The following is a 72,089-nucleotide window of genomic DNA, read 5'->3' as shown; positions in this document are numbered from 1 at the left end:
GCTACTGGAGCCACTCCCACTGCTGGTTGCTTCATCTCTGGAAACTTCACTAGCCAGATCCAGGCAGCCTTCTGGGAGCTGAGGCTTCTGGTGGTTACTGATCCCAGCCTCTCATAGAGGTGTTTTATGTTCACCTGCCTACCATCGCTCTGTGTAACTCAGACTCTCCTCTGCTATGTGGGCATTGCTCCCTTGCAACAAGGGAGCTCGCTCCATGGGTCTGATATGGCTGCTGGCCTGAAAAGTTCTGTTCATGCCTGGCACCATTTCCTGTGAACACCCATGGGAGGTCATGCCTAAGCTCTACTTCTGCAGAAATCCTGAAGAGATTGAAAATGAAGAGCAGGTGGCTGCTGAAAAGGTTGTGACCATGGAGGAATTTCAGGATGAATGGACTGCTCCAGCTCCTGAGTTTACTGCTACCCAATCTGAGGCATGAGTGTAACCTCTGTGCCTATTCAGCAATTCCCTACTGACGACTGGAGCACTCAGCCTGCCACTGAGACTGGGCCACACCTCCCACTGCTCTGGCCACTGAACGGGTGGGAACAACCACCGAGTGGTCTTAAGGTGCTCTTCCAGAGGCAACCAAAACAGAAATAAGGTTGTTGAAAAATAAACATTTTCTAAAAAAAATACCCCGAGCAAACAAACTTGAATTTCATTTCAGACTCTATCTAGTGAATAATGAAATTTTCAAATTTTAAAATTAGAATTGTAAAGAAAACACTTCCCCTCTTAGAACAAGTAGGACAATTTGTATATAAATATTGTAGAGTCCTGAGAAATAAGCACTGTTAGTTTATTAATGTTTCTATCGATGTTTCAAATTTAAGCAACAGTGAATAATATTAGAGCTGAACCCATAGCCAACCAAGCTTCAGGGTTGTTATCTTTCAGGCTTCCATTTTTTGCAGCAATATATGTAGCCTTCAAATGTTTAAGGTTGTGTTAAGAATATTCTAAAACTGACAGTCTGATATTAAGGAGGCAATGCTTTATTCTTTTATAAAGGAAAATAACATTAAATAGGATACTTTATGGAAACCTCTCCAAATAAGTGGTCGAGTCTTTACTGCTATTGATTCCTTTTGAGGAAACATAATTGTAGAAATACAGGGTTTTTTTTTTAATAAAAAGCTACAATATTTAATCTTTTGGAAGGAAACCTAATGCTCATGACAGATCAACACCCAGAATATCCATAGGCAAGTTAATTGCTTAGTTGATGACAGGATTGATTAGGCAGAAAAACAATTTCTATGAAGCATAAAATTTGGGAAATGAACTGTTTAATTTAATGAGCAGAATTACTGTTTAAATCATTCATGGCTGATCCTATTATTAGTTATACAAGTTCTAAGGTGAACATCAACTCTTATCTTTTATGATAACCACAGGATTTTAGTGTTATATCTTTCCTTGAAAGCCTTGTTGAACTAGTTTCATGAAAGTATTCCATGCAGAAGACATGAAATATTAAAAATAATCCTAATGAGATTAATAGACAATCATTCTTCTGAAAGAGCATTCCAATCAATCTTTAGAATGGAAGAACAAGTACTACTAGACTCATTATGCTTATGGAAAATTATGAGGCAGTGAATTTAAGCAGCTTGTTCAAGGTCACAAAATAATATAATTTCTGACATACAAATAGAATTCAATCCTTCAAAGCCCAGCCCAGAGACCTGTCCACTTAATATGGACCCTCTGTAATACATAACTGTAACCCTCAACTATTCTCACTATTTATAACTGCTGTTCTCTCAGAGGAAATTCTCTTTATGCTATTATGTTACATCAATAATATCCTTAAGTAGAACATAAATATATTTTGTTTAAAATGGAGGATATTCTCCATTTTTCTCAGCCTACTCAGTCTTATCTTAAATAGGAGGTGACCTATATGATATCTCGATTTTGTATGTAGGAAGTGAATTTTTTATATATTTTTATAATAAAAAATATATTTACATATATAAAATAGAGGGTTTTTAAATAAGCCAATAATTTATTTATTTTTGGAAATCCTAGTGATATATTACCAAAGTGTAATGTGATATTAAACTCTAATATTTCTTAATATATTGGGTTTATTTCTTGTTATTGTGGTTTTTCTTTTAAAGATTTTATTTATTAATTCATGAGAGACACACAGAGAGAGGCAGAGACATAGGCAGAGGGAGAAGCAGGCTCCTCATAGGGATCCTGATGTGGGACTCGTTCCCAGGACTCCAGGATCACGCCCTGAGCTGAAGGCAGATGCTCAACCCACTAAGCCACCCAGGCATTCCTGCTATTGTGGTTTTATTCTAACATCTGTTCATCTTCTGTATATTTGAGATAAATTCAAATTTTCTCTTTTCTCAAATACCTCTCAGTTTTGAGACTTAAAAAAAAAAAAAAACCCAGGATGTTCATTGTTAAAAAATAATAGGTACCATCTACCTTTTCTTAGAAGGACAATAGTCAGGCTTCATAGCAAAATGTAATAGGAAACTATGTTTTATGCATGTCATAGACTTAAGGTAAAATTATAGATAATATTTCTGTGCATTTCATTATATTACAAACATCAGTAAAGGCCGTAATTACTGTCTTCAGTTTCATATGGAGAACTGTTGAATCCCTTACTTGCCCTTGTTTTCTGTAGATAGGGAGAATGCACTGTGACTTATCTCAGGGCGGTATTATACTCTGTTTTTTTTTTTTTTTTTTTCCCTGCTTTTCAACTAGGGCTATTTCTGATTGCAAAGCTCATCAAAGATAGATAATTCTTATTTACTGTTTGCCCATTGCTCTGTTTTTGTTCAGTCATATTTAAGAGCCTTTTCTTTAGTACCCCATTTGCACACATTCAACTGTATAGTTTGTTTAGAAAGGTTTTTTATCAAAAAGCAAAGTTTGGAAAAAGTATGCAGTACAATAAATGTTGAAATAGAAGAATGTACACAAAAATGAAAAGCAACTGATCTCCCATCTTGTTCTGGCATGATCAAGGCACGATTACTTTGGAAAACTGTCAAAGCCAATTAAAACTGGCATATGCTTACTTTGTGTGCATTACGTATATGCAGCAAAAGACATATACAAGAATGTTAGTTGAAGAATTCTCTGTAATAATTTTTTTTAATAATTTCAAAATATAAATTATCCAAATGTTCTTTTTGTTTTTTTTAATAATTTCAAAATATAAATTACCCAAATGTTCTTTACCGGTAAAATGGATAATTAAAATGTAGCATATTCATATATTCATTCATTGGAATACTGTACAAAGGCAAAAAACAAATTATTGCAACAAATAAAACATAAATGAATCTCACAGACATAACTTCAAGTGAAAGAAACCGGACATGAAAGTGAACATTTGGCATAATTTCACTTAAATTAAGTTCAAGATTAGTCAAAACTAATCTATGACGATAGAAATCAAAGAGTGGTTGACACTGGTACGGTCCATCTTTAATACTTCCGGGATGCTGCTCACATTCTGTATCTTGACCTAAGTGGGGATTACATAGCTGGGGTCATTTTGAAACACATTTTTTGAACTCTAAACATTTTTTACATGCTGCCATACTTCAGGAAAGTTGCAACCCCCTCTAAAACACAGCAATTCTACTTGGCCATCTAATTTTGTTTGGGGTTTAACTTTGTTCTTGTTTTTTGAAATTTTTTTCAGAATGTGAGAAAAAGTAACAAGATAAAACAATTTTAGATAAAATGAAATTCCCTGGTTTGTTAATTGGTTTAAGATTTCGAATGGGTTGGGACTTGAAATGCTGAATTAGAGTGTCTCCTCACTGCGTATTCAAGGGTGTGTTGTCGTTAACAGCAACATCCTTCAAAGCCATAAAAAGCTCCTGATGATGAGAACCTGAGGGGTTGAGATCTGAGTAGTTTTAAGCTCTGCAGTCAGCCAAATGATATTGGATGGAGTCTAATATAAACACTAATAGAAAAGAAAGGAAATTCACATCACATAATATATCTTTTATCTGATCTAGTTTTTACTGAGAGCTTCCTGAAGGCAAAAACTTTGCTAGTACTCATTGGTAATCACAGCTTGAATACCAGCAATAATGGCTCCCTAAGAATACCAGAAAAATAGAACTATTGCTTACTGCAGAACACAAGAAAATGGACCTCAGCAGGTTAGGGCATATCAGGTGCCTTGTTAAGGCCTAATTCTGGTTCCAGTAGTTCACCTGTTCTATTTTCACTATGCTTGCTTTCCTACCTGGAGGAAGTCCTGGTCTTTGATAACAGTCATGTTTTATTGCCTTTCATTCGCCATTTTTAGGTTATGAATGAGCTATAACTTCAGTTTAAAGTATCCTCTTAACTCATAAACTATGGTCACAACATCATATTTAAAAATTCTGATAAGGGATCCCTCGGTGGCGCAGCGGTTTAGCGCCTGCCTTTGGCCCAGGGCGCGATCCTGGAGACCCAGGATCGAATCCCACATCGGGCTCCCGGTGCATGGAGCCTGCTTCTCCCTCTGCCTGTGTCTCTGCCTTTCTCTCTCACTGTGTGCCTATCATAAATAAATAAAAAAAATTATAAAAAAAAAATAATAATAATAATAATAAAAATTCTGATAAATGATCTAGTAAATTAATTTTGTGGAATTCTTATTGCCTTAGGTTTCTTATTTCCTTTTTTTAGGCTTTTCTGGGGAGGGTTGAAAATACAATGAAACTTTTTTTTTTTTTTTGTAAAAGCATATTAAAATTTGAAGTAAGAGAAAATCTGTATAAGAAGTATCTAAGGTAAAGCCAACTGTATATCTGGAAATTGAAAAATTTTAAGTAACTCCATCCCACAAAATCCATTTACCTAATCTTTTGATACTTTATTTCCAGAGTCGGGCAGAAATGACCTCAGTGAGAACTTACCTCTCTTTATAGTCTCTCATCTTTCCTAGGACTTTGTTGATAAAAATCAAATGATCAGGACTCTTTTTCTTTTCAGTGCCTGAGTAATGATTATCTTCCATTTTCTCCCTTCTTGGCAATGGTGCTATGTCTTTGGTTGGTTCTCTTTATGTTTATATCCAGGAAAACACATATTACAAGCAATTATTCATCTAGTCTATTTCTGACCAAAGCACCATCCTCACTCACGTTGTCTTTATCAAGTCAGCAGGAAAGAAATTCAATTTCTTTGTCCATAATTTTTTTTCTGTATCTCTTAGCTTTCTCTTGTGTATGGGAAGATGGAAAAATCCCTTACATCCTTGCTGAATCTTCCAGTATCCCTCAGCCCTCCACTTTCTTTAGTACTTCACTATAGAAAAGATGCCATGTTATTTATTCGAGAAGTACCAGTAACTGTATATCACACTTTAATTTTTACTTACATTCAACATATATCATGATGTGATGATTAAAAGCTACCAGCAATAGATAAATTTTGACTAAAAGCTAGATATTTCACCATCTGAATGAAAGAGTAGAATTATATTCATAATGCGTAGACCAAGACATCTATTTTTATATTTAACCCTAATATCAATTAAGATGATTTTTAATAGGGCAAATATCAATGAAGGAGAAAGAATAATATTCTTATATATTTAACATGGAAAATGGATGAACAGTATTTTCTCTTCTAGAATGTTATAGCTTATGGAATTGTTACCTTTATTGAGCTGAAAATGCATCGTTCCTATTTTACATTCTATAACAAATTGCTTTATAGAACATACATATTTGCATATCTTCTTGATATTATTTATATAAATTATAATAGACATATGTGAAGGCCATTCGGTGCCTTACAAACTACTTTCATTTCAATACCTTCATAGTTTGGTTCCTAATGTGTCACTAGCAGCCCAAAATTAAAGACGCAATGTGTTTTCCAATGGTAATCATGCAACAGGACTGCTGCTTTATTGAGAAAAAAGTGTCAGCTTCCTTGTTTTCAGGCATTGTAATTTCAGCAAGAGGCCTTCAAGCATCACTCAGACTTAGATTCTTGTCTATGTCTGTCCAGGACTGTAAATTAGGAGGCAATGATGAGAAAAGCAGAAAATAATGGATTCAGCAGGATGCAGCCGTGGTGGCCACCACATCCAGTTTCTAGGAAAAGCAGGGACAATAGAGGAACCTCTGGTTTTAGTGTCCCCTGGTGGCACTGGTTTCCTCAGGTCACTGATTGTGTGGCATGACTTTTGTATTCCTGTACTACTGCTCCTTTTAGGAGCTTGCCTTTCAGTACTTCCATCAATTGAGTAATTTTCTATTAATAAATTCTTTACTTAACTAAAAAGAATGCATTTTAATGCTTCGCAAATGAAAATGCTTATGCAGTTGTCAACCACAGCCCTCATATATCCATAGCTGATTAGGCTAGAAAATCTAAGCCTGAAATGAATGCCTCAGAGCAGTAGAAAAATAGTTATCCTGAAAGCCCCAAAATTAACCAGGACAAGATTAAAACTCTCGGCATTTATGTGTTCAAATTAATCTATAAGAAAGTTATAATATTCATGGATATTTATACTAAACCATTTTCAAATCTGTTTTAACAAGCTAGAAATATACTCCTCCATCAATAAAGCCCATGAGGGTAAAAATAGAAAAAAAAAGTATTGAGACAAAACACAATTCTATTATTCTTGACCTGAAATAAGATCTCATGTCCCTTGACAACTAGCCTAGTGTTTTCCTGCTAAAGTGCACTGCCTCCCAGCTATTTTAGGGGAGAAAAGTGTTCTACTTAAATTACTGGTCTGGTGAATACTTTGGGAAGTGATCTCTGATCTCTTTCTCTGAAATCATGGATATTTCTAAGTCTTCAGGGAGAAGACTTGAAAAACTGAGCACTGTCTTAGAGAACAGACTTTTTTTTTTTTTCTTTTTGTAAAAGCTATTGCAATAAAGAGAATGAGAGAAATGAAGAATTCAGAGGAGGGAGGGCAACTGCAAAAGATAGGTCCACACTGGCCATAAATTATTAAAGATTTTAAGGTAAGGGGCATTACCTGATAGTTTTTGACAGTGTTTGTTTTTTAGTTTTTGTTTTTGTTTTAATTCTCTATGTATTTCTCTACTTCAGGAGCTAAAAATTTTGCAAAAAAATACTTTCATTTTAACCACTCATAATACTTAAATATTTAGTGGAGTGTTTAAAAATAGAATAAACCATATTTAAGACCCTAACAATCCTATAGAGCAAAGAGAAATAAATTTATATCCATAAAATCTATACCTTGAATTTGTCTGGGGAACTCCTTAAACAACATAAGTAAACTTTATTAGCCTCTACCACATTCCTTTACGATAACTTAAATTACAAATTGAATAGCTAGACTCTTTTTTGAACATATTGTCTTTTTAAGAGGTTTACTAAATAGTTGATTTATTTTCCTTAAGAAACCGCAATAATCCAAAACAGGCACCTACAATCATTTGCCTATTAATTTCCGCCATTTCCCAGAGTGCAGAGAAATAAATGAAAGATTTGAAATGTGGTGACTTTTTCAGGATTGCAAAAAGAAGAAAAAATATTTATTTGGATATATAAAATCAAAATGACATGATCCTCTTGGGAAGACATATATCCAAATAAATTAGTCTAACTCTTTCCACTAAAAGTAACATGGGACATTTAGAAAATGGTTATCAAGGGGGTCCAGAAAAGTGTATCTAAACATTTATTTAGTTCCATAGCCCAATTAACATATAACAACAGTAGTTGAAGATGATTTTCTGATAAATTAATGAGATATATATATATAATTTCATTATGTATTATATATCTAGGTATATATGTTTTGCTAGACTTTTTTTTTCACTAACCAGAAACTTCCAACTTCTTGAGCTTGTTGAAAATTGAATCTGTGAATTGAATTGATAGTAAATAATGCAAAAACATTCTCTATTCTTAATATATGCTATTCAGGGAAGCCATGTCAGTAATGTGTAAGGAGCAGATAGTATGTGAACAGAGGGTACTTGCCAATTTTCTGCTTTTCTTTGTTTTATTTTTACATGAACATCTGGATGTTTCCTTTTTCAAGTTGTGTCTTCTGTAGAGCATGAGAATGGAACTTTCTTAGAATCCTGTTGTTAAGGAACAAGACTAAATATGGTAGTTACAATTTGAGGAAGAAAGATTTGGGGTGTGTGGCATAAGTTAGTCCGTGAGCAATAATAAGACATTTTGTTGCAATATTCAATGGTGATTTTTTATAAAAAAATGATTTTAACTTACTTTCTATTTACCTTTATATTTCCCTGACTAGACATTACACACACACACATGCATGCATGCACACGCCCTATACTATAGCACATCAAATTATAATCAGCTCCTCTAACACCTAATGTTTTTTTCTCTTACTTCCAGGCATTCAGGCATGTTTTTTCCTGTGTTTATGTATTTTTTATCACTTATTCCATCTGGTTAATTGCAATTTATACTTCATCCTTCAACTTAGATTATCATTTCCACTAGGAAGCTTTCATAAATGCCAAGTTTTCCCCAACTCTACCCCAGTAGTTTCAGTTAAATGCCTTTTCTATGTGCTTGCTGTACTATCTATATCAAGTGCATTTATTGATACCATTAAACTTACCTGTGTATGTACTTGTATCTCTGTCTAAATTATAATTGCTCGGGAACTGCGGAGGTCATGTTTGCTCAGTCTTTTCAGTATCTAACATGCCTGGCATATAGAACAACTCAGTAAATTATTACTAAGGTCAGTTTTTAAAGTGATCCTTATTTCAATGGTCAAAAATAGATCATGGTGGATGACAGACAATTACTGAAGTGTCACTCCTGAACTAGGAAAAGTGAAAGGAACAAAGCATAGTATTATGTTTTTAGGAAGAGTACACTTAGGGTAAAGATGAATAGAGGACAAGTTATGAATCCAAAGGGTTGAAGAAGATTATGTTGTTCTGTGTCCATGCAGTATTATGAATTGAAAATTAAAGTTCTAATGGATCTCAGTCTTGGGATTCCAAGATAAACTGAGATCTGAAGATATATCTCAGATTTGAGAAGGAGAATGTTAATAAAGCATCATTAGTTGAATACCAAGTTATTAGATAAGATGAACATTTACTCATTCACCTAATTTAATAACCTCACTACAACCAGGAGGAGGCTCAATGAAGGAAGAAACTCACCAGAAACCTCATAGTTCCACAGTTCAAACTGAAGTCATCTAAATCAATAATATTCATTCCATTTTGTTCCTAAGGAAACAATATGACAAATTTGTCACTGTAGACCATATGTATGGAGAGATAATTAATGGACTCTTAATTATCTTCATAAGTTATTTTCCTTAAATATTTCTACTCTTTCCTGTGTGCCCCTTACAATTGATCAATTAATTGTCATCCTCAACTGTTTTCCCTAAACTTCCAGCAACATTGAAACAAGGTCAGGTATTTATGAGAAGGAATGAAGCTTGAGGTACATTGCTTCTCAAGCATTTGCCCTCTAAATGCTTTTTCTCTTTTAGATTTCTTATTTATTTATTTTTAAGAGAGTGAGCAAAAGGAGAGGGAGAGAGAGAGAATCGCAAGCAGGCTACACGACCAGCATGGAGCCCAATGTGGGGCTCAGTCTCACCACCCTGAGATCATGACCTGAGTTGGAATCAAGAGTCGGATGCTTAATGGACTGAGCCACCCAAGTGCATCTTCTCTTTTAAAATTTCTATGAGGTTCTCACTTCAAAATCTAGTTTCTGGGTTTGAACTACTATTAATATTTTCATAAATGATCAAGGCCAGTGTGACCTTATGAAAAAAAGCAGACATCTGAAATAAAGCGAGCTATAGCACAGAGAGAACACTTCCTCTAATAATGCTTTACTTCCTCATGTCCTTCTCAATGCTATTTTTTATCAATCACTTAATAGAATCAGTTTCTCACTCTGTATGTCTTTCTCCGTTGTCTTTCACTTTTTGTCTCTAACAAATATAGAACATGACAGAGTTGACAGTAATGCCTTGTTCTTTTAAAAAATATCTCAGGCCATCACAACCACAATAGTTGAGACATTTTAAATTTTAGCAACATTAAACAAATGGTTGAAGACATATTTATCTGATACTAGAACATGGTCGTCTGACCTAATAAAAATCTTCAAAATTCTCTAAGACACAGAAGGGAAAGTATAATATAGCTTTCTTGATCTTCCTTGATTCTTAGAAACTTAAGGTACAATCTGGGGAAATGAAAACCTTAAAAAAAATAACAATTTTAAGTGACTGAACTTAATTCTTATAGTCAGCTTTGTATGTGTCTATGCTTATGACAGATGGCAAACTGATGCTTCCTTCTCACCAATGGAAAACCAATGGAAATCTTTTTTTTTTTTTTAATTTAAGTTCAATTCATTAACATATGTAATGTATTATTGGTTTCAGAGTTAGAGGCCAGTGATTCAACAGTCTCATATAATAACCAGTGCTCATTGCATCATGTGTCCTCCTTAATATCCATCACCCAGTTACCCCATGCCCTGGCCCCCTCCCCTCTAGTGACCCTCAGTTTGTTTCCTGTGATTAAGAGTCTTTTATGGTTTATCTCCCTCTCTGATTTTGTCTTGTTTTATTGTTTCCTCTCTTCCTCTGTGATCTTGCTTTATTTCTTAAATTCCACATGTGAGTTAGATCATAAAATAATTATCTTTCTCTGATTGACTTATTTCACTTAGCATAATATCCTCTAGTTATAACCATATTGTTGCAAATGACAAGATTTCATTTTTGTGATGGCTGAGTAGTAGTGCATTGTACATATATGTATATATACCACATCTTTATCCTTTCATCTGTTGATGGACATCTGGGCTCTTTTCATGGTTTGGCTATTGTGGACACTGCTGCTATAAACATCAGAGTGCAGGTGCCCCTTTGGATCACTACATTTGTAACTGGGGTAAAAGCCCAATAGTGCAATTGCTGGGTCATAGGCTAGCCCTATTTTCAACTTCTTGAGGAACTGTTTTCCAGAGTGCCTGCACCAGTTTGCATTCCCACCAACAGTATAAGAGGGTTCCTTTTTTTTTTTTTTTTTTTTTTTTTTTTTTTTTTTTTTTTTTTTTTTTTTTAATTTTTTTTAAATTTTATTTATTTATGATAGGCACACAGTGAGAGAGAGAGAGAAGCAGAGACATAGGCAGAGGGAGAAGCAGGCTCCATGCACCGGGAGCCCGACGTGGGACCCGATCCCGGGTCTCCAGGATCGCGCCCCGGGCCAAAGGCAGGCGCCAAACCGCTGCGCCACCCAGGGATCCCTGTAAGAGGGTTCCTTTTCTCCACATCCTCACACATCTATCGCTTCCTCACTTGTTAATCTTAGCCATTCTGACCATTGTGAGGTGGTATATCTCATTGTGGTTTTTGATTTGTATTTCCCTGATACCGAGTGATGTGGAACATTTTTTAGGTGTCTGTTGGCCATTTGTAAGCCTTCTTTGGAGAAATGTCTGTTCATGTCTTCTCATTTCTTGATTGGATTATTTGTTCTTTGGGTGTTACTGGCCCTTTATCTGATATGTCAGTTGTCTTGGTTTTATTGACTGTTTCCTTTGCTGTGCAAAAGGTTTTTGTCTTGATGAAGTCTCGGTAGTTCATTTTTGCCTGTTTCCCTTGCCTTTGGAGACATGGCTAGCAAGAAGTTGCTGTGGCCAAGGTCATAGAAAATGCCACCTATGTTCTCCTCTGGGGTTTTGATAGATTTCTGACTCACATCAAGGTCTTTCATCCATTTTGAGTCTATTATGGTATATGGTGTAAGGAAATGGTCCAGTTTCATTCTTCTGCATGTGGCTGTCCAATTATCTCAACACTATTTTGTGAAGAGATGAAAACCCTCTTTTTTTAATTTATTTATTTATTTATTTATGATAGTCACACAGAGAGAGAGAGAGAGGCAGAGACATAGGCAGAGGGAGAAGCAGGCTCCACGCACCGGGAGCCCGACGTGGGATTCGATCCGGGGTCTCCAGGATCACGCCCTGGGACAAAGGCAGGCGCTAAACCGCTGCGCCACCCAGAGATCCCCGAAAACCCTCTTTTTAAATGTTTTTCATAGAAAGCTGATAAGGCTTTTGATGGAAGTTGTTAAATAACTTCACTGAAGATTGAGGCATTAAGGAAAGTGTCACATACAGTTAATTTATGAATTTGATGTAAAGCAAACCTTTCATAAACAGTTTATTCTTAAAAAACTATATGCAATCTCTGTATTGTAATTAAAGAGTTTAAATTATTTTGCTGATTATAATTTCTGATGAGGCCTTAGTTCTGCCATTTTGCTGTCATTTTTCTATATATCTTTGTCTTTTTATTCATTTCTTCCATTGATGTCTTATTTTGTGTTAGATTTTTAATGTATCATTTTAATGCCCTTATTTTATTATATACTTTTGATATTTTTTTGGCTTAGTCATTTCCCTGGGGAATGCAATTGTCATCTTAATTTAAAATAATCCAGTTAGGATTAATACCACCTTAACTTCAAAAGTATATAAAATCTTTGCTCCTTTGTAGCTGCATAGTCCATCTTCTTTTATGCTAGTATGATCACAAATAACACCTTTATATATTGGGTGCTCATCAACATAGATTCGTAATTATTGTTTCATGCTGTTGTCTTTTAAATCAGATTGGAAAAAATTTACACAAAAAATTAATTTTTATTATCTTTTATATTTACCTATTATCTATTTACTATTTACTAGTGTTCCTTATTTTTTCATGTGTATTCAAGGTATTGTCTAGTATATTTTTAGAAAAAAAATTTAAAGATTTTATTATTTATTTATTTATTTATTTATTTATTTATTTAAAAGAGAGAATGAGAGAGCAAGAGGGCATGTACCAGCAGGGGGAAGGAACATGCAGACTCCATGCTGAAGCAAAGTGGAGCTTTGTGTGGGGCTGAAGCTTACAAGCCTGAGATCATGACATGAGCCAAAATCAAGAGTTGGAGGTTTAACAGATTTAGCTGCCAAGGGTTCCTTGTCTAATATTTATATATTTTTTAAGATTTTATTTATTCATTTTAGAGAGAGAGAGAGCACATGAGTGGGGAGGAACAGAGGAAGAGGGAGAGTCTCAGGCTCCACACTGAGCACAGAGCCTGATACGGGGCTCAATCCCACAACTGAAAGATCATGACCTAAGCCAAAACCAACAGTCAGATGCTTAACTGACTGAACCACCCAGGCACCTTTGTCAAACATATTTTTATTTTATCCTGAAGGATTCCTTTGATTGTTTCTTGTAGGACATGAGTGATAGCAGTGAATTCTCAGATTTTACTTATTTAGAAATGTCTTAATATCTCCTTCATTCTTGAAGAAGAATTCTGCCCGAAATAAGATCCTTGGGTATTGATCTTTTTCTCTCAGCACTCTGAGTATATCATCCCACAGCCCCATCCTCCAGATGATCAGAAGTTTCTGATGACAAATTAGCTGTTAATGTTATTATGGATCATTTGTATATGTGAGATGAGGAGTCACTTATTTCTACTTTCAAGATTTTCTCTTTTCCTTTAGTTTTTTTATAAGTTTTTATTCAAATTCAATTTAGCTAACATATACTATATTATTACTTTCAAGGGCAGAATTTAGTGATTCATCAGTTGCATATAATACCCAGTGCTCATTACATTAGGTGCCCTTCATAATACCCATCACCCAACTACCTTATCCCTCACCTGTGCTCTATCAACCCTCAATTTGTTTTCAATAGTAAGGAGTTTCTTATGGTTTGACTCTCTATTTTCATCTTATTTTATTTTTCCTTCCCTTCCCCTATATTCATCTGTTTTGTTTCTTAAATTCCACACATGAGTGAAGTCATATGGTATTTATCTTTCCCTGACTGACATATTTTACTTAGCATAATACCTTCTAATTCTATCCATTCATTGCAAATGGAAGATTTCATTCTTTTTGATGGCTGAGTAATATTCCACTGTATGTATATACCATATCTTTACCCATTCATCTGTCAATAGGACATCTGGGAACTTTCCATATTTTGGTGATTGTAGACATTACTGCTATAAACATTGGGGTACATATGTCCCTTCAAATCAAAGAGCTGGAACAAACAATCATAAAACTTGTGTGAAACCAGAAAAGACCCTCAATAGCTAAAGTAAACTTTAAAAAGAAAACCAAATCTGGAGGCATCACAAGACAGTGTGGTACTGGCACAAAAACAGACACATAGATCAATGGAGCAGAATAGAGAACCCAGAAATGGACCCTCAACTCTGTGGTCAACTAATCTTTGACAAAACAAGGAAGAATATTCAATGGAAAAAAGACAGTCTCTTTGCTTTTATTGTTTGAGCCTTTGAATAAAATATGTGTAAGTGGGGCTCTTTTTAGAACTGTCTTATTCAAGCACCTGGATGTGTAAATGACTGTATCTTCAAATTTGTGAAGTTTTCAGGCATTACTTCTTAAAGTATTTTTTTCCTTTTCTCTTTCTCTGCATTTGAAGCTCCTGTTATGCATATGATGGGATACTTGATAGTGTCCCACAGATCTTTGAGGTTCTGTTCAGTTTTCATTCCTTTTCCATTCTGTCATTTTGGATAATCACAGTTGACCAGTTTCAAGTTCACTGGTTCTTTCTTCTTTTTCTATTTCAACCATTTCTGTGCTTCTCTAGTTAAGATTTCATTCTAATTATTATACTTTTCAGCTCTGCAATTTCTATTTTTATATTTATATCTCTTTGCTGATACTCTCTATTCGATAAAATATTATTTATACATTTTCTTACTTCTTTGAACATATATATATAATAGCTCATTTAAAGTTTTTGTTTGGGGCATATGGATGGCTCAGTTGGTTGGGTGTCTGCCTTCAGCTCAGGTCATAATCTCAGGGTCATGGGATTAAGCCCCATATCAGGCTTCCTGCTCAGCAGAGAGCCTGCTTTTCCCTCTTCCCCATCTCTGCTCACACACTCTCTCACTCTCTTTCTCTCTCTCTCTCAAAAAATAAAATCTTCCAAAAAAAAAAGGAAACCTAGGCATTGAAAAAAAAAAGCTCTCTTAAAGAGAATATTAGTAAGATATGTGTTTCTAGAAATAGGAGATTTGAAAATAGTGGTAACTTCCACTGACAATGAATGAAAGGGGTGTATAAAACACCTACCTTAGACAAAGGAAAAGATAGATCCAAACGAAGGAAATTTCAGTGCCTGGGTTGTAAGAAGATGATAACCCAGCAATCTAGGTGTGAGATTGAATTAGAATGAAGGAGGGATAGAGATCTATAATCACTTTCTTAATTCTGTGCTTTTGACATGGTGAATTTGAATACAACTTTGTTTTCTTTAATCAGTAAAGTGCACAATAAATCTCTCAACACTGAAGATGTCTCTTACAGGGTGGGTAATGTGTAGGGAAAGTTTGTGTGTGTGTGTGTGTGTGTGTGTGTGTAGTGGAAAACCAGATAATAAGGAAAACTTACTTTATGAACAGGGCCAGCTAATTGGGCATGCAACCTGTATACTCACTCAGGGCCCTGAGATCAGTTTAATGCTCTTTTGTCACTTTTTGAAATTATTAATAATTTTTGACTGAAAGAATCCTGCATTTTCATTTTATCCTGGACCCCATGAATTATCTCGCTGATCTTTTACAGGGGATTTGAAGAGATATCAGTTTATATCTCTGAATACCAAATCAATTTCTTTGGTTTTTATCAAGTTGAGGACTCGGTAAAAAGTTTTAAACTGTGCCTGATAATTTTCTATGCAATGGCAGAAAGGAACGGTGTGCTGAGGGAGAGTAGAGAATCATTATATAGTCATAGATAACTAGATTTTTTTTCACATTAAGTGTCAGATATCCTCCATGCAACTAAACTTACCTATATTTAACTTTAGAGGCCACCTTTCTTTTTTATGTTCCTGCTTCCTCTGCCATCATTTCGTGCAATGAACATTTGCTCTAGGCATTTAATAGTAGTCATTTTCTGATCCATATGCCAGGATGTTCTTTCACCGAACACCGACCACCATGCAGCATCAAATGGCCCGATGAAGAATATACCAGCTGATTATCAGGTTGATTCCATTTGGGTTTTTACTCCTGTGAATAAGAAATCAGAAATTCAAGAACTGTTCTTCAGTCACTATCTACACATGTGACATTCACCATGTCACTTTCAAGTTCTCTAAGCATCAATTTTCTGAGTCCCTGATATTCTGAGGTAATTGAGAGGTTGAAATAAGCTTTCAGAAATACCTTCCACAACTGTTAAGGGTTCAACCATGGAACCCTACTAATTAGTTGACATTATATATTAAAACAAGTCAAATGAGGGCTATTGAGGAGAGTCAGGGAAAGAGTAGTCATCACAGTACAGTGGAAGGAGTAGTGATTCTAGTGTCAGGCTAACTGATTTAAATCCTTTCCCATCACCACTGCCACAGGATATCTCCATTTATTGTCTGCAAAACAGGGAGAGATGCATAAATGAAATACATATTGAAAACATTACCCACTTATCCTTACTAAGATTTTATATATTTGCATAGCCATCATCAGCTACTATACCTCAGTATTATTTGCCACCTCTTTCACTCTTCCTATGCTTAATTTATTATTTTCTTTTTTCTACATTAAACTTTTTTTTCATGTTATTGCTCCATCTTCTCTACCCGAAATAAGTTCTGGAAAAATTTCATACAACAGAAATAAGGTGAATTAATCAGATAAGAGGCCATCAATTTCATGGACAATACAAAATGTGATTTAGATATCCACAACTGGTCTCTTTTTAGAAGGAACGATTTTCAAAATCTAGAGTGCTGAAATTTAACACCTAAAAATTGCAACATGGTAAAATGATATTAAATATATAGATATAGTAGCTGGGCAGCCTGGGTGGCTCAGTGGTTTAGTGCTACCTTCAGCCCAGGGCCTGATCCTGGGGACCCAGGATCGGTCCCACATCTGGATCCCTGCATAGAGCCTGCTTCTCCCTCTGCCTGTGTCTCAGCCTCTCTCTCTCTCTGTGTCTCTCATAAATAAATAAATAAATAAATAAATAAATAAATAAATAAATATTTAAATAAATAAATATATAGAAGCACCATCATTTAATGTATATATTTAAACAGAAATCCCCAAAGAATGCATGCATTAGATGTTTTGAGGGGGGAAAAATGTTTTGTTCAGATATGTTTAACATCCTAAAATATCCAGGTAGTTATCTCTAACATATAATTCTTCTTAATCTAAATTGCTTTGGAATATGTTTTTGAAATTATACAACAAAGATATAGTTATGAGAGTGAAATAAAACCCTAACAAGATTGTTCAATCATACTCAATAACATAGCTCATTTTTTTTTTTCATAGCTCATTTTTTTAAAAGCTGCATGCTCCTGTTTCACTTTCAATTAAAATCACAGTTTGATTCCTTAACTTCATTCCTGTAGCTAATATTTCCTTAGAGACAAATATCTACTATCCCCTAGGCTAATCTGCTCTGCTTCCAACAAATTATCTGATCTCAGATGTCACTTAGTAAATATAAATATCATTTTAAATGTGTTTTCAAATACCACTTAATAGTGTTTAGTTTATCAGAAAAATATTTGGAGTGACATCAGGGATTCAATTACCTTCCTCGTAGGCTTTATTTAGCATAATTAAAATACAAAGCAATAAAATAAAAGTGAAAAAAACACCAGCATTTAGCCCTGATATTCATTAACTAACTTATCTTGATGAAGTTTTTTAACTACTTATGAAATACGGGTTTTACTAATGAGCATTCAACTTATGGCCTCTATTAAAAGATACCGTTGTTTTGAGCAATACTCTCAAAATGCTGGGTGTTAAAATCCTATTGCTTATGGAAACTTACGGAAGGCCAAGGTAACATCATTATTGCTTTTACAAACCATAAGCCATACACGTGTGTTTACAGAATACACCACACACATTTTACATATTACACATTTTACCTGCTGTTCATGAATACCATATAAAAAGCATAGTACCAAAATGTAATATTCCCCTGGTTATGTTTCATTCTTTCCTGTGATTTGCAGGCACTCCCCATTTGACAGAATTGCCAAGGCCTGTCAAACACATTTCAGAAGCTAAAGTGGTCAGTTGCTAAGGAACTTCTTTCTATGCTGAGCAACATGCTCCATTAATTGACAAGAGACCTAATGAATCAAGAAAGATGGAATACATACTAAAGCAGACTTATTTCCTCAAATGATCACTGAGATAGCCAATCAGATTTTAAATTCAACACCAAAGGCCTCATTTTTACCTTTCCTCTTACTTGACAAGGTATAATTTGTTCCCTTTAATGGCCCTCTTCATTTTGAAGGTCCTTTTCCCTTAAATTTCACAATTTAATTCTGTCCTAATTCTATATATCTCCTTCTGAAAACTCTTCCTTAGTTCCATTTGTGGATCAGCTCAGCATCCTCAGAATGAATATACATATTATACATATACTCTGAGGATGTTATATAACGTGTGTCTGTCTGTCTGTCTTCCTGAGTTCTGTCCTAACTCTCTAATCCTCTCAATTATTATTATTTTAATCCTCTCAGTTATTATATATTCTTCAGTCCTAAATCAATCTGTAGCACCAAACTTACTACTTACTGAGGAGATATTGCCTAATTAGCAACCTATCCAAGAGGTACAACAGATAGCCATCATCTTCCCTGCACTCTTTATTCTTTCCCTTTACTCAACAGTTTGGCCACCTGATAAAGTAGTATATATTAAGTCCTGTTAATTCATATAAACATTTTAGATGCATCCCTCTCAGTAATTTGTCATCAAGCCAATCCAATATTATTTTGCAAACATACTGTGTCACCTGTTTTTCCATGTCTATTTTCTAACTTAATTCAACATTTATTACCTTTGTTGCACTATTGACATCTCCTTCTTAAGATATGTCTGGTTCCAGTTTCTTTCCAAACTTTATCTCCACCAGCAATTATTCCCCAAATTAAGTTTAGAGCTATCTTTATCATTTTTGAAAATCTAATAATTTTTGCTATAATTAAAACTCAATACACATTCAAATGGCATTTAATGGCTTCTAATTCTCTAAAATTGTATCTATGGCTATTTATATGTAACTCAATCATTCTCAATTCTAGATGCACAAGACATTTTAATACAACTAGCTTAATAATTAACAAGACAAGTATAAAAAAATTAGTAAAGTTACAAATTATACTAAAAAGATTCTGAAACAAATTACTCTAGTTAATAATGACACTCATTTACCTTAGAGCTGTCAAATACACACTATTTTTAAGTGCACACAGAAATTTATGCCAAAAAAGAATTTTTAATTGAAATCTTAATAGTATAACTTTTGACTACAAAGACATTTAATTGGAATCGATTACAAACATATATCTGGAAAAAAACCCATTTGAAAATTAAAACACATTAAATATCAGCTGAATCAAAAAAGAGAGAAAAAAAGAAATCTCAAAGAAATTGAAAAATACTTTGAATTGATTATATAAACACAATATATCAAATGATATGACAATGGAAATTCAGCATTTAAAAATTTGTGCAGATAAAGCACTGCTTAGTGTGAAAAATTATAGCTTTAAAGCTATATTTATATACCAGATATGTAAATATTATATATATATATATTCTGATATATCAGAAAAGATGAAAAGCTTTAATTCCATCATCTAAGTAAAGAAGAACAATAAGGATAATAGAAATCAATGAAATAAAGAAAATCATAAAGACAAAAGCTAGTTTTTGAATCATTAGTAAAATGAGTCTCATACCCAAGAATAGTAAAAATAAAAAAAAAAGAGAGAAGACACAAACTACCAATATCCAAAATGAAAGTGTATGTATCACTATAATTCTTTAAGATGATAAAATATTATGAAGAAATATTATGATAAGCTGTATGTCAGTAACCAAAAAATGAAAACCATCTAAATTTTCATCACAATGAGAGTTGAAAGGTTATTCTGGTTTATTAGTACAATAGAAAAATATTCAATATAAAATAGAGCAAACTATTGATACGTGCAAAAACATGGATGAATCTCACAGACATTATGCCAAACAAAAGAATCTAGACACAAAAGAATGCACCAAAGATGCGTCTATCTTGTGGAATTCTAAAATAAGTAAAGCTAAGTGTCATCAAAATCACATCAGTGGGTGCTTGGAGGAGAAATTGATTGCAAAAGAAAAAATCTGAAGAGATATAAATGTTCCACAATTTATTGCTGTTGTGATAACTCAGGTTATATATTTGACAAAAGTAATCACCTATAAACTTAATATATGTGGATTTTATTTTATGTAAATTGTAACATTAACTTTGATATTAAAAATCTGAGTTTTCCTCTCCAATAATTTCATTCTTATAAAATGCACGAAACTAGGTATTTCTAAATAGATATTTCTAAAATGTTATTTAAGTGTAATGGTGAATATTTCAGAGACAAAATAATTTCAGTTGCAAAATAATAGCTGTTTAGTCATGAAGATGATGATATCAACAGTAATCATAAAATATGTTTTGCCAAAGCTTATAGGTTATATAGCACTTTAATAGATAGTATCTTTTTTGAGCCTCACAACAACCCCTTGAGGAAGTCAGGCTTGGTATTACTCTAGGCATCCTTTCACTATTAAGAAACAAACACAAAATGGTAAATGACTTGTCCAAATGTATTGCAGCAGAAACTCCTTTGAAATCCAGATTGATTCCAGATTCCATATAAATTTGATTCATAATCTCTTCCTTCACGTAAGCAAATTAGTGATCAACACTATGTCTAATAGCTGATACCTGATTTTTAAACCTATAACCAAAAAATTAGATTTCTAAATCTAATAGGGAAACAATAGTAAGAGAACTTCCAAATTAAACTACTTTCTTAGTTTACTAGAAGTTGAGAACTCACTATAAAGCAATGGTTTTAACTTTTGTTGTATAATGAAATCATGGGGAACTTAACAAAACAAAACAAAACAAAACAAAAAAACCTGTTTTCCTGATTCCAAGGCTGTATCCTTAACACAATTAGCACCCATGGCTCAGGACCTATCTTTGTTATTTCCAGGTGATGCCATTATAAGCTTAAGTGTAAGTACCACTGCCATCAAGTGATTGGATTTGGTTTTATACCAGAGCATCTCTGCCTGTCAATTAAAATTTAGAAAGTAATTCTCAGTTTTCCATTCCTTGCATATGCATAGCAACATACCTCCATCCTTAGGTCTTTGTACTTAATATTAACCAGAAGCAGCTGGTCATTTTGTTATTTCTGATTTATTCCTGGCCAATTTATTCTTGTTTATTAACACTGCTCATAATAATACATGGATACCTATGTCTGATTTAGTGACAAATTTTCACAAATTGAATAGTTCAATTCTTGGAATCTGCACCTCTTTTCACATGAATCACCAGCCTGGCTTTTGGCAATCTTTTTAGATTTAACTGCTTAGTTTGGACTTAGTGCATGTGTATATGGACTCTGTTTCAATTTTGGACTCTGCTCTTGGCTTAAGAAATATGACTAGCTCTGCAGGTGCTGGTAAGTGGTAATGCCTAAATTTAATTTATCTCCTCTGCAGAAAGGGAAATAGACTTCCACCATAAATATCATCAACATAGCAGAATGGATCAGGCCAAAACTATATCAAAAATACTTTAAATCAAAACAAAACTCTAGGACTCCACAGTAATTTTCTTATCTGTAAGAATATAAAGCAGGGATATTAAGATTGGACTCTTAGACTCTAATGAGGCAGGCATTTTTGATGTCTGTTTTACTGTAAGAATCTCCTACGTTAGTGACCTGTGAAAACTCTTTCTACATTAATGTGGGATTCTTGAAACAAGTGAAGGTCAGTCGCCACAGTGTGTCTGTCAGAAAGAAACAGGTAGAAAAAGCATCATATAGAAGCAGTTCTCAGAACAGAAGTGCCCCACATATGAAACAATACTTAAGATTGCCTAAGAAATTAAGATTCAGTCAAGATATGGGCATAAGGACCATTACTGAAAGAGTCTTATTACTTTTATTATCTAGCATTTGTAGGTGGTATATTGGGGTTGTTGATGTGGTTAACAAGGATTCCAGGCTTCTACTTACCAAAAACACAAAAATTAGCCATTTCTGTTTATTGCATCACTAAGTGCCATTACACAGACTTCTCCCTGTGCAGCTTTGCAAACACAAAGTATAAAACTGTGGACTTTTTTTCTCTAACCCCCCAAATACACATGACGGCACAAACAGTATGTCTAACTCCATTTCTAAGTGGGACAGTTTTTAAATTTCAAAGGTTTAATTTAATTAGTCACGTTCCTCACTTGGCTTTCTCTGCTGCACACCTCCAACCATTAGTTCCTTCTGTATTCTTGTGAGGACAGTCAGAATTCTACTGCTTCCTACATATAACAAAGGAACTTGGGATCCTTGGGTGGCTCTGCGGTTTAGTGCCTGCCTTCAGCCCAGGGCCTGATCCTGGGGTCCCTGGATCGAGTCCCACATCAGGCTACCTACATGGAGCCTACATCTCCCTCTGCCTATGTCTCTGTGTCTCTCATGAATAAATAAATAAAATATTAAAAAACAAAAGAAAGGTACTTGGTAGGGAGCGGTCAGAAAACAAAAGGTTGAGAGTTCCTGATAAGTGAAACTGTTTCACAATTTAAATATTCATGGGAGAGCCCTTCCAGGGTCTGTATAATTGGCACAACCTGTTTTAACATTTACATGATTGTCCTTGCCCTAGATTTCATTTACTACTGTTAGAGAATGGTATTTTGATGAGCAGCCTGCTATTTCTGGTTAAGTTTTATCAGCTGAGATGCCATTTCAAGTTGTAAGTTCATGTTGTGAAGAAGTCACAGTGAATAATTTTATAACAGCACATCCTTCTAAAAACACGATTAAGGAATAAAACATTTCCATTAACACTGTTTTTTCTCTTTAATAAACCAAATTTTTGGACGTTTGATTCCATAATTAAGCATTTTTGGAATGTAAAAAAAAAACTGTCTTATAATTAAGTTTTAAAAATGCTGAGTGTTATACTATTTTACTTAAATGTGATCCGAAAGGTCTTTCAGTGGCCCAATATAACTCAAAACGGCTTTATCTATAACACAAATACATGATTTAAGGCCTATACTAAGTGAAATGCCTACCAGTGCTATCTCCTGTCAACCATGAGTAACTGAGCTAATGTCAATTTTATTTTCTATTTCCACTACCTACCATACCTCTCAACTAAATGAAATTTAGTGAGAAAAGTGAAATCTAGAAAAAGTTATATTTCTAAAATCAGTCCCCTAATACTCGTGCTATATTTACCTGATCATCCCTTAGCAAATATGTTATTCCATTTGTATAATCCTTTCTCTATATGATAGCTTTGATTTTATAGACTCATGTGCTTTAAGTAAGCAGATATCCATCAAAGAGAGGCCATCCCAGGTAAAAGTTCAAAAATTAATAAATTAAATTCACATCTTTGAAAATAGAATAACATGGGAAAACATAAAATTACACTAATATAGAATTATACTTTAAACAGAATACCTATCTGGACAAAATCTGTTTTGCCTTTAAAAATATCATAGACTCCAAACCAAAAAAAAAGTCAACAAATATATACCTAGGGAGATAACAATATCTTACCCACCTAACAAAAGTTGAAAATTATTGCTATTACAAGTGTGGAAATGAGGTAAAATCAGAGATTCACTCACTACTGATGGGAGTGTTTAAATCAAACTCTTTGCGAAGTAGATTGATATTATTAACTATTATAGATGCTGTATCATTCACAGTGACACTCCTATGAATGTATCATAGGGCAATGTTTTTCATATTTGATGTATGTCTCAAATACCCGGAGTTCTTGTTTTAATTGAGATCCAAACATTAATTCTGGTAATCTTTAGTTAGTACATTTCTTTCTTTTTTTTTTTTTTATTCATGAGAGACAGAGAGAGAGAGAGAGAGAGAGAGAGAGAGAGAGAGAGAAGCAGAGATACAGGCAGAGGGAGAAGCAGGCTCCATGCAGGGAACCTGATGTGGGACTCAATCCTGGGCTTCCAGGATCAGGCTCTGGGCTGAAGGCAGTTCTAAACCACTGAGCCACCAGGGCTACCCTGGTTAGTACATTTCTAACAAGCACCCAAGTGATATTGATACTTCTATAAAGATCACACATTGAGTTGCAAGGCCCTACAGAAAATAAGGCATGGTTTGTACAAGGGTATACCCTTGTACCCATAAAAATATTTATGTCTTTTTCATAAAAGTTGAAAACTGGAGTTAGCACAAGTGCCCATCAAAAGAATTGGATAAATCTTGGTATATTCAAACAAAGAACTATTGGACAGCAATGAAAATGAAAGTCTAATTATATACCACTGTACACTATGTGTACTTTATTTCACAAAATTAAAAAATAATACAAGATATGAAACATAGTATTATCAAGAAGACATGGTAATGCAACAGAAATAAATTTAAAAAGTAGAAATTAGGGACACCTGAGTGGCTCAGCAGTTGAGCGTCTGCCTTTGGCTCAGGGCATGATGCTGGTCCGGGATTGAGTCTTCATCAGGATCCCTGAATAGAGCCTACTTCTCCCTCTGCCTATGTCTCTGCCTCTCTCTGTATGTCTCTCGTGAATAAATAAATAAAATCTTTAAAAAACTAAAACTAAAAATAAAAAATAAAAATAGAAAGAAGAGACTATATTAGGAGAAAAATGAAAAAAATATTTAAAGACGATAATAGAGGCAACAGTTTATAAGAAGTATCCTACATATCTGAATTAATAATTTAAATAAAAAGTTTGAGAAAACCACATAACTAAAAATAATGAATAAATTATGCAAAATAAGTGAAAGACTAAACTATAATTAGATGTAATATTATAGACATGAAGAACAAACAGAAATTTAGGGTAAATATTATCAGTATCTTTAACAAAATAATTTATGCATTAAATAGATATATTTTGAAGATATAATCCAGTCAACACAAAACAAATCTTAATAAAAATAAGCTGGAAAAGGAGAAGTAAAACAAGAAAATACTGGCTATGATTATGGTACTAATCAAGTTAAAGATAGAATTTAAAACTTTAAACAATGAAGTTGTGATAGTTAAAACAATGTTTTTACTATAATGCAATTTTGAAATATAAACTATCTAATGTGGGGATCCCTGGTGGCTCAGCGGTTTAGTGCCTGCCTTTGGCCCAGGGCGTGATCCTGGAGTCCCGGGATCAAGTCCCACGTCAGGCCTGTTTCTCCCTCCTCCTGTATCTCTGCCTCTCTCTCTCTCTCTCTATGTCTATCATAAATAAATAAATAAATAAATAAATAAATAAATAAATAAATAAATCTTTAAAAAATAAATAAATAAACTACCTAATGTAAAAGTAGTTTGTTGATGAAATCTTGTATAAATCCTTCCATAAGTTTCCAGGAAGAAGAGGCATTTCAGGTGGATGGAGAGGGAAGGTATCTAATGCCTTTGCTCTTCCTTTTAATGGATCGGTGGCATGAGGTATTGCTTACTGTATGTTGCTTATTCTCCACCCGTTTTCTCTTCTACATTATTATTTTTATTATAAGGGAGGAGCTCTTGTGATCACCTGATCAAGTGATGCAGGCAACTGAAGTACTTTGTGGCAGCTTTTCTGCTATTGTTGAAATTCACATCTGTTCCAAGTAAACTGCTTCTGTTCTGCAAGCAGCAGTGATACTAGAGAGTGATTTTAGTAAGACTAGTAGGAGTGTTTGGTGTTGCAAGTAGCTGAAATGACTTGCTGTCACTTCATTTTCCACACTGCTCACACTTCCAGTGCTAAGTGAGCCTCTAATTTCCCGTGTTAGAACTCTTCCTACCACAAACATTTACAGTAGCTTCTGCTTTCCTGTTCAGTTCCTGACTGGTTCAATTATTTCTTCATTCCTATAATTGAGATATTGAGAAAAATTATATTTAGTGTTATAAAGGCAACCACAAGTAAAACTAGGCTACAATTCCAAATTATGGAGGGCTGGAGATTAGAGGAAATGAGAAAGCATTGGACAAATCACATATATATTTAAATGTGACACTATGGTATTGAAGTAAAAAAGGCAAAGGTATGAGGCCAATGGCTAATAGAAATAATAGATTAAAATAGTGAGATTGAGCATAGCTAAATAAGTCAAAAGTTATTAAATAAGACTAATCAGTTTACTATATGATGCTAAAGACTAAAAGTCCTCATTGAAACCAGATACTGTTCTGAATATTAGTCAATACCATTAAAGAAGACCATAATATAGCACTCATGCATTGCTATATATTATATTATATTATATTATATTATATTATATTATATTATATTATATATTACATATGGTTATAAGTTGTGCTATATTACTATATTATTATAGCATATTGTTATAAATGTTAGGAGACAAATGTGTTGCTATTAAAAGGAAGCAAAGGGAGTTAGATACCTGGAAATAATCTTAAGAAACATATGAAAATATTTCTAAAACATAAGAGCTCATTTAGCTTGTTGGTTACAAATAAATATACAGTTAGCAACTCAATCATTTCCCTATGTAAAAACAGTGACATAAACACAGTAGAAAAAATAGAATATGATAGAAATGTAGATTACATAATATAATGAATTATTCATATATTATAAAGTATATGAATATGTAATAGAAGAAATGATTCTCTTCATAGTAGCATAATAGACACAGTGACACATAGTGAAATTATGATATATGTGTAGTTCTTTTATAAAGAATATTATAACTGTGCCATATTAATAAAACCTTGAATAAAAGTCATATGTCTGATTTCTGGTTATGAAAGGATATTAACTCTACCTTGCATTTTACTTTTGAGAATTTAATTTAATCACAGTGAAATAATAAAGAACAGAGTTTTTTGAAGTTGAAACAATGTTAAGTTTATTTAGAATGGAAAACTTATAAATAGCAAAATTCTGGAAGTAGGGAAGGTATGAGAAAATTGCATTAATATTGACTGTTAATAGGCATATAAATGCATACAACATTCTGTGAAGGCAATTTGGTAAAACCCATCACTTTAAAAAAAAAATTCATCACTTCCTAAATGTAAGTTAACTAATATAGTTGTAGAGATTTATCCTTTAAAATGTTTTTCATGGATTCATACACACATATGCCCACACAAAGCAACAGTATTCAAATCAAGAAATAATGTTTACAATAAATAAGTTTATCTATACAATGACATATAACTGTTAAAAGAACCTGAACTGTGCATTAGCATTAACATTGGAAGTACCAATATATTAAAAAGAAACAAGTTATGGAGAATATATCTAAAGTGAATCTTGGGATCCCTGGGTGGCGCAGCGGTTTACCACCTGCCTTTGGCCCAGGGCGCGATCCTGGAGCGCCGGAATCGAATCCCACGTCGGGCTCCGGGGGCATGGGGCCTGCTTCTCCTCTGCCTGTGTCTCTGCCTCTCTCTCTCTCTCTCTCTCTCTCTCTGTGACTATCATAAATTTAAAAAAAAAAAAAAAAATTTAAAATAAAGTGAATCTTTTTTTTTCTTAAAATAAATACAGGTGCTTATTACATTATGAATTTGGAAGTAAATACATTACACTATTAACAGTGGATATTTCTGGGTGTTGGGTCATTTGTGAGCTTTACTTTCATTTTAGACGTTTCTGTATTAGCTGAATTTTACTTTTGTAATCAGAAAATCAAGCCATTGTATAAGAAACATGTAAGTTCTGTGTTAGTTATTTCAGTTGATTAAAGAATTTTATTTTATATCTTAGATTTATTGAAGCACAAGGTAGAGAAAATAGGAGAAGGCATTTACACAGGTACCTCTTGCTTTGTTTACCTTGTATAGTGTATTGAGATGGAAAACTATGGCTACAATGAGAATGAATCCTGTGAGCCAGTAATTTTGTGGATAGATTTATTTTTATTGTTTCCTTAGTGTTTGTCTGAAGGGGAAAAAGACATAACATGAGAATGGGAACAATAAAATATCTCATTCTGTACCTTCTTCTATTGACAGGTCTAAGTAATACCTTATTTTTACATAACACCTATTTTAGAGAGTGAAGTATGTTTATGGGTACCTATGCATCATCAGAACATTCCAGTTGCCTGCATGCAGAGATCCAAGAGATGACCATCTGAATAAATTCAGCCAATTATCCAAAAATAGCCAAAATTTTTTGAATCTTTGGTCAGTTACATCCAGTTAATTTATTTTCTCCTTTCTTTAATTGCCTACCTGATTTGATATTATGACTGGGTTTTCATATTGTGTAATGCATTACTAAAAATGGTAAAACTAGGGATGCCCGGGTGGCTCAGCAGTTTAGTGCCTGCCTTCGGCCCAGGTCCTGATCCTGGAGTCCCGGGATCAAGTCCCACATCGGTTTCCCTGCATGGAGCCTGCTTTTCCCTCTGCCTATGTCTCTGCCTCTCTGTCTCTCTCTCTCTGTGTCTCTCATGAAGAAATAAATAAATAATTTTTTTATTTTTTTTTATTTTTTTTAAAGGAAAATCCACTTTATTTTTTTTTTAATTTTTATTTATTTATGATAGTCACAGAGAGAGAGAGAGGCAGAGACACAGGTGGAGGGAGAAGCAGGCTCCATGCACCGGGAGCCTGATATGGGATTCGATCCCAGGTCTCCAGGATCGCGCCCTGGGCCAAAGGCAGGCGCCAAACCGCTGCGCCACCCAGGGATCCCTAAATAATTTTTTTAAATGGTAAAACTGGCATAACCTCTCTATTCTTCAAAATTTCTTTGGCATTTTCAAGAATAATTAGTCATCTTGAAGAAAATTGTCAATTCCTGATTGCACAAAACCTGATTGTCTAACTTTTTTTAATAAAGTTTTTATTTACTTGTTAGAGAGAGGGAGAGATCAAGCAGTGAGGGGCAGAGGTAGAGGCAGATTGAGAATCCCAAGCAGACTCCCTGCTAAGGACAGAGCCTGATACAGGGCTTGATCTCCGGACTCTGAGATCATGACCTAAGCTGAAATCAACAGTTGATCCCTCAACCATCTGAGGCACCCAAGTGCCCCCTGATTGCCTAAATCTTAACTGAGATTCATGATAGTTTGGAAGATTTACATCCAGAAAAACATTTAAGTCTCCATCTCCCATTCTTTCATTTAATATTTAGCAGCTATAATATAAACCTACTATAAGCCCCAGGTATGCAAAGATGAACATAATCTTTCAAGGAATCCAGCCCATTGGATACACAAACAGTATGATAAGATAAAAGTGAGTGTGAATCGGTAGTTTAAGAAAACTGCCTACTAAATCAGGAATAGCCTGAGCAAAAAGGATAGGAAAGGCTTTCTAAGCAGGACAGATATCTTTGGGAAAGAACAAGAGTCGCTTAGGCTGACAAAATCAGCATCTGTTATATGTGGAGCAGAAATTGAGTAAGGGGAAATGGCAGAAAATGAAGCTTAGGTGGCATTCTTGTATGAGGATGCTTAACCAGGAGCCTTAGGGGAGACATGGAAACAAGGGAGTGCATATTCAAATGTGTGTCTTTTTGGCACAGATTTTAATGAGAATGGGATGCTGTTAGTATCACCGGAAGGGTATGGTCAGGCTAGAAACCATAAACCATCACGAGGTTTCTAGAATTAATTAATTTCTCAGAATTAGTCCTGCACGAGGCAAGGTAAGATAGAGATTGAAATCGCAAGCCCTGAATCGTGATCTCTTAGCTTTCCTGGGTCCTGACAAACTGTGTGCCCAGTTTGTATGATCATTGGGCAACTCATTGTTTTAATCTCTCTTTATCTTAAGGTTTTTTTCATCTGTAAAAAAATGGTAAGAGTGCCCCTTAGGGTTATTATAAGGATTTTAATAAGTCAATATATGTAAAACAGTACAATATTGCATTATATGTTAATGGTCTTATCTGTCTTCTGAAAGACCTCTAATTCTCTATTTTTTTTTAATTCTCTATTTTTTAGCTTTTTTAGTCCTGTGTCTTTCTCTTCAGTAAATTCCACTTTCTTGTCAGGGAGCTCCCTATGCTGTCATGCTGCTTTCTTTCTTTTCTTTTCTTTTTCCACTCCCTTAGAAGCCTCTTGTAATCCTATGCCTAGTATTTTGTTATTCAGTCTCCTATTTTGAGCGAGTCACACGTTGCTGGAGTCTACTTTTTTTTTTTTTTTAACCTGCTCTGACTGCTATAAATCTTTGGAGGTAAGTGTGGTCAAAACAAGACAAGGTTAGCTAAAACCAAGGACAGTGCCCAAGGGCACCTGATTCTCATTAGGCAACAAAGGAGTCTTTTTTTTAAAAGATTTTATTTATTTATTCATGAGAGATGAATAAATAGATGCAGAGACACAGGCAGAGGGAGAAGCAAGTTCCCTCTGGGGAGCCCAATGCAGAACTCGAACCTCGGACCCTGGGATAATGACCTGAGCCAAAGACAGATGCTCAACCACAGAGCCTCCCAGGTGTCCTGGCAACAAAAGAGTCTAAAGACCCATGAGGAAGGGAGATTGAGGGTTCTGACTCCGGGGAAAAAATAGTGTCTAATATTAGCCCACACAGTCTCAGCCAACGGATGAATTTATTCTTGTCTGCTTTTTATCTCAATGTCAATCCAGACTGACTCAAGAATCAATCTAAACAAATGCCTAATGGTTTTATGGGTGAGGGTTGTTTTTGTTTTGTTTTTTTTTGGGGGGGTGGCCCTATCTTTGGTACTGGGAATACAGAAATGAGCATGGCAGCATTTTGCTTTGCTCAAAACAGACAATTCCAGATCAGTGCTGGGCCTCTGCTGTGGAGGCTCAGAAGACAGCCACCTGACGTGGTAGCATCATCTGGAGGGAACATCTGTTGCTGAGACAGAGCTGTTTATTCTCTGCCCTTTCTTTTTGCTGTGCTTTGGTGGGGCAAGGACACTGCAAGTGTGTTTGCTGCCTAGGGGAGGTGCAGAGCCCTGCAGGTGCAATTTGCTGCTGATTAAATGAGAGCCAAGGTGAAGCCTTCAGGGTGTTCCCCTGCATGGCCTTTGGAATGCTTAGATGAATGATAATCAATAAGTAGGAAACTTTGACACTTGCCCATGGTTTCAGTTTCACAAAGCCCTGGCTTCTCATTCGGGCCACTGAGATATTCAGATTTCCAATTAGGGCCCAAATATATGGGATATGGTAGGGAAGGAATAAGAAACAAAAACTATATATATATGATTACATATATAATTACATTCTAGCTTGTTAATACATTAAAGTTATTATGAATACAGGGAGCTATTACAGGTGAAATATCATTGTGATCAGTAATTTTAACAAAACTATGTTTTTGTCTGTCTGTGGATCAATTACTCTTTTACACTCCAGTTAAGATTTTGTTCCTTCATTTTTTATTAGCTTCTTGCAAAAGGGAAAAACATAGGGAAAAGCTGCACCACAATTTAGCTTCAGTTAAAAACTTATATGGATAATATTCTGCTTTAATAGTAGTAATAGCTGTTTTGTTATTTGCCAGGTTCTGGATGAGGATCTGTAGGTATATCAACCTTTTTTATAAGCACAGCAAACTCATCCATTTTGAAAACAATAGTTGTAAATATAGAAGGACTTCAATAAGCAAGATAGATTTCTGAGCAGCCAAAATGGATATTAAAATATTATGAATTAAACTTCGTGTTATTTATTCCAGAAACAATTAAGTGGTCCTTTCCTGTAAGAATTCATTCGTATATACATATATATGTGTGTGTTTGTATATATATGTGTGTGTATATGCATAAGACAGATACGTTAATTTAAATTTATATATATAAATATATATATATATATATTTTTTTTTGGGTTCAATTATCTTTATTAACCTATCAATGTTACATTTTGTACATAATACCTAGTTGTCTTCTCAAAGGGATCTATTTATTTTAGTACATCATGTTAATAAAAAGCCAAGTTAAGATGGCTAAACTTCAACCTAGCGTTTTAATATCCTCTGGACAAGGCAAGCTAGAAAGTCAATCACTTTACACACATCAGAGTAGTGTTCCAAAATAACTAGGCAGCTGCTACACTTTTAAGCAAGGGAAGAAAAAAAAACTTTCATTTTGGTCTTTTTGTATTCCAGCAAATTATACTTTCAATTAACAGCAACAATGATATCATAAAAAAATGCTCTGCTTTTTTAAATTTCTCAATTTCAATACAAATTAAAATAGTAGTATTGGAGTCTTTTGGGAGGCTAAGAGCTATCAGCTACATTCATCAGTGTAGCTGAGCCTCTTTATCGATAACCAGGTCCAGGTTTGGTATAGCCCTGACCAAAGGGAGGGCGGGTGCGTGCATAAGGGTTAGGCCCACTAGGATGAGATCCATGACCGGGTAAAAAATGTCTTGAAATCACATCAGGCTCATCAAAGACATTTATATGATGAGAGAGACCCAGAGAAGGAAGACGAACTGGAACTGAAAAGAGGTCTTTTATACAGAGACTCTGCCTACGACAGTGACCCAGAGTATAGCTCATTTCAGCGGCCACGTGGCACTCTCCATTTGGATGATGGTGAATACTGGTCCAACAGGTCAGCCTCTTATAAAGGAAAATCCCACCGACCCGTCTTTGAGAACAGCATGGACAAGATATACAGGAACTTATACAAAAAGGCCTGTAGTTCCGTTTCTCATACACAGGAAAGCTTCTGATACCATCCATGATAAACTGTATGGGTGTCTGTGTCAACTTCTCAATGAAAACGTTTGATGTGATCAAAAAAAAAAAAATATATATATATATATATTATATATATAAATATATATATATATTTAAATTAACGTATCTGTCTTATGACCTTTCTTTCCTGACATACTCATTGTCTTAAATTCTGGAGAACCTATTTAGTAAATGTTGCTTTCTTCCTGGAGCTAAGGGGCACTCTATTTACGAGTTAATTTTGCACACAAGTAGATTAGTTTTAAATCAGTCTTTCTGAGATGCTATTCATACAGAATATTGAATAGACATCAAACTAAGCAATAGCATTTATCATACTATAGCTTACCCTTCTAAATCTAAAGTTGTAAGGAGTTTAAAGACATTTTTGCCTAATAACTTATTTTTCCACTAATTTAACCGTGGTTAGGAAAAAACATGCATTTTTATTATTTCTTTTAAATATTCTAAGAAATTTGAAAAATAGAAAATTATAAAAAAATAAAATACACAATATCCTATGATTGGTAATTCCTCACATATTGTCATATTCGCCTTATATTTTAAGTTAACAAATGTAAGTATGACAGATAAAGTTGAATTATTTTTGTTCCCAACACTTCCCTCCACCAGATGTGTATTTTGCTTAATTTGTGCAACATGCATGATATAGAAATGATTACTTTAAACTTCACTTTCTTTCCCCACTCACTGTTTTCATTTAAAAAGTCTATCCATATTCAATATATGGCTTGAGCTCAATATTTTACCTGTAGTGTGGAATCTCATAAACATATCATATTTTGTTTATCCATCTCTCTGATGAAGGGCATTTTGGCTGATTTGATACTTTTTTGCATTCTGAACTCTGCTAAAAGAAAATTTCTTTCAACACTTGTGAAAATGTTTTCTAGGGAGACTTAGATTTATTGGACTGATATATGTGCATTTGTAGTTTTATTAAGTACTGCCAAATTATACTCTATTTTTTTTTTTACCAGTTTACACTTTTACCAGAAAGGTATGAGAGTTCCCATTCCTCACAGTCCTACCAGCACATTTTTTAAAAGATTTTATTTATTTATTCATGAGAGACACACAGAGAGAGGCATACATAGGCAAAGGGAGAAGCAGGCTCCCCTGTGTGGAGCCCGATGAGGGACTAGATCCCAGGACCCCGGGATCACAACTGGAGCCAAAGGCAGACCCTCAACCACTGAGCCCTCCAGGCACTCCTACCAGCAGTTTTTATTGTCAGATGTTGTTGCCAATCTGGTGGAATTAATGTATCTCTGTAAGTCTTTTTATTTCTCAATAATTTTAAACAATTAAAACAAACATTAAAACAAAATATTATCGTAAGTCCCATCCATTAATGAAATAATTAAATATGCTGGAGAGGATCTATGTAAAGATGTATTCTAGGAAGACTGGAACCTGGACTTTGCCAGAGAACGTTTACTGTTCTGTTATTTTAGAAACACATACTGCTGAATAAATAAACCATTAGGATGCAAATTTTCTACTTGAAGTAACCCTAAACAAATGAAGGCCAGATTAACTATAGACTTGAGTAAGTGTTAAATTTACAAATTTGTTGTTTATAATTAAGAAATAATTATCCGGATAGCCCTATTCAAACAAGCTCCCTTTGTAATACAAAGCTCCTAAAATAATTAGAACAGTGTAATAATGTCACAGAAATAGCAGTAGCAATCAAGAAAGAAAATTCCAAAAATAGATTTGTTTTATATAAAATTGTAATAGAATAACATAAGCATTGAAAGTTCACATAAATTTTAAAATTTATTTAATAAATAGCATTGGATGAACTATTACTTCTCTACTTTCACTCTTTCATTGTCCTCATCACCCTCCATTCCAATTATATTAAATTTTTACTTCTTCATACATCCCAGGAATTTCAGCAACTCTATCACTGCATACATTGTTCTTACCTGTGTGGCAGGAACTGCGGAGGGTTTTCTTATCTTTGTCGCATAGATGCTAATTTCCAACTTGCCACATTATTATATTAGCCATGTCCCTGGATTTCAGACAACAGAATGTGATCAAAGGAGACATGTCATTTCTAGGTCTCACTCAGTAAAGCCCGACATACATAGTCTTTCTTGTTTTTCTTATTACAGCTATTTGGAAAAATTAAGATCTCTCCTGAAGGATACCTAACTGGCACAGTTTTTTTTTTTTTTTTTTATCATTGAGGTATAGTTGACATACTATATTAGATTTTGATATGGTTCCAATGCTTGTTTTTTGCTTTTGTTTCCTTGCCTCAAGAGGCAAATCTAGAAAAATAATGCTATGTCTGATATCAAAGAAGTTACTGCCTGTGTTGCCTTCTAGGATATTTATGGTTTCTCTTCTTATATTTAGGTTTTCCATTTTGGATTTATTTTTGTGTAAAGATGTAAGAAAGTAGTCCAGTTTTTTTTATTCTTTTTAATTTTTGCATGCTACTGTCCAGATTCGCAACACCGTTTGTTGAAGAGGTTTCCCAAGACCGTTTGTTGTTATTATTACATTACTGTCAATCACTTCCCTTATTGCAGTTCTTAATTCCTTTATGCATTTAGATGTTCCCATGTTGGGTGTATAAGTATTTATAATTGTTATATCTTCTTGTTGGATTTTTTTCCCTTACAATTGGATAATTTCACCTGTCTTGTTGAAGATTAATTGACTATAAAGTCATGGGTTTTTTTCTAGGCTCTCTGTTCTTTTCCTCTGATTTATATGTCTGTTTTGTGCCAGTACATACTGGTTTGGTTGGTTTGGTTACTACAGCTTTGTAATATAACTTGAAGTCCTGAATTGCGATGCCTCCAACTTTGCTTTTCTTTCTCAAGATTGCTTTGGCTATTCAGGGTCTTTTGTTGTTCCATACAAATTTTACAATTGTTTGTTCTGGTTCTGTGAAAAATGTTATTGGTATTCTGATAGGGATTACATTGAATATCTAGATTGATTTGGGAAGTATAGACATTTTAACAATATTTGTTCTTCCAATTCATGAACATGGAATACCTTTCCATTTCTTTGTATTGTCTTCAATTGTCTTTATCAGTCTTTATGGTTTTCAGAGTACAGGTCTTTCACTTCTTTGGTAAAGTTTATTTGGGCAGCCCGGGTGGCTCAGTGGTTCTGCACTGCCTGGGCGTGATCCTGGAGACCTGGGATCCAGTCGCACATTGGGCTCCCTGCATGGAGCCTGCTTCTCCCTCTGCCTGTGTCTCTGCCTCTCTCTCTCTCTCTCTCTCTCTCTCTCTCTCTCTCTCTGTCTCTCATGAATAAATAAATAAAATTTTTAAAAAAACGTTTATTCCTAGGTGTTTTATTATTTTTGGTGCAATTCTAAATGAGTTCTTTTCCTCTTAATTTCTCTTTCCGCCACTTCATTATTGGTGTATAGAAATACAATGGATTTCTGTATATTGATTTTGTATCTGACCACCTTACTCAATTCATTTATCAGTTCTAGTAATTTTTGGTGGCGTCTTTAGGGTTTTCTATATATAGTATGATGTCATCTGCAAATTGTGAAAACTTTACTTCTTCCTTACCAATCTGGATGCCTTTTATTCCTTTTAGTTGTCTCATTGCTCTAGTTAGGATTTCCATTACCATGTTAAATAAAAGTGGTGAGAGTGCACATTCTTTTCTTATTCCTGACTTTAAGAGAAAAAGCTTTCATCGTTTCCCAATTCAGTATGATATTAACTGTGGGTTTTTCAGAAATGGCCTTTATTATGCTGAAGTGTATTCCCTCTAAACCTACTTTATTGAGGGTTTTTATCATCAATAGATGTTATACTTTGTCAAATGCTTTTTCTGCATTTATTGAAATGACCACAAGTTTTTTATCCTCTCTTTTGTTGATGTGATGGATTATGTTGATTGATTTATGAATATTGAACCACTTTTGCATCCCACAAATAAATCCCACTTGATTGTGGTGAATATTCTTAATGTTTTGTTGGATTCAATTTGCTAATGTTTTGTTGAAGATTTTTTGCATCTATATACATCAGAGATATTGACTTTTAGTTCTCTTTTTTTGTGGTGTCTTTATCTGGTTTTGGTATCAGAGTAATGTTGGCCTCATAGAATGAATTGAAAGTTCTCCTTTATTTTCTATTTTTTGGAATAATTTGAGAAGACTAGGTATTATCTTTTCTTTAAGTGTTTGGTAGGATTCACTTGTGAAGCCATCTAGTCCTAGACTTTTGTTTATTAGGAGTATTTGAATTACTGATTCAACTTCATTGCTAGTAATCAGTTTGTTCAAATTTTCTATTTCTTTTTTATTCCATTTTGGAAAGTTTCATGTTTGTAGGAATTTATCCTTTTCTTCTACGTTGTCCTATTTCTTGGCATGTAGCTTTTCATAATATTCTCTCATGATCCTTTTTATTTTTGTGGTGTGGGTTGTTATTTCTCCTGTTTCATTTCTGATTTTCCTATCTGAGTTCACTCTCTTTCTCTTTTTGTTGAATCTGGCTAGACTTTTATCAATTTTGTTGGTCTTTTCAAAGAACCAGCTACTGGTTTCATTGATCTATGTTTTTTTTTAGTTTCTATTTTGTGTATCTCTGCTCTAATCTTTATTATTTTCTTCCTTCTACTGGTTTTGAGTTTTGGTTGCTCTTCTCTTTCTAGCTCCTTCAGGTGTAAGGTTAGTTGTTTGAGATTTTTCTTGATTCTCAAAGTGAGTTTGTATGGCTATCAACTTCCCTCTTAGAACAGCTTTTGCTGCATCTAAAGATTTTGGACCACTGTGTTTTCATTTTCCTTATCTCCAAATATTTTTTTATTTTCTCTTTTATTTCTTAGTTGTTTATTCATTGCTTTGTAACATGTTATTTAACCTCCATGTATTTGTGTTCTTTCCAGATTATTTCTTGTGGTTAATTTCTAGTTTCATAGCTTTGTGTTTGGAAAAGATGCATAGTATAACTTCAGTCTTTTTGAATTTGTTAAGACTTGTTTTGTGGCCTAATATGTGACCTATTCTAGAGAATGTTCCATGTGCACTTAAAAGAATATGTATTCTGCTGTATTAGGATGGAATATTCTGAAAACATTTGTTGCCACCATCTGGTCCAAGGTATCATTCAAATGGACTATTTCCTTATTAATTTTCTGTTTGGATGATCTATTCACTGATGTAAATTGGGTATTAAATTCCCTATTACTATTGCATTATGGTCAATTACTTCCTTTATTGATGTTCTTACCTGCTTTATGCATTTAGGTGCTCCTATATTGGGTGCATAAGTATTTATAATTGTTTTATCTTCTTATTGGATTGTTCCCTTTATGATTATATAGTATCCTGCTTTGTCTTTTGTTACAATCTTTGTTTTAAAGTCTATTTCATCCCATATGAGTATTGCTATCCTGGTTTTGTTTCACTTCTATTTGCATGATAAATGCTTCCCCATCCCTTCACTGTAAATATGCATGTCTCTTTAGATCTGAAATGAGTCTCTTGTAAGTATTCCATGTTGTGCTTTTCATCTCTATGACTTATTTTATAACTAGAAATTTATAACTCTTAATCCTCCTCAGCTATATCACTTATCCTCCATGCTCTTCTCCTCTGACAACCACCAGTTTCTTCTCTGTATTTTTTAGTCTATTTCTGTTTTTGATCTTTTGGATTTTTTTAGATTCCAATGTAAGTGAGATCATATGACTTTTATCTTTCTCTGGTTTATTTCACTTTGATCACCACCACAATTATATAAAATCAAAGCTTCAAACTATTAAGGGAATAGGATATTTATCTAACTGCACAGAAATTATTATAGCATTGAACATTATCTATTGCCTACCCAATTTCCATTTGCCACGTCTATTACCTTTCTTACTAAATGTCTTGAATCAAGAGATCATATCCTTAACTTCAGTGGTGAATTCTCAAATGAAAGCCCCCAACACTCTCTCTGTGTCTCTCATGAATAAATAAATAAAATCTTAAAAAAAAGAAAGCCCCCCCCCAACAATCAAGACCACAAGAATGAAATAGTTACATAGTTAAAAAATAAATATGGCTTGAGCCATTACACATCCTTTAATATGTCTCTTAGAATTGATCTAATTAATACATTGTGAAAATTCATCCCTCCATGTTCCACTGAGGGAACTCAACTTTCAAGGAATATTTCTGAGAGTTATGCTGCCTTCCAGAAACATGAAGAGTTGGTATCTTCCTCCACTGAATTTTCAAATTCGGTTTCAGAGTAGCTTCAATTTTGTATTATTATTACTTATCTGTATTAGTCTTCATTTAAACCTGTGAGTACTTCGGAGAAGTAAACTTTTACTGTTAATTTTTGCCTAACATAAGAGCAAATAGTAGGCACAATAAAATAAAATTTCCAGCTAAATAAATAAATGTTAGTAAAAATGAAAATACCTTACCTAATATATCACCTAATTATAGATGGATCAAATGATTAAATACTCCCCACCTTGGGTACCCCAAGAAACAGAAGTGTAAGAAATTTACTGGGAAAAGTCCTAGAAAGGATAAAGAAGTTGGGGATAGGAGTAGACAAGAAGAGTCTTAAAACCACAGTGCAGATCAGATACCTGTGAAAGGAGAGAGTAAAGAAACAATTGGGTAGAAGGAGTCTCATGCTCAGTGAAGTTCTAAAAAAGTTTCAACCCGGTCAGCAGTGTCTCTGAGCAAAGACTGCCTGCTGGAAAATTTTAGCCCTAGGCAGGAATGGTGAACCACTAGTCCTCCAGTATGCTGGCGCAATAATGGACAAACCTGAGGGAAACTGACAGTGGATCCAAAAGAGTGGCAGTGGGGTTGTTAATCTGCACTCACAGTAGATTCTCTAAGAGATCTGAGTGACAACTTTCATAGCAACCACAAAAATATAAAACCAAATCTTGGAAACTAGGAAAAGAAGAAAAAGAGGAGGAGGAGGAGGATAAAGAAAGAAGGAAAAAAAGGAAATAAGAAAAGAAGAAGAAAGGAAAGAAAGGAAAGAAGAAAGAAAGAAAGAAAGAAAGAAAGAAAGAAAGAAAGAAAGAAAGAAAGAAAGATTTACCAATGAATGGTTACTATATTAGACATTACTTCTTGCCTACTTCCTTATTTTTACTTCCTAAACTCATAAATTACATACCTTCATCCCTCTCTTTAGCGGAAGATACTATTTAGATTCACCCGTCATGTTCATCTTATTTCTTTCACTAATACTTCAACAAAACAAGTAAGCTGATCTAAGTCTGGCAAATGACATAGAAGTCTATCAGTGATTTTCTGACCAATATTTATTCTCTCTCAAGTAATAAGCACTGAATGAATTGGTCCTTTTTCTTCTGGAATTACTGCCTTTGGATGTGACATCTTGAACTAACATGCTGGGGAGAGAAGTCTCAGGATTATCACCAGAAGCCAAGGTAGAGACCTGACCTCGCACATCAAGTGGCTGCCTCACTTATGTAGCTTTGGAACTTCTGGACTCTCAAGGGTGATACATGATTTCTTTATTATTTAATGCAGTTTCATTTGTGAATATCTATTATCTGACAGTGAAAGCAACCTACCTGTTTCAGTTGTTTTACACGCATTTTTAAAATTATATGAAAATTAAAGTGTACCAATGAGGTACATAGCATGGATATCACAAAATAAAAATAAAAATAATAAAACTTCAAAGAGGACACATAGGAAAAATGCATATGGATACTTTTCCAATTACTACAAGTAATCAAAGAAATGGAGTTGTAGAGGCATAATTTAAGTTTGATACATTTTTTAAAACATGATATTCAATATTGGTATAAGGCTTCAGGGAAACTGAATAATTGAATATAATTTTAAAGCAGTTTAAAATTGGAGTTTATGGAAAATAAATTTGCAGTAGATACCAAGAATCTTAAAATGATCACAAACCTTAAATCTAATCATTTAAATTTAGATATTTTTCCTGAAGAAATAATTATAAAATAATATAATCTCCTTATAATGAGCATTGTGACTTTTTTTAATAGTGATAAAATATTTAGATATAGCATGCTTAACCAATAATGATGAACGATGAATTAAAGAATGTTATTCAACTAGAGTAATTGTTTCCCGTATAAAAATCACTAATATAAACATGGTACACTTGTTCAAAACACAGGTTCCTGGCCTGATTTTAGATACACTGAATCAGAATATCTTGAGGAGTTACCAAGAATCTACATGTTTAGGGACGCCTGGGTAGCTCAGGGGTTGAGCATCTGCCTTTGGCTCAGTTTGTGATCCCAGGGCCCTGGATCAAGTCCCGCATCATGCTGCCTGCAGGGAAACTGCTTTGCCCTCATGTCTCTGCCTCTCTCTCATGAATAAATAAATAAAATGTTAAAAAAAAGAATCTACATGTTAACAATCATCTCAGGTGATACTAATAATCAAGCACTAGGTAATAATGCTCACGTTTAAAATTATAACTATGAAGAGCATGCACAAGTATTTAAAAATGCATGACATGATATTGAAAGAAAAATATAGAAAATATATTGTGGGTATTGTGATTATATATATTTACAATTTTGTAAATATGGATAAATTCAAGTTGAAAAGAATTTTGGGCTGAGGGATAGAGGGAGAGAATCTTAACTAGGCTCCATGCCCAGAGCAGAGCCCCATGCAGAGCTCAGTCTCACAACCCTGAGATCATGACCTGAGCCAAAGTCAAGAGTCAGATGCTTAACAGACTTAGCCACCCAGGTACCACCAGGTTGAAATGAATTTTTAAATGTGTGCACATTTCTTTAAAAATTTTTCTGCTGTTTTATGTTAACACTTTCTTTAAAGATAAAAATGAGTGTAAATTATATTACAAAACTATGAATATATTACAAAAGTAAACATAGGGACACCTGGGTGGCTCAGCGGTTAACCGTCTGCCTTTGGCTCAGGGCGTGACCCTGGAGTCCCCGGATCAGGCTCCCTGCATGGAGCCTGCTTCTCCCTCTGCCTATGTCTCTGCTTCTCTCTGCGTCTCTCAGCAATAGATAAATAAAATATTTTTTTAAAAAGTAAACATAGATACACACACTCAAAATTAGATTTGGCTATAGAAATCTTTTTTTACACCAAGTTTTACTCAATATTGTATGCATAGTTCTGATTCTTAGATCTCAGAAATGAGCAGAAATAACTTTCAAAATGGAAAAAGCATTTGAGAGGACATATCAAAATCTGCTAGAAAAAAGCGACTAATAAAATGTTCATCTATTATAGGAAAGTATAATACAAATCATGAAGTTGAAACTTTTATTTACTCACAGGCTATAAAGTGTTGCAGATTTGATAAACTAGAAAATAAACTATTTGCTACCTTTTGGATTATTTTAAATCATAAGACATTGCAGAAAGAACCAACAATGCTTGCACTTCTAGCTAAAAAAATCTTTAAATGCATTTTGTTCATTTTTTTTTTTTTGTGAAGCTGGATTTTATAAAGAATCAATCAATCAAGAAATCATTCTTCCAATCATTTCATAGTAATTGAGTTATAATCTCTTGCTGGATCTGTCAACATTACTGATGGATAGGATTGTCTCGCAACCATTTCTTATTAATATCTATGGTCAAGTTCTCATCATTCCTTTCAGATGGTGATACTTCAACAAAAATAGCACAAGTGGGTAGCAGTCATAGCCTCACTTTAAATTTTCACTGACACCAGAAATAACTTCAGAAGAAAAAATTATAAAATAAGTTATTGTTATTACAAGTGAATATTCCTAGTATATTTTCATTTCTAAAACCCAACCAATATTATTTTAAAAATCATTTGCACCATTTTTTTAAAAATATGGTAAAATGTATTACACATTTGAATTTCTACCACTTAGAAATACCTGGGAATATATATATATATTATATATATATATATATTATATATTGGAATGTATTTGGAATATATATATATTCCAAAATGATAAAAGGAAGATGTGGGATACAAAAAAGGAAGAGAGAGAGAGAGAGAGAGAGAGAAAAGAAGAAAGAAAGAAATAAAGAAAGAAAGAAAGAAAGAAAGAAAAGAAAGAAAAGAAGAAAGAAAGAAGAAAAGAAAGAAAAGAAGAAAGAAAGAAAGAAAGAAAGAAAGAAAGAAAGAAAGAAAGAAAGAAAGAAAGAAAGAAAAAGAGGAGAAGTCACTGCCATCAGTAATATTTATAGTTTTCTTACTATGTACTGGGCTCTGTTTTAAACAGTCTGCACTTAATCCTTATTACCAGCTTATGAAGTGGTACTAATATTTCCTTTTTATAGTTGAACAAATTGAGATGATCATGGCTTAAGTGACTTGTTCATGGTTCTATAATGACTAAACAGTGGAGGCAAGATTCACACAGCCTTGGGCTCCAGAGCTCATACTTTTATCTATTGCATTATAGTTATAGAAAGAGAGTTAGATAGACCTGGGTTTTAATTAAAAAATCTACAAACCCCTATTCAAATGTGAAAAAAATCACTTAATTTATATTGTTTTATTTCCAATCTGTAAAAATCAAATAATAATAACATTTGCGAAAATAGTATATGAATATCTTCTCCCTTGCCTTTATTTCTTTCATCCAAATTTAGGTGAGGTCTAAAATAATTTCAAAGACCAGTACAGTGACAACTTCCCCAGATTTATCATTCTCATAAAAACCAAGCATTCTATCTCCACAATAATCATACCTGCTCATTACTTTAAAGTTTCAGTATTTTCACAGAGATTGAGAACAGATATTATTATCTACATCTACCACCAGAGGAAAAAAATAGGCTCGATAAATTAAATCACTTGCACACATTGGTTACAAAGCTAGATTCTAATCCTTGCTCTGCATGGTATAACTGGACCAGTCCATTTCTTCCTCTTTGAAATTATTAATTGATATTATATACTGCACAGGGCTTCCGCGAAGAAAAAATGAAGTGATACATTTGAAAATATTTTAAAGATAAAAAATATAATACATCTTAATCAAACTAAATTCATTTAAATAACAATTTTATTTTTATATGTCTGTTTTGAAACATAACATTAACAAACATTACAAGAAAACATCACACAATAAACAGTAGTTCTGCTTCCTATGGAGTAACAAGGACCACAGGTCAAGAAGTCACTAGTACCATCACACCCACTAGAACTACCAATCAGATATCACCTATTGGTTAACTTTTTGCTAGGTAAAGATTATGTGTTTCATGAGCAGTTATGTTTCAGTATTGATGTTGACTAAGTTTACTTGAGATATATTTGCCCTTTGTAGGTTTTCATATTTGAATGCTTGAGGAAATAGATTTTGCTTAAATATTTCTTATGTATAATAATATCCTTGGTTGAAATGAATGTGGATTCTGCAGGTCTATTATTTTATCAAACACTTCAGTTATGGTTTGGAAATTTTCCAAAGATTTTTAGAAAACAACTTGAACTTGTTGGAGAAAGTCTCTTAGTATTTTAGGAAAGTTAAAACATGAAATTCTTTGTGTTGACAACTAGTGAAGAATGATTTGCTTGTCATTTGAAATGGTTGAGCTATAAAGTACTGACATGTGAAACTTACAACAGAAATTCAGAATGACCTTACCTTCAAATGATAAAAATAGAAACTTTGTAATAAATTTCTCCAGAATAATACCTTAACAATGTACTTTAGTTTCAGCTACATGGAGTTTTTGGTAATACACTGGATTAAATCAAGTTAACTATCAGACTCTTGAAATAGCTTAGTATCACCTTCATCCAGGAAGAGGAAGGTTTAACAGAGCTGGCTGGATACCCCATGCCAGATGAACCAGAGAAGAATTATGTTCCCCTGCTTTTCTCATTTTTGAACCCAATCTTCTTCTACCTTACTTCTGTTCTTATTTATTCTTCTTTCACAATCTCTGGAAAGCCTTATTCCCTTCACTTCTGCAATGCTCAGTAGGTCTAATCTTCACTAATAAATGCATGACTATTGCAACAACTACTAACTGATTTGTGTTCTGTCTCATATTTTCTAATATGTAAGATAATGTGGTATTAGTTTACTTTTTCTAAGGCATGGTCCTTTTTCCAAAAATATCTTCCATGCTCAAAATTATCCAATGCTTCTACAAAGAACATATCCTTTAATATATTATTTAATACATATTAAGCTCTTCTATGTACTAAAAAATGGGCAAGACAGTAAAGAGTGAGAGAAAAAAACATAATCCCTAATCTCATGTATTATATTCTGAAAGATGTACAAGAGGGAGTAAGAGATGGAAATGAAGTAAACAAAAACAGAGTGATTTAAATTTATATCTAATGTTATAAAGGGAAACAGTGTTAAGATGCAGGATAATGGGGTGTTACTTTACATAGGCTAGTCAAGGAAGACCTCTTTGAGAAGACCTCTAAACTGAAACCTGAATGACACGAGTGAGCTATGAATCTACCAAATGAATGTGGTTGGAAAAGAGCATTTGCAAAGACCTTTGTGAGGAAAAGACTTTAGAAAGAGTCTGTCATGTTTAGGAAGCCCAAAGAAAATAGTGTTGCTGGAGCATCAAAGGCAAAGGAAAAGGGAATTGGAATGAGGTTGTAGATATAGGAAAGGGCAGAAAAATGCAAGTCTTTGTAGAATACCTAAGATTTAGATTCTATTCTAACCACAATTTAAGTTACAACTCTATCATGTAGAATCCAGAGCCCTTAAATATGCCCACAACTACATTTTATGCCTTTTTTACTCCCCTGCTTTCTAGGTAATCTGGTCTGCTTTCTATTCCTCCATATGATTTGTGCTTTTTCTTCTCTAAAATGTTGCTGAGGTGGTTTTCTCTACTTATTATAACTGTGTGACCTTATTTCTGCCTACCTATGGCTACATTCCTCAAAGGTAAGGGCAAATTTCAACTCTACTATAAAACATATCTAAACATTCTAACCGGAGCACCTGTGCTACTGTGTGTATGTCTGGCTGTCTCAGTCTCTCTATCTTCCTTCTCTTTTCCTGCTCTCCTTTTCTGTCTCTCTCTCTTATTTTTGTTTTAAAGACTTTTATAACTATAAAACAGTCATATATAAGACATAGTAATAAAGAAAACTACGTTTTTATAAAGCTTTAGAATTTGTAAAGTTATTTACATATATGCTCCAGCTGTGTGATCTGGTAGCTAGATTTTAGAGATGAAGAAAATGAAGGGCACATGAGTTAAGGGGATTGTTTATGTTCAGCTATTATTCAATTCCAGATACTCTCATGGTGAAGCCCGTGCTCTTAGTAGTTGCTGTGTGTACATAATACTTCTGCTTTGCATTACAATGATCTATGTTTAACTTTTGTATCATTTAGGAAGATTTTTTAAATGTAAGATTAAATAGTTTTTGCCTTTTTTTATCTTCACAGTATTTAGCAGAATATCACATACTGGGCACTCAAATGTTAGTTTAATAAAATGAAATAATTTGTTGTCTTTTATGAATGCAACTGGTGCCAACATACATCAGAGACAAAGCATATCTTGATTTCTTTCAAACATTGTATGCTCAAGAAACACTTATCTACTCCCTAACCAGCTCTATTACTTATTCATTTTCTTCCTATAAGAACGTCATCAGCATCTTCAAGCTTTCAAACTACTTAGTTTTCTTTTTACTTAAATGGCCTCCTCCTTCATAAGAAAAATTAAGCTAATTAATTATGCACCCAGTCAGCTGCCCCACCACAGTCAGAAATGGGCTTGCACATGGGGTGCCTGGGTGGCTCAGTCGGTTAAGCATCTATCTTTGGCTCAGGTCACGATCTTGGGGTTTTGGGATTGGCCCCATGTGGGGCCCCACATCTGGGCTCCATGCTCAGTTGGGAGTCTGCTTCTCCCTGTCCCTCTGCCCCTTCCCATGGTCATGCTTTCTCTCAAATAGATAAATCTTTTTTAAAAAAGAAAGAAATGTACCTGAACCTAAATGTATTGTTAATTCCTTATCTTCTGTTTCAGTTTTTAATCTTCTCTAATTCAAGAACAGTCTCTCCACATGTCCATTGATTTCTGTATTCTCTCATCCCTCCACGACCTGTTTCATCAGTTTTACCAAATCATAAATATATTCAGCTTTCTCTACTAATTTCCCTTCTCTTTACCCTTATGCCCAGTATAATCACATACTAAAACAACTGCCCCAAAATCTGACCTTATATTGAACTAAATATTCAATTATTTGAAGCATTACTCTTATTTTCCTATTTTTCTTCTTGTGGTAAATTCATTTAACTTATCCCTGCCATGCCTTATTTCTTTTCCTAACAACAAAGGATATTGTCTAAAAATATAGTTAGCCAAGGTATCACTTGGCTGCTATCTATTCCAGGTCAGTAAAGTCAAGGTTAAAGGAGCCAAAGGAATCTTAGAAAAGGGAGGCATGATCGACACTAATAAAGTTAACTGGGGAAGAAAATGACAGAATGAACATGCAGTCATCCTAGGCTACTGGAGGTCCTAGATCCTAGAAAGTGATGGATGGCATTGCAGATTGGAAAAGACATATGAAATCTTTCATGTGCATTACTAGTGACCCATGAACCTGAAATGCTACATGTGTGTAAACCAATTCAGTGTTTAAATTTTTTTATTGTTTTAGAAATTTATCATGTATTAACTTAAATTAGGAAACTGATTTGATAAAATGTTCCTTTGTGATTTGTCCATATAAGAAAAAGAGATAAATGTTTTTTGAGACATAAGAATATGGAGAAGCAAATTTAATCATCTATACTATTTTTTACTTTTTGGCATAATTTCAAGGTCAGTTTAGTCTATATCTCTTAACAAATGCAAGATAATATAATTTTCCTCCCATGGTGTTCTGGAGAACAATCTTTCTATATTTTAAATTACTTCACTTAGATATAAAAATAATGTTCCATATATAACATTGAAAAGTACAGTAGATTTTAAAAAGAAGTAAGTCATATGTAACTTTTCAACCAGAAATAATTATTGTTAACATAGGGTTCTGCATCCTTTTTCCTTGTTCTAAGCATTTTTAAATACTTATAGCTCATTTTTTAAATAAAATTTTCATTTGCATTTTATTTCTTCTATTTAAACTAAATATGCAATTTAAACATTTTTCACCTGATATAAACATCACAAATTCTTCATTAGCGACATTTTGAATGACAGAAGAATTTCACATTTGCCAATCTTCCATAACAATTATTGCATTAATATACATTTTGAATGTTTCTAATCTCTTTTAAAATAATAAACATTGCACTGTAGAACCTGAAGTTTTATTCTATATATATCATTTTTATAATATTTATTCCCAGATGTGAGACTGTGAATTCCAAATTACCTTTAAGTTTTGACCATTTTAACTTTTGATGAATTGCTTTCTATTTATCTCAAGAAGCCCATTGTCAGTATATCCAAGAGCCTGTACCTTTGTCATAACTGAATATTGCCATTAAAGAACTATCTTTACTAAATAAATATATTGAAAATAGTATTTAATTATTTATTCTATATTTTGTAGATAGCTAAAATGGTAAGAAATTTGATAATTTTATCCATCATTGTCATTTCAGGTTTTGTTAATTTTGTTAATATTTTAGTACTCCTCTTCAAGAGTCTTGATTTTTAGAATGACTGAAATAGTTTTGTTCTCCACCCCATCACATTGCCTTATTCAATATATTCTAATGAATCAATGTTTTCAAATGATTAATAAGCAAATGGATGAATGAATAATGGATCTATGAGTCTGGTTGGCAAAAACATGAGAATTTTTAAATCCTTGTGGAAACACAGTTTCACAAATGGCTGTCACTAGAACATTTCAAGACAATATCAAGGGTGTGTTTTTTCTAAGGAAGACATTTTCATGCCTACCTTATCTTATGATATTTTTCATCACTTGACAGAAAATGGCAAAAACATACTAAAGACGTCAGTAACTCCCCCCTAATTCATAATACCCTCTCTTTTCTTTGAGATATTGACATCTTGAAAAATCTTTCAGTATCTGAGAGTGAGTTCTTAGGGATCCTGACATTACTAAACATCTCAAGAGCATGGCTCAGATCTCCTATCTAGGATCAATGTATGTACTGGATACCAATAACATGTATATCACCCATATCAATAAAGGAAAAGGTAAAAAGTCATAAGATAATAAGAGACAGGTTATTACTTGATGGTCCAGTTAATAAATTATTTGGAATGAAGTTGCAATACAGCTCTTCCTGCATAAGGTCTTGAAACCTGTTATTTATTTTTTTAAGTGTATTTATTCATAAGAGACACAGAGAGAGAGGCAGTGACATAAGCAGAGGGAGAAACAGAACTCTATGCAGGACTCTGGGATCACAACCTGAGCCAAAGGCAGATGCACAACCACTGAGCCACTCTGGTGCCCTGAGACCTGTTATAATGAAACCTATTTCAGCCTCCCTCATTTTTGCAATAGGCAATATTACTGCCTTATGACTTTCCTTTTGTGTGACTGGGTGCAAAACATCAGAAATGAAGGACTCTTGATCTCTTCAGGCTGTAGTTGAATTAGGGTTAAATCATACTCACTCCTGTCTTGTGGAAGCACATAAGAAAAGAACATCATTTTTGAGTAGATGTTGCCCCTTAACCTTTCCTTGACCAAAGGCAGAAAGAATTAGGAAAGAGCAGGTAGATAGAATAATTCTCAGATAATGGCTTTGCTTGTGGCATCAAGTTGATGTGGCCTATGGAAACCTCTACTGTCCAAAGATAACTTGAGACATATATTTTCCCTGAGTTAGGTTGTCTAGGAATCTGAAACTAAGACAAGATTAAACATGAAAAACATTTATGAGAGAAAATACTTAAGAGAGAAGAATGGAGGGGGCCCTGGGAGCCTGAGAGAGCCATCAGAATGAATTCCCTGCAGATATGACTGTAAGTGAAGGAGAAAAGAAAAAAAAAAAAAAAAGAATTGGGGTGGGACCATCTGAGACTTCAATGCAGTTGTAAAGAAAGTTTACAACTTTACAACTGCACTGTGATGTAAAGTTGCATTACAACTTTCTTTACAACTGCATTGGTTGGAGGAGTTCTAGAGCCAAAGTTGCCCATCATAGTAGTTCTGTGTCTCACAGAAACAGCCTTCTGTGTGGTTATCATCACTATTCTCCACAACTGGCTGGGAGAGGCAAATAGAAAGCATGACCTTGATAGGAATTTGGAGATGAATTTCAAACCTCAGCACCTGGGGCCATGGGGTCAATTATGCTTTCTGCAATGAGACATCTAAGAGGCACATTCTCATGGCTGCCTCATACTGTAAGGTGTGGTCTTTGCTAGATGACTAATTGTCTTCTGTGGATCAGGAACGAGCAATGACAAAGCATAAACTCTTCTCTTAAACCAAAATGCAAGAATGCTGTACCATCAATCAATTTCTAATTGTGCATTAGTAAGCATACTGCAACAGCATCTTTCAGTTCCGGCCAGTGTTGTCAATGCTCCTGATTTAAATTTCTTCAAAGTTAAAAAAAAAAAAAAAAAAGAAAAAAAAAGAAAGAAATCTCACATGAATTGCTTTATGGCCTTTCACTAGAGAAAACATTTGTTGTGTACCAATAAATCATGCCACTCCAGTTTTCGCAAATATTCTTGAACAAACATAAATAATATGCCCAAACAATTTATCTTATCACCTTCCACAACAGAAAGTTTCTGCTTCTTCCCCACCTCTACACCGTTTAAATAGATTCACTGTAAAGACTGACATCCTGAAGCTTGAGATTTCAGGAGCCATGCAGTTATTCATACATCCATTTGTTAGGGTGGGTTTTATTTTTTTTTAATTCACCTGAAAGATCAAATTTGAATAGCATATACAGATGTACTGTACACAGCTAAAACAATCTTACATCTATAATGAGCACGTTTGACAAGAAAGATACCACATATTTTAGTGTCTCTAAAGCATACTTAAGATCCAGTCATTGATTGGTCAGCACATATTTTCAGCTAATTTTTAGTTTGCTTATTATGAGCCTGGGTACTTGTTATAGGACGACACAAAATATGGTAAAGAAAAACTTATTTATATCTTTATTATAAATGAATGCATCATGTAAAAGAAGGATATATTCTGTGTTATCTTGTTCTCAATAAATTTAGTGACCAAATAACATAATACCCTAGAGATTCTATTGTTTCCTGCTAAAAATAATTGACTTTCAGTTGTGATGGTACACAAAGGGCATAGTTATAGAGCATAATGGAATTTAATAAAACCTCATTATGACTCTGATTTGTCGAAGAAAGTCAAAATAATATAATTTTGTTCATATTGTGTAAAACAGAGCGTATCTAGCAAAAGCTAACAGCTAAAATTTTTGATTTAGTTAAAAATAGAATTACTATAAGCATCAATTATATTTTATATGAAGGATTACTGTAAACCAAGTAGTGGTGTTTTCTTTCCTCCTTTCTTCCTTTTCTTTTTTTCTTTCTTTCTTCTCTCCTGTCTTTCTAATTATTTAGTCAACCAGTTATTTTAGTAATGCTGAACAACAAAGCTATTTTGTGACATCAAATCCTGGGTTACTTATTAAATGTCTCAATCAAATCAAAAGGAAGAGTTTGGGTGACACCATCTATGGTTATGTGATCATAGGAATATAATGGACAAAATGACCTCACAGGCTATCCAGTTAGAGTAACATGATTTTGAAATTTTAAAGTTACATGTGCCATTTGTATTTGTCGTAATTCTCTTTCCTTTATGTTTACAATTAGCGTGATAGTCATTAGTTCTACAATGCTTTATTTAATCTCCTAGGAATGGGACCATCAATTCTGACGTTTATGATAACCACAAAAAATGTATAAGATGCTTGTTTTTGCAAGTGCATTTGTTCAGTTAAATCACCATAAAATGTATCTCCACTGGGTAATGAAATTGTTCCCTTAAGCTGTAAGTGAACTCACCAGCTTTGTGTTGATTAATGCACTGCTCTGCAAAAAAACTCATCAACCTTGTGCTAACTCTAGTCTGGTAGTCTGACTTAAATCTGCAGTCTATTTGAAATAAAGATTGCTTCTAGCAATTTAGATTGTTTGTCTAATTATAACAAATATAATTAGAAGCTAAGAGGAAAAGGAAGAGAAAAAAAGCCTTGATTAAAACTAATCAAGTGGTCAAGACAGAATAGATGTGTAAATACATTTACATCTATAATGAAAATGATTTGGTCACTAGTCCTTCAAAATCAATGCTAGCCCAGATAGCCCCTATACCTGGAACAGTTTTCTTCACTAATCATTATGTATGCAAGTCTTGCCCATCTTGCTCAGTTTTCACAAACTTTCTGCTGAATCTCACAGCTAGAAATAACCGCTCCTTTATGTAATCAAGTATTTCATAGTTATCTCTTACATCCCTAAAAACTCTATCGGGATCACTCTTGAAGTGCTGTAATAATCTAAAAGCTCATTTTCTAAAGACCATTTCTTAAGAAATTGTAATGTCTTATTTTTCAAAGGATATGAAAGGAATGTAAATATATATTTCACAACAACCAGTATATATATTTCCTTCATCTAGTTACATATTCTCTTAGACTGCTATGTTGCATCTCTAAGTCCTGAAATTTGTTTCCTTCCTTTCTCTGTCATCCTCTACCATATGTTGCTTTCTCTTTTTCTCCCTTCCCTATCTTTTCTCTTTTAATTACACAGATGATTTAGCCTTTCTTTCCTTTCTAAATTGGAATTCTCTTTCCTTTCCAAATCTGGAGTTTTGGCAGATAAGAACAACATTCTCCTTGAGTGAGGAAGCCAATGAATACATGTACCAGCATCTGGGTCTTTTTGTTTACAAAGTCAGTATAAATGCTTATTGAGAATCTACCATGTGTCAGGCCCTGTACTAAGTAGATACAGACAATAAAATAGTCAACAAAAGAGACGCATGCTCTGCTTTCCTAGAGCTGATGATGTTGTGAGGAATTTAGACTAATAAATAGGCAGTTTCAAAATATTATGATAACTATTCTTATTGGTATTTCTGAGAGAGGTACAAGGTGCAGCAGAAGGAATATTGAAGAGCTTTCCAGGATGAGGTCCTAATGAGCTTGGAATGTTTAGGGAACTATAACGCCTTTATTTTCCTGGAACATAACATTTGATAAAGTGAGATTTCAGAGTGGAGAAGTAATTCAGGAACATATCACAAACTGTCTCATGAGACATTATAAAATCCCTCCGTTAATTTTATTATTTTTATTATATATCCTTCCCCATAAGTAACACTATGAGAGCAGAGACTGTTTTATTCAGATTTATATATTACAAAGTGCCATAGTGCCTGACACAGGGTAGGTGCTCATTAAATTTTTCTATGATTTTCATTAAATGAATTGTTTCTCCCATTAATGATAATAATTTACACCCTTTGTTAGTCTTCCTGAGTACTAACTTAGAGCTATCCTTTGTGACTCAGTCGTTTTAGTGTTTCTGCTCTGTTGAAATATCCCATGAACACACAGATAAAAATACTGGAATTTATACTTGAGTAACAGCATATACATACCACACAATAAACTTCAAACTGGAAGAGATGAAATATTCTGTTCAAGAATAATAATTAGAAGTGAAAATTGCCTGTCTATAGCATGCCTTCTGTTTCTTGCTTCCTTTGCTGTCCGCCTCTTTTTGCAGAGAATGAGACAGAAAACTGAAGGGCTGGTACTTGAGACAACCAGAAAACAATTTGTCTTACCATTATTTCTCCAAAACCCCAAGGGATGTTGTGTTCCTGATGGTAGTAGTTTTCAAAATAGCTTTTATTAGCAGAACTGTTTAATAATAGATGTTTTGATGATCAGTTACATGCTAAGTCTGGAATTTAAATTGGCTAGAATATTATTATAATATTTTTTCCAGTTGTATATCTGAAATTTGGATTCTAGCCACAAAGAAGAACAATGTTCTAGGTCAAGGAAAAATTCTACTTCCTATCTGTGGGCAAAATCATGCCTGAATATATTTCACATGTGCTTGATAAGAAGTTAAAAAAATAAAAATGACTCAGGAGGAAAAAGCAAAGGTAAGATCATCTAGAAAGCAGCAGAGTATTATTTGAGGCAGAGTAATTATCTATTAATTGTAAAATTAATAAGTTTTCAATTGTGTTAGTTGTCCCCGGTATACAGTTCACTGGTCTCCCCTGCCAATATATTTTTTAAGTCTTTATTTAAATTCTAATCAGTTAACATACAGTATAGTACTAGTCTCAGTGGCACAATATAGTGATTCAACACTTCCATACATCACCTGGTGTTCATCACAAGCTCACTCCTTAATCTCCATCACCTATTTAATCCATTTCCCTACCCACCTCCCTTCTGGTAACCACCAGTGTGTTCTCTGTAGTTAAGATTCGTTTCTCAGTTTGCCTCTCTTTCTCTTTCTCTCTTATCCCTGTGCTCATTTGTTTTGTTTCTGAAATTCCACATATGAGTGAAATAATATGGTATTTGTCTTTTTCTGACTTATTTTGCTTAGAATAATATTCTCTAGCTTCATCTATGTTATTGCAAATGGCAAGATTTCATTCTTTTTATGGCTGAGTAATATTCCGTCATGCGCATCGCATGCACACATATATCTTCTTTATCTTCTTTATCTTCTTTATCCAGTCATCAGTCAATTGACATTTGGCCTATTTTCCTTGCTTATCTGCTATAGATAATGCTGCTACAAACGTTGAGGTGCATGTATCCCTTTGAATTAGTATTTTACACAAAAATAAATAATAAATCCACTAATTGATTCTCTGGATAAATACCTAGTAATACAATTGCTGGATCATTGGGTACTTCTATTTTTAACTTTTTGAGGAAGCTCCATACTCTTTTCTAGAGTGGTTATAGTTTTTATTCCCAACAGTGTAAGAGGGTTCACCTTTCTCCACATCCTTGTGAAAACCTGTTGTTTCTTATGTTATTGATTTTACCCGTCCTGACAAATGTGAGGTGATATCTCATTGTGGTTTTGATTTGCATTTCCCTGATGATCAGTGATGTTGACATCTTTTCATGTGTCTGTTGGCCATCTGGATGTCTTCTTCAGAAACATGTCTATTCATGTCTTCTGCCCATTTTTAATCAGATTACTCACTTTTTTGAATGTTGAGTTTTAGAAGTCCTTTATATATGTTTAATACTAGACCTTTATCAGATATGTCATTTGCAAATTTCTTCTCCCACTCCATAGGTTGCCTTTTAGTTTTAGTTTTGTTGATTGTTTCCTTCACTGTGCAGCAGCTTTTTATTTTGGTGAAATTGTCATAGTTTGTTTCTGTTTTCCTTATCTCATGAGGCATATCTGGAAAGACATTGCTTTGGCAATAAAATTAAAACTAGGATTGGGTCACCTGGATAACTCAGTCAGTTAAGCATCTAACTCTTGATTTCAGCTGAAGTCATGATCTCAAGGTCATGAGATTGAGCCTCGAATTGGGCACCTCCCTGAGTGTGGAGCCTGCTTAAGATTCTCTCCGTTCCTCTCCCTCTGCCCCTACCCACTATTCTCTCTTTCTCTAAAAAACTAAAAATAAAAATAAAAGCTATTATTAAAAACTCATTTTTAAATAAAATTTTAGAGTGTCATCCATGCTTAGAAAATTTTGAGAATTATTATACGATATAATAGAACCACTTTGACTGAAGGACTGACCAGTTTATAATCAATAGAAAATGGAAGAAAAGTGGCTCTGCATTATGAGTGATTTGGTGTGTAATGGAATCCCACTGAATGTCTAGACAATAACAAAATGACATTGTGAAGGGTAATAACCATAGCATATGACCTAATAAAATCTTTCCCATAGTTAACTAGCAATAAAGTGTTTCCAGGACCTACCTGGAAATTCTGATTCAGGAGATGTGGGTGGAGCCAGGAATGTGTGTTTGTAACAAGCATTCCAAGGGAGTTCATCTTCAGATAAGATATTAGAAACTTTTGCTTAAGAAACCAAACATTGTTTCTATGTGATTTTTTGCTTAAGAAATCACTTTCATTTGGCAAGGGATTGATAAATATAGGGATTAGAAGGGCAATCTCTAATCTCTGCTACATCTATACATTGTCATTTAGGGCAAGTTCTAAATCATTATAAACTACAACTACCTTATGTAGTTCCTAAAGTTGTTTTAAGAACTAAATGAGGGGACACCTGGGTGGCTTAGCGGTTGAGCGCGTCTGCCTTCAGCTCAGGGCATGATTCTGGAGTCCCAGGATCCAGTCCCACAACCGGCTCCCCGCATGGAGCCTGCTTCTTCCTCTGCCTGTGTCTCTGCCGCTCTCTTTCTGTGTCTCTCATGAATAAATAAATAAAATCTTTTTTAAAAAAAGAACTAAATGAGTTAACATTATAAAGCACTTAGCTTAGTGCCTGCACATTTTAAGTGCCTATTCATTGTTAACTGTTCTTATTTGCTTAAGCACTCAACACGAATTATTATATTTAATTCCCACAACTAATTTGCAAGACCAAAACTATGTTTAATTCTCACTGTAATGGTAAATAGCACAGTAGAAATTCAAACCCAGGTCTATGTGATTAGAGAGACCACAATGCCTAAATATGGAAATATGTTATATTTTACCATAAATGTCCATATTTTAAACACAGAATAAAAGATAAATAATAATAAAGTATACACATGTGTATATGCATATATATTTCAAGTAGTCAACACAATTGATATATTTGAAACACAATTGAGTCAGAAAAAAACAAGAATACTATTTTTCATGTGGATGAAGACAAGTCTCAAAATATTTTTTAAAAAATTGCTCTAGTGATCAAATGAGTATTTTACCTGTCATTAGCATAGCTTATGAAAAATCAGTATTCTCCAAAGTAGGGACCAGGTATAATTGTGCACTGTTAGTGGCATTTAAATTAGTGTAACTTTTTTGTAAGTCATTTTGAGAAAAGATATCAAAAGCCATAAAAGAGTGCATAACGTTGATTCAATTATTTCACCACTAGGAAATGTGGGATGTTATAAAAATCTGGATGTGACAATTCTATATATAAAAATGAAAGTTATGGAATAACGTAAACATTTAACAATTGAATGGATAAGATATTTTATGCCATATATATTTTGTTAAATGTAGGCAACTTTACAACACCATGTTTTGGAGAATTTTTTAAAAATACTGATAATGTTCACATTAGAGTTGTCTTTCCAGAAGAATGACAAATAAGATACATTGGGGGTCTTGGGAGCAGCCTTTTCACCTCAATCATGCAAAAATATAGTTTTTGTGTTGTTGCTAGACTCTCAAATGACAAGAAAAAATAAAATTTATGAATTGAAAATAGAATGATGATTTTCAGAAGATGAGAGGAGATAGGATCTATCGTATGGGTGGAAGTGTTGACCTTGGCCTTAAAGCATAGTCCATTCATAGTAATAAGACAGAAGGCAAAATATGTGGACACCAATGCTCATGGGTAAGTTAATATAGTGCGAGGTCTTTTGTTGACTATCTTTACTGATTGCTTCTGTTTTCTCAATGAAATAAGAAGTAATGTTATCAACCAGAGTGATTATCAAAGATGTCATTGGGGATGTTTACAGAGAAAAGGGATGTAAACTTTTTGAAAAAGAGGAGGGAAAAAATGGAAAATGACTACAGAAATATAGTTGTTGGGCAACATTCCAGACACTTTGACATTATTATCATGACTTTGAAATTAGACTACTGTACATGGCTAATTGTTTTGCTCCAACCACAGGTATAGCTGTTAATGGTAGAGAACTGGATTTAACCAAGTCTGAGGTTTTATCACAAGATTATAAAATGAAGGAAGAGAATTGAGAGTATATGCCATGGAATGATTAGAATAGTCAAGGGATGTAAGCAGGTAAGGAAGGAAACTAAAAATTAAGAATGTGAGATAAATGAATCTCGGTAAAATATCTTTACACCTCTGAGATTTGTGTATGTTTGGTCTACAGATAGCACATATTTGAAAGTATTAGCTGAGCTGAAAAAATAGCATCCTGAAATAGAAAACCATAGTAAGAATTTTTATTATTTTCTCAAATATGGTGAAAGTTCATAAGGGCTCATTTTTCTTACTTCATAACAACAATATGTTGTATGTATATTGCTTATCAAACTTCACATGATTAAAAATTTTAAAAACAGACTTTAATTCTAACATAGAAAATGAGAACATTATGAAATTTATAATTACTCAGAATAACACCTTCTCTACAAAGCCTTCTTGAGCCTAGTAAAACATCTGGCATACTATCTGGTATGCTATGCCTATCTGGTCATACTCTATAGTATATACCATTTACTTCTATGTGGAACATTTCAGCATCTGATATCATCTCATATGCTAATTTCTTAATAACCATATTTCTATCCCCCTTTATTGCATTGGGAGTTTCTTGGGATAAGGGAATCTGTCTCACTTGCTGCCATATTTCCACTGCTAGTGCCTAACTTGTTGTAGATGATCACATTTTTTGATAGACTGACATTATTAAAATATATATGCTTTAGATATAGCTTAAAATACATAAAAATAGAAACATATTAATAGTGTTTATAATTGAGCATAGACTTCTAGATGACTTTCATTTTCTTTACATTTTTCCACAAAGTCATTCTTTTTTCAAGGTAGTTATTTTTATCTATAGTTGCACAAAAGAACTGAGAAGCCACATGAGAAATGAAATGTGTAAAAAAATAAAATAAAATTGTGGCACACACAGACATGTTTCATGGTTTGGGGCACCCAAGCATGCTTTGAGTTCCCTAAACTAAGGTTTGAGCTTCCAAAAGGTCAGTAATGCCAAATATTGATTGTATGTATTGCAAGCTATGTTCTTGAAACATGGTTCCAATTCAGGTTGATGGTAAACTTTGGAACCATGGAGTGTCTATAAAACAGTGTCTCAGTTACTTCCATAAATGTTTTAGATTCAAGACATCCACTGTAGATACATATCCCAGGCTGAACTGACTCAGTCAGAAGGAATTCTCTCTTTTAACTTTATGGAACTAAAAAGTAGAAGGTTGATGTGTATTCAAGGGTCTCTGGCCCAGCAGAGCTGTATTAGTAATGTCAGTAGCATATCTGTGTGAGGCAGAAGTCTGATTCTTGGAGAGCCATCCATGTTACTTCTAACTCAGATCTGGTGGGGCAGGGACATTGTTGCATAAGGTGTCATAAGGTCAGGGGCGCCAGCTTGGATAGCAGTGACAGCAAGAATGGACACAAATGTGTAACTCACAAGAGAGAATTCAACACAAGAGAGAATCTTGATTAAATTGAGTACAAGTGGAAGAATGGAAAATGTCAGTGTCAGCAGAGACTATGACAATGAGCATTCCTATTGGCAGATCATGTAGGACTCTCAGGGGCTCTCCAGCAAAAGTGGGCCAGCTCTTGATAACTGGAACTAAACTAGGAAGTCTCTTTACTTCCCAGACCCTCTGTTTTCTCATCTGTGAAATGAAGAAAATGGTAAGTACTTTATTAGTGTATTGTAATTAAAAACAATAAGGTATGTAAAACAATTACAAAAGTATGGAACAAAATAAAATAGTAAAATAGTTATATATATATATGCATATATATATATATGAAGTGGATATAATGAATACATGCATAAATGTTGATATTTTTTTTATAAATGTTGATATTGATATAGATATATGTGTATCTATTACCCACAAAAATAATGTTGTGAAACAAATGATGACAAAAACCAGTACCTTAAAACAATAAGTACTTATTACACTCTTGAGTTAGAGGGTGAGCTGGTGATTCTTCAGTTCTTGGCTGAGTTTGTTTATGATTTGGTGCTCAGCTGGTAAGTCATCTGCAGTTGCCGTTACTGAAGTCTCTCACACATCTGGGGCTTGGACTGTGATACTTGGACTAATGGAGCTCTGATTCACATGGTGTGAATCCTCCACTGGGCTACTACTACTAGCTGTGCTTGTGTAATGGCAGAGGTGGGGGTTTGAAAGAAGAGAGAAGTTCACAGGATCTCTTGAGGTGGAGACTCAAAAATGGCACAGGGTCCCCTCCACTGTATTCTATTTACCAAAATAAATCATAAGACCATCTCAAAGAAAGAGTAAACAAAGACTGAAAGGGCCTAAAATGTTGCTGGACAAATAGCATGGACATTGGGAGGCCACCAATTAAAACACTCAATGCAATCAATCCACTGCTTTAAATTACCTTCTCTGAATTGATATTCTCTGTAATGTTATTATTCTTAAATTGCTTCACTATTTTTCTGTATTTTATGAATTTAATGTAGTACATGTACCTCTTTTAAGATCTGAAAATGAATAAAGCATTTAAAATAAGAATTAATGCATATGTTTTGTGGGATTTTTTGGAGTTAAAATGTAAAGTATTTAAGTAACTTGTGGACGTCAAGAATTAAAAAAAAATAAAAATAGAACATGGGAAAAGAAGGAAAATAACTGAATGTGAAGATCTGTTATTTGACTAATAAATCATATTCTTCCCCTGGCAGTAATAATTTAATTCAACACCTAGAATCTACTACCATCTGCTGTAATGTTAACTGAATGAATTCCAGCTAAGTACTGCCACACACCTGAGATATGTTTGTGCTATATTTTTTTGCAGCACAGTTTCAAAGGTATTAATTGAGATGAAAAAATAGCAGTTTCCCGAAATAAAAATAAAAAGTGCTTTAAAAAATTTAACACCACTATTCCATGTAGCACTAAATCAAGATATCCATGTAGTGAAAGGAAAGCAGCTTCTTGATTTACAAATATAACTTATATGGAAGTAAATTAAAAAAAAAAAATTCACTCTACCCCTGGAGTCTTAATCTGTCTATCCCTCAATTTCCTCCCCTAAACATAAAGATAATACCAACTTGATAGAGTTGCTGGGAGATTGAAAGAATTATAGAATGTTAAATACCCAGAGGAAGGTTGGGGATAATTAAAGTTTCAGAATGACAGTGTCAGAAATGTTTATTATGTTGCTGTGGTGGTAATTCTCTCCTGCTCTGTCACTCTGATTCATGTTCATTTTCTCTGCTCTACTCTGTCTGGAAAGGATGATTCCAGCCAAATTAATCAGTTGGGCCCCCTTATCAGTTGCTTACTAGTTGGTTCATCCAGTGGGACACACTACCAAAAGATTAGAAAGTGAGAAGAGAGAGAGAAGAGAAGCTTCTCTAGGTTTACTCCCTGATAGCAAATCTCCACCAACTGACTATAATTTCTATCAAATGGCCCTTTCTTCAAGGTTTCAGCTCTCACTAGGGTGGAATAATATTTTATCATCCTCTTGACTCATCAGCCTTAAAAGTAGTTACAGTTTCCCACTCATGATATTACATCCCTCGGTTGTTCCTTGAAACCTAACCAAATCCTTAACTAAATCATCTTTGTTTGAACCACATGTATTAGATTTTTTTTCCTCTGGATCCTATTTAGTAACTTACTACATACTAAATTTGTCAGTCAGAAGCTTTTTTAGGCAGTTTACTCAGAGAATATACTAAAATAGTTTGTACTCTATTCTTTTCATCACAGAGACAAAAGTTCAGGTTCGAGGAGCAGAATTTATAGAAGAAAACACTAGTAGAAGTTAAGAAAAGATTTCTAGAAATGAGTAGAGTGAAGATACTAAAAATGTCTCCATATTATGCTTTAGGGAGCAACTTGATGACGATAATGGGAATGTGTATATTTATGTAATTTGAAAGCAAATGATTAAGATGGAGATGAAGAAAATAGCTGCATTCTATGGCTATAAGTGCCTATACGTCAGGTAGACATTAAATACGTTATTTGGTGTAATGTTTACCACAAATGGCCTATTAAATAGGTGCTCTTTCCAACACACCATGCTACCTCTCATAGTTCCTTTTGGATAAATTAAGTATTGGAAATCTGGTGAACATATAACCTTAAAAGAATTAAGAAAGGGAAATTGACTTTTACCAGCCTTACAAGCTAGATAAAAAAAAAAAAAAAAAAATTAACATCTGGGTTTTTAAAACTGCAAGCATTTCTCAAAGCAAAACCAAATAGTCCCTCCTCTGTTTTCTCATTATCATTTATTTCTATTTTATTTCTTACCATTTCTTATAATTATTTGAATATTTTTTTCTCTTTCTCCAGCTAAAGCTGATTCCTAGACATTATGAACTACATTTTATCTGATTTTTCATTTCTAAAAAAAATGCCCAACTCATAGTAGATTTTTAAATGAATGAATGACAAAGTTAATAAATAAATCATGGCAGGTACAATTCTGCTGGTTAAAATTGACCCATTAATCAACCGTAGCAAGGCATTCTTTTACATCAACTACACGTTATCTTAAATATACTGACCTGACAGACTGAGATTTACCAAATTCATTTAACTGTGAAATATTCTGGATGTTGATAGGGCTCCAAAGACATATATTTAGATTGAAGTAGACAAAATAATAATAATAATAATAATAATAATAATAATACCACCACAAATTAATTTCTTCTGTCAGGCACAGATTCATTGTGAATGAGTCATAGGTTATACAAGTTTAATTTATTTTAAACATCAAGTGATATAAAATATATAGAATATCACAATTATATGCATAATGTGTTCCTAGAACTCGGTTGGTAAATGCTGCTTATATATTAAAATACAAATGCAACCTTATATATTCAAACATTAGATAATCTCTCCTTACAACTCTCTCGAGTTCTCAAATCTGTCACATTGTTTCTTAAATCCTAATATTACATAATGATGAGAAAACTATTGAAATATGTTTTTCATGATTTTACATTGCATAGAAATATTAATTTACATAAACTCTAGAAGAAATTATTTTATGTGTGTGTATACATATGTGGATATGGATGTGGATGTGCCATTACTTTGGAAAGCACTGTCTTTCTAAAACAAGCACCTTAAATGCATGAACATCATATTTTAATGAGAATACTTAGTTCTATAAAAGTCCATTATTCAAACTTGTTCACCATAAAGAAACAATTTCAGTTTGATGTGAATAGTTCGTATAGAATTTATTTATTTTTATTTTTTTTCTTTCTTTTTAATTTTTTTATTTGATCATATAGATATACACAATATTATATTAGTTTTAGGTGTACAACACAGTGATTCAACTTCTCTATACATTATGCTCACCACAAGTGTAGAATCTATTTGTGTCAAGTATTTACATATCCTCCTCCCAAAAAGAATATAATAAAGAATTTTCATTAACATCCTTTTATTTTTTTTTTTATTTTATTATTTTTTTTAACATCCTTTTACTTCACATAACAATAATCTTTCATTAAGTCCTATCAATTCTATTTCTGAAATTGCTTCTGCATCTTTTCCCCTAACTATTTCCCAATTCCTGTAGCCACTTTAATTTCCTTAGATTTCCCTTAGTCCTGGCCTTCATTTCCTTCTAATGCAGTTACTGCAGGATTCCCTACCTGATATCTTGCCTCTAAGCTCCATTCTCTCCCTTTTGGCATCTACACCCAAGTCTGAGCTAATCTTTCAAAGATTTGGTTGCTCTAAAATTTATCCTAAAGACCTTAGCTTTTTCACCCTTGCTTAGAGTAAATCAAAATCAAGTTTGTGAACAATTAATGTAAGGCTTTTAACACTTAACCACTGTGGATCTTTCCAACCTAATCTTAGCTGATTCCCATTCTCACGTTTCTACCATACACTCACAAACTACCCCAAGGATCCATCATCTTGCCATATGACTTTTAAATACATGTATCTGAGCCTGTTCTTTTTTCTGCCTAGTGCCCTATACCAGCTAATATCACTTCCTTCACGGAATACTTAACATTCCTCAACATCATGCAAATCGTCAAGCCTCCATAGAAACAATTTAAATAGAAATACTTCCTGTACTCTTATCATGTGATTGTTATGCTTCCCTTTTCCTGAATAAAGGGCTTCTAAAACAGAGACTGCTTTATTTTCTTCTCTATCTCCAGAATAACTAATCATGTAATAGAAGCACAGAACTTTGAATGGCTTGCTAGTGAAACTATTCATCAAAGCCAACACAATCATAAAAATGCCATTAAATTGTCTAGGTCTTAAACCTCCTTTTAGAATTTACTACCATTAATCAATATTTTTCCCTTGGAATTTTTTCCCCCCGTTGGAATAGTGACAACACACTATTTTAGATAATCACATCCCTTGGACTATTTTTTATGATCATTTTCTTGATGCCTTTCATTTCCTACTGATTAAAAGAAGCCATAATTTGAGTTTACCCTCTCTTTTTCCCTCCTGTCAGTTTACATGTTCTCCTTTGGCAAACTTATCCAAGTTCATTGTTTCATTAGGCACCTCTTGTCAGATGGACTCCAAATCCATAAATCCGTCTCTGTTCTTCCTAATGCATCTGACTTGATTCCACATTACTTCTTGGATATACGGGTTATTATTAAGGTGATCAAGCAACATTTTAAAAAAGAAAAATGAGTTCCACTCCAGGCTTTCTGTCAAGTGGAATCAATATCACTCTCTTTTGAGGCAGAAAAAAATTAAAAAACACCAGCCTTTGGAATCAACACTTCTTCCTCATGTCTTACTTACATCTTACTCTTGATTTATTGTTGTGTCTGCCTTTGAAATGCCTCTCAAGTATGTTTCCAAATTCTCCAAAAAAAAAAAAAAAAACCCTGCCTGATTTCAGACCCACATCATACTTCAACTGCAACATAAAAAGCTAAGATGCTCTTTAACTCCCATTCTCCAATATTAATTTTGGGTTCACATACAGGATTGTGATCAATTTGAAGATGTATCAAGAAGTCATTTACATTATATAGAAACTATGTGTATTACCTTATTTCTTTTTAACTAATTTATATCCTGTGATATATCTTAGAGATTTCCATAACAATAAACATGTAAATATGGTTGTTATGAGAATGCAACCTAAATACATGCCTAATGTATTTAGGCATGCCTGAATACATGCCTAAAATGTATAAAGTGTACATCATAGTGCTTAACAAAATATTACATTGCTTGCTGTCCTTGATTATGTCTTTAGCAAGGCATAGAAAGTTATTCAAAACATGCACTCCATCTGTATTTCTACCCTTGCTCGGATACTTGTTGAGGATATGTAAAAATACTCTTTTCTGCATCTTACTTGTAGCATGAGCCTTATGATTTCATTTGATTTTTTTTCTGTAGGCAAGAAGTAGGAGATAACTCAGTGTAAGTTCTAGTAGAAAGCATGGCTCTGGTTATATGGTGAAAAACTTACCACATACACTCAAAAGGACACATGGTTGCTACTTTCCTTTTCTCTCCCCAGCTTTATTGTGGTATAACTGACAAATAAAATTATATGTAGTTAAAGTGTACAATGTGAGGATTTGGCATATACATATATTTTGAAATTATTACATCCATCACCTCACATAAGTTAACATTGGGAGATCAACTGTCTTAGCAAATTCCAAGTATACAATATAATATTAACTATAAGCATCATACTGTACATCAAACCCCAGAATTTGTTTACCTTTTAACTGAAAGTTTGTATTCTTTTACCAACTGTCCCCACTTCCCACATCTTTAGCCTCTGGCAACTAACATTCTACTCCCTGGTTCCATTAATTCAACTATTTTTAGATACCATATATGTGAGGCCATGCATTTGTCTTTGTCTGTCTTACGTCCCTTAGCCTAATGCCCTTCAGGTTCATCCATTCTTGTAAATGGCAGCATTTCCTTCTTTTTTCTGAACAATATTCCATTGCATATATATATATATATATATATACACACACACATATATGTGTGTGTATGTGTGTATATGCAGCCCACATTTCCTTTATCCATTTATCTGTTGATGAATACTTGGGGGGGTGGGTGTTTTGTTTTGTTTTTGTATTTTGGCTTTGTAAATAGTGCTGCAGTAAATACAAGAGTGCAGGTATCTCTTAGAGACCCTTTTCATTCCCCTTGGGTATATATTCAGAATGGGGTTGGGTTGGTGGATCATATGGTAGTTTTATTTTTAATTCCTTGAGGGAACTCGACACTCTTTTCCACATCGGCAGTGTTAATTTAAATTACCACCACAGGGTACAAGGGTTCCCTGATCTCCATACACTCACCAATTCTTGTTATCTCTTGTCTCTTGATAATAGCCATTTTAATAGGGGAGAGATGATATCTTAGTGGGATTTTGATTTGCATTTCCCTGATGGTTAGTGATGTTGAGTATTCATGTACATATTGGCCATTTGTATGTCTTATTTGGAAAATGTTTATTCAGGTCCTATACCCTTTATCAATTAGATTCTTTATTTTTGTTTTGCCATTAAGTTGCATGAGTCCCTTATAGATTTTGGATATTAGCCCTTACCAGATATATAGTTTGCACGTATTTTCTCCCACTCTATAGGTTGCCTTTTCATTTTGTCAATTGTTTCTTTTGCTGTACAGAAGATTTTTAGTTGGACATAGTCCATTTGTTTATTTGCTTTTATTCTTGTGCTTTTTGTGTCATATCCAAAAATTTATTACCAACACTAATGTCAAGAAGCATTGTCAATCCCCTTCAAATGTCCAAGATATCACATTCCTTTTTCTCCTATAAATAATTCTATATAAGTAGAAAATTCAGATAGTGGAATTATCAGCTGCAGAATATAAAATAACTATATATAAAATATACAAAGTAATAAAAATAGAATACAAAAATTTGAGCAATGAATAACTATGAAAAAAGTAAGAAATCTTAAAAGGAACAAAACCTCTAAAAATGAAAAATATAATCATTGAAATAAAAAGTTAATGGAAGGATTTTATAGCAGGTGAAAAACTAGATGAAGAGGGAATTAGAGTTCAGAAAATAGTTATAGAAAATTATCTAGACTGCAATCCAGAGAGTCGAAGAAATGGAAAATATAAGAAAAGGTTAAAAATTGTGGACGCTAGATCATTATCTTTAAATACTCTAGTTATTATAGATACTTCATTGCTAGATACTGTAAAACTTATATGAGATTTAAGGAATAATCCAGACCAATCTAGACCAAAAGAAAGCTGGAGTAGGTATATACGAATAGAAGAAAAATGAAATAAATGAAATATAATCAAAATAAAAAAGAAATGTAAAATAACACATAACTACGGGTAAGTAGGGATGACAAAGGAATATCTGAATTACTTCATGTCTAATAATTTGGAAACTTAGTTGAAATTGGACAAATTCCTAAAAAAAAAAATGGAGGTGTTATACTTATTTTCCCATATCCATTTCATCTTTTCCCCTTTTCCTGAACCATTAATGTTTTATCTGGATAGCTGGATGTCCAGATAAGGTTGTATTTCCCAGCACTACTTGCTGGTAGGTGTGGTCCTATGTATAAATTCTATCCAATGCAATGTGAGTGGAAGTGACTTGTGAAGCTTCTGGATTATACCCTTAAAGTGGAGGTTAAAATAAATAAATAACAAATCCCCTTTTATTATTCCTGCTAGATCAAATGCATGCATAAAGGCCATAGCTGGAGCACCTACCTTCGATAAAACAATGAAAGCTGCCTGTTGAGGATGATAGTGTGACAAGATAGAAGGAACCTGGGCCATCTGTTCCATTAGATCACCCTACCAGTTCTGGCCTTTCTACAGAGGCCCCTATGTTAATTACCTAAAGCAACAATAAAAAACACTTTTCCTTTACTTAAACCATGATTATGTGTCTAACCTATCTTCTGCCTAATATACTTGGAAAAACTGTTTCAAATAAAAAAACAGAAAGTTTGGATAGCCCTTGTTCCTCTTATCTATTGCTGCCTAACAAATCATAAAACCAGTGAGACTGAAAAAAACTACACATTTTAATATAGTTATAGATTATGTGGTTGATCCTTCCTATAATCTGACTTCTGGGCTGTAAAGTAAATAAATTGAATCCCAAAGATTATAGGTGGGAAATTTTGAGGTTTGTCCATATTCAAATGGAGATCAAAGAAGCCCAAACAAAAAAACTCTGGGCTGACAGTAACAACTGTGGAATGAACAAAAGTTCTTTTTAAGAGGGTTAATTTGGAGGCATCTGGGTGGGACAAACGGTTAAGCCCAGCAGCCCCTTGGTTTTGGTTCAGGTGGTGATCTCAGGGTCATGAGATTAAGCCCCGTATGGGGCTCCGCATGGGGCTCAGTGAGGAGTCTGTTTGGGATTCTCTCTCTCTCTGTCTGTTCCTACTGCTCATTCTCACTCTCAAATAACTGTAAATTAAAAAAAAAAAATAGTAAAAGGGCTATTTTGAAGATTCTTATTCTGACTTTGGAAAAACTACGGTGATTGGCAGTGGAAAGAATTACGTGTAAAATTCCTTAAATAAAAATTTATTGACTTTAAATAATTTTGCCTATGTTACATATGATGTAAAGATAAAAAAAAAACACCTTTACACTTAAAAAGATTATGTAACTTGTCATGTTGCTGGACAAGTTCCAAAATAACATCTTTATCCATTTTTCTTTTTCTTTTTTTTTTTGAGAGAAAGAGCATGAGTACAGAGGGGCAGAGGGAAGAGAGAGAGAGAATCCCAAGCAGCTCCATGTTCAACGTGGAGCCCAAAGTAGGACTAGATCCCATGACCCTGAGATCATGACCTGAGTCAAAATCAAGACTCAGAGGTTTAACTAACTGAGTCACCCACGTGCCCCAATATTTTTATCCATTTATGATTTTATTTGTCGCCCATAAAAACAAGAATAACTGTTCATTCATTCAGATGACACCACTGAATAAATATTCTGAGCCAAACAATGTAATAGATACTGAATATACAAAAATATGTCCCTGTAAAGTCTATATTTTACGTTGTATAGTACAGTCACTATATTAAATAAAACGAACATTTGTTATTATATAGCATGTATAGATCTCAGTGGACAAGATCATACCTGTGAGAAATATATAAATATCTATTCTAGGATGGGAAAAAGATTAATGTATTTGTATCTCTTTCTAGTTTGGAAAAAATCTTCCCATGTCTTTTTCAGATCCCTGATTAATCTTACTTTCCCTCTACCCTTTAACCTCCCATGTTTGTTTGTTTGTTTGATTAATTTTTAAAATTTTCTTTAGTATGGGCTTCTAGAAATTAATAATAGTAAGAAATTAAGTAATTCTGAGATATTAGCACTTACCTTATCCCCAAAGACATTGACAACAAAGCCACTGCCAGCTTAAATAAGGGAGGGGGAATACTTGGGTGGAGAGAGTGTTGGGATTAAAGATTACATGAAAAGAGAGAAAATATGCTTATATTGTTAGGAATTGTAGGAAATATTCTATTTTTGGGGGGGGGGTAGTTTGGGTCCTCCAGGAAAATGCCATCTTATAATATCTTTTCTTACTATGGACACATAATTATCCCTGTAATTACTCAAGGATTATAAACCTTAAATCATGAAAAATTTTATGCCACTGTTTTAATATGGTGGCTTGATGATTTTTTTTTTTTTTGCACAAGTGCTGTTTGAATTAAGAGAGTGTATTTGCTTTTAAGCTGTATAATTTTAAAGAATTACTATTACTTAGAGTTACTATCACATAAAGGTTCAAATAAGAGGCTTAAAATTTAAAAAAAAAAAAAAAAAGCCCTTTGTCCTCTCTCTGGGACATTGAGATTAGATGCACTGGCAAATGCCCTTTTATTGTGATGTCACCTGGAATCTGCCCTAACCGGATAAGGAAGCCCAACCACTTCTGAGAGTATTAGCTACATTGATGACATCTGCCCCTCTCTTCACCATCAGCTTGTGCTACATATGGGGTCTAGAGTAGTGAAGAATACTAGTGGCCTTTTCTTTCCTCTAGGTTTTCCTCCTTAGGTCTTAGTGTGAGAGGCATACAGAGGAGGCAGCATTAAAAATCTGAGGTTTCTTGTCCTCAGAGGTGTTGTGTCTTGGTTCTCCAGGTAAGGCCCAACTCAAAGGGAATGAACACATTCTTGGTTCCATCTTTGAGTTAGGAAATTAATTTTTAATCACACTAAATTAATAAAAATATCAGTATTTTCCCAGTAATTAATTTAAGCTGTGATCTGTGCTTCAAAAAAGAAAACAGAAAAAGAAAAAGTACAAAGTACTGTGACATTCTGTTGCAAAGAAATTCAAGCAAGTCTTATCAGGTTAAAGAAAGCTTCTTGAAAAATACTGTTTAAGATCGAAATGAAGTTACTTTCATGCTTCAGTTATAGATGGGTAAACCACACAAAATAAAGCCCATAAATCTGTGACTAGTATTAAGATTACATTTTCTTGTACCTACTTTCCCTACACTATGCAAAAGTCATACCAAACTACTCCTCTTACTCAAGCCCAAAGCCGTTTGTACCATGGAGAGCCCTTTCACCTTACTAATTTTTTTAAGTTTGTTTCTACCAACATGAATTTCACAACTTCGGGAACCAGATTGTTTTCTTATTCCTCTGCAAATGCTAGAACTTTGTACTTGATGCATGATGCAGAGTAAATTCTCTCTCTCTCTCTCCATATATATATGCGTGTGTGTATATATATATTTATAATTTATTTATATTTAAGATGGCACTGAATATCATTTAGCTCTTTTTTCAATGCTACGTCACTGTAACTATTCATTATAACTAATGAAGTATTTTTCATAATTCAAAATTACAGAGATCAGCTACATAGTGATCACTATACAGAATTACTTGACACTCCATCTAGTCAAAATGAGGCTCATCTATCTAGAACATAAGATCTTTCAGCAATTACTTACCAGTATTCTAATTATAATTATATTGTTATAGATTGTCAAAGTCATAAATATTAAATGAAAAGGTATAAAGATTCAGTCATCTTTTTTTTTTTTCAGTTTCCCTGCTACATTTTGTAGAGTGTATATAAATTCCACTTTTAGGTTTCTCATTTATATTAATCAGAAAATATAATCTGTGATTGGTAGATTTTTTTAATTTTAGTGCTACTCAGAAACTACTCTCGAATCCATTCATATTTAAATCGTTGTAACTATCAACTGACACTTTTACTGTGCAGCAAAGATTTGAAATCATTTGAAAATTTCCTCCTTGTCATATACTATATAATGTTGATATATTCACTGATGCTTATGAATATAAGATTTTCCTAATAATTAAAAACTCCGTATATCATGGTAAAACATATTTCTTTTAAAAATCCTCTATGGAAGTATAAAAAAGATATACATCCTAAAATTTCTAATAAATGATACTTCTCTATTTATGTGGAATAATTTCTAGTGATTAATTCTTTTCAAAAACACAAGTAATCATCAAAACTTTTTCTCTTAATTTACAGATCTACATTTGTGGTGCTCTTGCAAGTAATTTGGTCCTATAGCGGAGCAAATTTTGGGAAGGAATGTGTACTGTGTTAAATCTTTTTATCAAGGGTGGTGTTGCACTGATCAGCCTAGCTCTCTGTTTACGGGCCCCCAAATTTCTGAATGTGGTGTCACTTGGACTGTCTTGCAGCATGTAGCATCAGACCCAACCCAGATATTGAGAACAGACCTAACAGAACTTACCTTAAACCTGAAAGGCAAATATCAAACATATGTGCATTAAGTCAATCATGTTGCTTGGTCCTACCATCATCTTATCAGGTTTTACAAATTGCTTTGTTTCTTTTGACCATTTCTGCCACTGAATGACACTGGCTTTCCTAATTGGAATTCTGACTCCATTCTCTCTTTTTTTTTTTTTTTAATTTTTTTAATTTATTTATGATAGTCACACACAGAGAGAGAGAGGCAGAGACACAGGCAGAGGGAGAAGCAGGCTCCATGCATCGGGAGCCTGACGTGGGATTCCATCCCGGGTCTCCAGGATCGCGCCCCGGGGCCAAAGGCAGGCGCCAAACCGCTGCGCCACCCAGGGATCCCCCTCCATTCTCTTTTAAATGAGCTGATAATTTACTATCAGAAAGAATTCTAGGATCTGGAATTCAACTTTAGACCTTGTCCAAGGTCTAGATTGTCATGTCTTCCTGGGATTGACATTGAAAGTGTTGGTGTGTGTAGGCTAGATTCCCTCTGGACTCCACTGACACCTCCTCCAAGCCTTTCACTGAGATATTTTTAGAAAGCATTCCCTTCCCCATCAATTATGTCTTTACTGATTATTAAAATCCCTTGTCACT

The 72,089-nt window shown here is 33.8% G+C and overlaps 1 pseudogene; it reads left to right on the top strand.

Moving 5' to 3' along the window:
• The window catches only part of LOC121495184, a 4,851-nt pseudogene extending 4,282 nt beyond the window's left edge, over window positions 1–569 (top strand).
• The last annotated feature ends 71,520 nt before the right edge of the window (window positions 570–72,089 follow it).

The sequence above is a fragment of the Vulpes lagopus genome, chromosome 7, assembly GCF_018345385.1.
Source record: "Vulpes lagopus strain Blue_001 chromosome 7, ASM1834538v1, whole genome shotgun sequence".
NCBI lineage: Eukaryota > Metazoa > Chordata > Mammalia > Carnivora > Canidae > Vulpes > Vulpes lagopus.
Note: the sequence above shows the minus strand (reverse complement) of the source record. Positions and strands in the feature narration are given on the sequence as shown.